Source organism: Glycine soja, chromosome 12, assembly GCF_004193775.1.
Source record: "Glycine soja cultivar W05 chromosome 12, ASM419377v2, whole genome shotgun sequence".
Taxonomy (NCBI): domain Eukaryota; kingdom Viridiplantae; phylum Streptophyta; class Magnoliopsida; order Fabales; family Fabaceae; genus Glycine; species Glycine soja.
The window spans coordinates 27575286-27647374 of NC_041013.1; the positions used below are offsets into that span (position 1 = coordinate 27575286).

Below are 72089 nucleotides of genomic sequence, written 5' to 3' on the forward strand. Positions count from 1 at the left end.
GTGTATGATGAATAATTGTTGAATGTGGGTGTTGAATAATGAATGTTGTGTAAGTTCATGATATTTGCTTATGTTTCCTTGCTAATTGTGATTATTTGGATTTAACATTGGTTCTTTTTATAATGAACTCACCCTTGCAATTTTGTATCGTGTGGTTGATACATGTGATGATTGTGAACCTTGTTCGTGGGAGCAGAATGACAGCAGTAGGGTGCAGGGATGAGATTCTGTTGAGGAGCCACCAAGCCGACGTGATGACGTTGGGATTATTTTGGGGGGGAGAGTTTTGTTTTGTTAATCAACTCCTCCATAGTGGTTCATGATTTCTTTTGTTGGATTAAGGATGTAAATCACAGATTTAATTATATCTACGAACTGGTTTAATCTTCATTATGTGTATGAGGTGTACTAAACTACTATATTAATATTCATGTATTCGGTTAAACATTGGTGCGTGTTTGGGAACATATATATATATATATTTGTGAAATTCAAATTTACTATGATTTTCATAAGCAAAATAATGGAGTTTTCATAAAAGAAAGAAAAAGAATTTAATTTTCCAGTTATTAGAGTGGTGATATCGTAGCGACGAGGTGGGTCGTTACACTATCCAATGCCCATGCGGGGTAGGATTGCATCATTATGCTTTCAAAAGACTACAATATCTTCATTTACATTTCAAAAGACTTCAATGTCTTCAGTCATTTACGCTTTCAAAAGACTACAATGTCTTCATTTACATTTCAAAGACTTCAATCTCTTTTGTCAAAGACTACAGTGTCTTCATTTACATTTCAAAAGACTTCAATGTTTTCAGTCATTTACACTTTCAAAAGACTACAATGTATTCATTTACATTTCAAAAGACTTCAATGTCTTTAGTCATTTACGCTTTCAAAAGACTACAATGTCTTCATTTACATTTCAAAAGACTTCAATGTCTTCAATCATTTACGCTTTTAAAAAGACTACAATGTCTTCATTTACATTTCAAAGACTTCAATGTCTTTTGTCTTTTATAGGACTCAATGTCCTTGTTGTTGTGCTTCATAGGACTTGATGTCCTCTGTTTCTATGCTTTGAATTGAAAAAAAAACTTCAGATGTCTTCCGCTCTACAAAACTTCAGATGCCAAAGTGTCAAACCCCTTCATTTCCTATAAATAGGTGTGAGGGAGGCTGAGTAAAGGGTTCGAAGGTCCAGCATTGAGAGAAATTGAGAGAAATCAGAGAGAAGAAGAAGAAAGAAGAGAAAAATGAGGCCAAGGCACTACCGAATTGCGACCGTAATCGACTTCTACATCGTTCTTCGTTCTTCATCCAATTAGTTTTTGTTTTAAGGATTTGAATACGATCTATGCACCCTTAGGGGTCCTCTTTCTTGTTTTGTGCATCTTCATCTCCTTCTTCTATCATCAATAATCTCATTTTCTTCTTATAAAGTAAGTTTTAACCGATCATTAGTACCGCAAGTTATCTTTAAAAAAACGATTAAAGGTTAATAAGCAAAACCAAAATACAACCAACTCATAAACTTCTTCATTTCATCAAATATCGCTTGAGATCGTTTCAAGGTGCAACGCCCTAACGATTCTCTCCGCTTTTCAAAATTTAAAGCATTGTTTCATGGTCCAACGCCTTAAATGACCTTTTTGTTCACAACTAAAATCAATCGTTCAAAAAACATAAAAATAATGTAACACACAAACTTTCAGACGTAAAGAACTACGTCTGTCTGAATTCCTCATCGCACCTGAGGATACGTAGGAGCAAAGGCAACACCCTTGTCGACCCCAAAAAAATAAAAAATATTAAAAGGAAAAACACAATTTTGAAGTCATGTTTTGCACACCCGTATGGGGTGCTAATACTTTCCCCATACGTAAAAACCTCCTGAACCCTTCTTTTCAATATTCGCAAATCTTTTTTTGGAGTTTCTAGCCTTTTCCTCAAATAAAAATTGGTGGCGACTCCACACGTTTTCTTCATGAGAAGGCACACTTTTTTATTTCTCCTCGCCTTCCCGCCAAAGGGTAGGTTCCGATAAAGGAGATGCATCTAGGAAACACAACAACTAATAGGTATGAAAATTGTAAATATATATTGGTTTTAGGGTTTAGACATGAATGGATAAAAATAATTGTTTGTGTTTTTCAAATGCAGGGTTGAGTCTACACATTGGGCCTTAAAGAGACTACTGTAGAATAGTATAGGAGACCTATGTAGTGTTTGGGAAGCCATGAACAACATGGTCACTCTGCAACACATTGAAATTAAGGCATCTTTTGAGACAAGTACACATGTGGTTGGACATGTTTTTAAAGTTACCTTATACAAGAAACTACTTGGCATGGTATCAAGGTATGCGTTAAACCAGATTGCTAGTGAGTTTGAGCTAGTAAATTATGTTGGCATTGACAGTTCTCATTGTGGATGTATAATGAGAACTACTCGCGGTCTTCTATATTCATGTGAGCTAGCTAGATATGTTCTTGATAGCATACCACTTGACACAATCCATATGTTTTGGTGGAGGCTAAGTTTTTCAGAGCAATGTTTATTTGAGCCTGAAGTCAACATAATCGAAGAGATGGAAGCCATATCCAAGCAATTTGAAGAGCTTGATGTATATGGAAAAGTGACTCTAAAGAGTAAACTTTTGGAAATTTCCTACCCTGATCTAAATTTTGTGTGTGCTCCTCCTGAAAAGGTCAAAACAAAAAGGTGCTCAAAAGAAACAGACGAGCAAACAACAAAGATCAACAAATCATGATCCGTCTTATTGGGAGTATGTGGATGCATTATATTCTCTGCAATTTAGCAATTCTTCGGTGAAACGGGTTGCATCATCATCTGAACAACCAAAACCAAAGAGGAAGATGTTCATGTTGGATCAATTTCATCCATGCATTCATGATTTCATTGAAAACATTGTTGATGTCAAACCTAATGGTAATTATGGATATCGTACAATTGCTGCCTTATTAGGTATGGGTAAAGATTCATGATCTTTGGTTCGTGACCATTTGCTGAAAGAACTTGGACAATGGTCTAATGAGTATATGCACCTAGTTGGTGGCATAGACAGATATGAGGAGTTAAAGCGGTCACTACATGTTGATGAATTATCCATGGTATATAAGTTTTATGTTACATATTCATAGATACATTTTTTGTAATACTAATTAAAATTCTTATGTGCAATTTACCATGGATAAGTGGATGAATATAACCAACATGGGTTATGTGACTGCATCAAGTATAATGTAATCCTTGTTTCTTTTTCTCTCCAACAAAGCATGACATTTTTTTCTTCTTAGAAGTCAACCACCGAGAAATAGTTTTGTGTATTGCATTATATGTATTCGTCATGTGTATGACAATCATTTTGTTCAAGTAAAACAATGATCATCCTGTTTGTTAATTTTTTTGTCATAAAATATGTTTGTGAACATTTGAATGTGTATTTCTAAGAGATGGTTGTCCCTTGCTACCAACAACTTTGTTATGGTCAACACATTGTCATTATCATTCAAAATAGTGGCCTACTCCTTATATTAGTATAATGCACCAGTATACCAATTTGATGAGGTTAACCACACACTATGTTAAATTAGCAGAAGATTAAACCTTTTATTATTGTTTGGACAATGTTTGTAACTTACACAGTTGTGACAACATGGATAATGCATGTAATGTGGTAATTGATGTGTCTTTCAATGGACGTTCATATAATTATTTCTTTTACATATTCATGAGCTATTCAAATATTCAGATTAGAAAAAGGCAGCTTTACTAAACATAAAAGGAAGAAATATTTATGGGGTTTATGGTTTACGTGGTTTAGGATTTACTAATTTTAGAGTTCAAGATTTAAGGTTTATGGTTTAGTTGTTAGGGTTTAGGGTTTAATTAGTGTAGGGTTAATGGTTGGCTTATTGTAGGGCAAGAATTTATGGTTTAGGGCTTAGTGAGTTAAGGTTTTAGTGTTTATGGTTACTGTTTAGTGTCTAGTTTTTAGGGTTTATGGGGTAGGGTTTATGGTTTAGGGTTTAGTTTTCTGATTGACTGAGGATTAAGGGTTTATGGGTTAGTTGTCAGGGTTTAGGGTTTAACGTGAAGGTTTATGGTTATAGGTTAACTTAGGGTTCATGTTTTACGGTCTAGGATTAAGGGTTTAGTGTATAGTTAGTTTAGGGTTTTTGACTTAGTTAGTTTAGGGTGTAGGGTTTAGTTATTGGGTTTATGGTTTACTTATTTTTGGGATTAAGGTTTAACGTAATCTATTTAGCCGAAGATCATAATAGTGAAATACTGCATAAACGCAAATTAAACCATAATGGTAATATACATAGTCAAATAATAGAAATATTAAACACTCAGTCATATTGCATATATATATATCCTATACTACTTAATCAATCCCAAGTATCTTTATGTGTACTGTGTATCCCTCCTTCATCTGGATTGAACATAAACATTTCATTGCTCAGTGACACCCCTAGCTAATCTTAGATAGTGTTCGGTCAGAGTGTATGCTTCAGTTCTAGCAGTGGCCATCCTCATACCAATCATGCATTCCAAACTTTCTGCTGTCTTTTGGCAAGTGTCCTACAACATTGAAAAAAAATAATTATTGGAAGCATGACACAAAAAAATCACTAATAGTGAATTGAAAACATATTGTACCACTGCATGTCGAGGCATGTCAACATCAGTAGCTATAGGTGCAGGTGGTTTTGGCATAGCTGCTGGGTGGATGGGCTCCTGAGGGGGATCTGGTACAATAAATGTATCATCATGCACCATGGGTGGATGTCTAGGAGGCTCCCCAAGCTATGTCAAACTCATGAAGGGGTGAGATACCCTATAGAACCACTCCATGTAGTCTGCTGCACACTATCCAGGAGCACTACAAATTTGTCCAATCAGTGCAAGGTATTATGAAAACTGAAGTCATCTATCGTCAATCTCCTCTATGGATAAGGATGGAGCAGGAGGGAGTGAAGGAATGGTCATAAAGTAGGGCATCCAGTAAAGCCCATCTCTTGTTGAAATCAGAGCTTAATATGTTCTGAAAGTTAACTCTTTGATTATAAAATTATGGTTATTGAGCAATAAAACCCTCCATAAAGTCAAAAGTTAAACCAAACTTAAATGATTTGATCTTTAGGCTTATGCCTTCTCAATTCTAGTATGCTTTGTATAATTTAAACTCTTCATTTTTGTCGCAACAGAATCCTACTTCTGACAGGCTTTAATCGGTGCAATTTTGGGGATCAATTTTTGCTTTAACTTGGTGTAACATGATCATGAATTTTATGTGCGTAGGTTACTTCTATTATCTTACCATTCTTAGCTTCATATGTCGACTTACCACTTTCCAATTAAAGCATGATCATTAATAAGTTTGTATGACAATTTGTGGATTGCAATGAATTAAAAACGAGCAAAATAAAATTTAAACTACTACAACACATCAAATATCTAACATTGGAAAACTTGGACATACTGTGACACCCTCTACCCTTACAATTATAACTAACTAATTAAATAAATCATACAAAATTTAATTAAAAGATTATAAACACATAATAATAAAAGAAGGAAAAAAAACATGCAAAATTAATTAATAATTTTTCTTTTTAAACACATTAAATTTAAATCAATTCAAAAGGATAAAGGTTCACATCCACTTAGTGAAAACATAATAGAATTTATTTTTTTAATAAAAGGTAAGAATATCCCGGCTCAAAACAAGGTCGTTCACTCTAAATAAATAATAGAAAGAAACTAAAGTAGAAAAGTATAACGCAATTATATCATTCAGTCAATCATAACATGTGAAAATCATAATATGCGAAGTAAAATCCTATGCCCCAATGTCACACTTATCAGAGCATATCCCTATCACAGACTAAGTCTCTCCATCTCTAGCATGTGACTCATCATATGAAGCCTCACCTGAAACAAAGTGGCAATCAGTCCAAACACAAACACACACACCGGGAGTGAGTTATCACATTCGTATATAATAAAACATTAGAGCATATGAAACATATAATACTTAAAGCTGAATGTATATAAATAACATTACTACACAAAATCGCACACATTATTCACACTCATTCAAGTTTATACCCTCCATAAAATAACATCAACCACAATTGTTAACTCAATGAAATTCAAACGCAAGCGTTATGCAACAATTATACTAAGACTCAAGTTTATATGCAATGTGGTACCATGTCAGTGAAAAACAACACTGGGGCGCTTAGGAGTACATGACAAAGCACACCACACAATGGGTATACTCGGTCACTCTCACTAAGTAACATCATAAGGTGACCAGTCAGGGTTACTCTGTTTTGCGAGAATGCCCCAACCACATGGGATCAACATGGGCTTAAAGGAGCACTCAAACCGAGTATCTTTACCCCCAAGGCCTAGATTCCGAAGAATCTGTTTGGGCCTCACCTTCCTGATTCAGGTCCAATCCCTAAAATATTTTCTTTTTTGCACGCAGACACTGTTTATAAGTTATATAATACCCACGACCTCACACTTATATTTCAAACATATTTAACACATTGCGCTATAGTTTAACCCTTCAGGATCCTAACTAGGAATCCTACAATTTCCTTTAACACTGCGCATAAAAGTTCTCTCAAGGTAAACACTGGTCGGGTTACTATATAACTCATAACTCACATGACAAGTAATATCACTACAAATATCAATCACACACTCATTCACAACCATATTTCATGTCCAGAGTTTAACATTTCACACTTTAACTAATTTCAAAATATACTCAACAATTAAATAACAATATATCATAACAATAATAACATATTTAACTTCAAGGCTTATAAACAAATAACTATAAATATTTAACTTTTTATATATAACATATAAAAAGTATTAAATATATATTAATATAAAATAATCACAATAATATCAAATATATCATTAAGTAAATATAAATTATATATAACAATAAAATATATACTCTTATTGATTTCTATGAACAACATGTATACCTATATTCTAAATATATTTCAACTAAGTTATCAACATCAAGAAAATGCCTAATTACAATGTAAATACAACTTTAGTTGATTTCTTTAAATGATTTTAGCCAGTTCAATTATCCAACAATCCCTACGCATATGAATTTCATGACAATCCCTACACATGAATTTCATGACGAGAAATCACCCACATGAAATAAAATATAAAGTTTGTAAAAAAAACAGTATCAATATATATGTACACGTAGACACTGCGGTGTGAAAAAAAAATAAAAAAAATAAAAAGAACAAGATTGAAAGGCCAACATATCTGGTATAAACAAAATCACCACCACACAATTTTTATGCTAGTTATAAAGAATTCTAATTTCTGAGGTACGCACCTAACACAGGAACACATCAATTCTACAACAAACTCACAACAAAACACCAATTGGTTCATCAAACACACTCAATCCGCGATTAAACATGAAAACATAATTAAATTCATAAACACCCCAAAATAACCCAAAAATTGATCCTCTAGGGATCCCTACACATATTCATTCTAATCCCCAAGCGTGAGTAACTCATCCCTTACCTCGATGTAGTCGCTTAAATATTCTCTGTTAGCAATGGTGGCGTCTTTGGTGCTCTCTAGAGCTCCTCCTCTGGTTGCTCTGTTAGGGTTCTTGTGCGTCAGAAAAGAAGAAAGGAACAAAATGTGTTTTCCAAAAAGCTACTCTAGGTTAACATTTGGCTTATATAGTGGGAATTTATGACCTAATAATTTTTATTTTATTTTTACTTATTTATTTATTTATTAATTTATTATTTTCTTATTTACTTATTAAAGTTACAGTTGTTACACATACTTTTAACCATTTACTCGCAACTATACAATTTTACCTCATTTTTTTTCTTATATCAATTTCTTCGCTTTTCTCTTAGTAATACAATAAAATTCTTCAGTTTCAGTTTATATTGAAAAAAAAAATTATGGACTTTGCTAGGTACACTAGTCATATTGCTTGTGCAACCTACATTAAAACAAAATTTCAAAATTACCCTTAAGTATTTTTTATTTTTACAAATTACAAAATTCGTATAACTCATATGGATTACGTGATCCATGAGTCATACAAATTACATAATCCTTATGAATTATACAAATTACATAATACATATGACTCATACGGATTATGTTCAAATTACGTAATCCGTATAAGTCATACAAATTATGTAATCCATATAACTAATACAAATCATGTAATCTATGAGTTACTTTTTTTAAAAAAAATTAATAAATTAATTTTTTTAATAGTAAATATTTTTTATTTATAAAAAATAATATATAGATTAAATAATTCGTATGAGTTATATCAAAATTAATTGTCACAATTTATTATTTAAATTTACATACGCATTAAATATACATTAAAAAATTTAGTGTTATATATAACATTATTTATTTTATAACATAATTAAATTATTAACTCAATTGGTTAGAGTCTCATATTAATAACCTAAAAGCCAGAATTACCCATCAATTTGACTTTTAACCCACTAATCCAATGAAGACCTTTAGTAACACTGATTGAACCCTTTAATTAGTATTCTTATATTTAAAATTACCAATTTGTTTTTTAAATCTACATAAAATAAAAGAATTTACTCATTCTAGTCCTTTTCCACTCAATCCACCGTAGTATCACATTTTCCTTTAAAAAATTTACTCTATTTTTTTTCAAAATTAATTTTCTATGAACCTTTAAAATAATTTTCTCATTCTTTCTAAACCTTTAATTGAGAAAAAAAATTAAAAAAAAAAAAGATTTTAAGGTTTTATGTACAAGGTGACAAAAATTGATTGTAAATCAGAGTAAAAATTTGCTGAAAATATAAAATCACACATTTAATCATATAAAAAATACAAATTATCTACAACTGATGATATAATGATTAACAATTGAACATTGGCAATGCATTAGCTTGGCACTAATGTATTGTTTATACATATATTACAAGAGTAAATGAGGTTGCACCATCATATTCAAATCAGACTTCACCGGAATTCAAGACTGGGTCAACGCCCCTTCGACTTTCGTCTATTAGAGCCCAACTTAACATTTCAGTGCAGAACTGATCATCTGGTTTCAGCCACAAGGCCTAACATTCAAGGAATAAAATGGTAAGTAAACTCAAATGCAGGTTAAGCAAAACATACAAATGATCACTGGAGATTCCCTTATCATTTTAACAATAATATTCATAGGTTAAGCAAAACATGTACATTCTATTTACATCTTTTAGTGTGAAGTTACATGTTTTAAGAAAGGTATATATATTCACCTTGTCAACCAACTAAGTGTTTATGTGAAAACTAATGAGCCTCACAAAAGAAAAGGTAAGAAACTATTTTTTTAATATTTTTTGTTATAATTCAGCTGATTTTTTTAGAAGTTTAAATGAAAACATTTTTTAATGATATTGTTATGTGACCATTCATATTAAGATGTTGGCTCCAGTGTCCGAGTTGTGAAGAGGGATCAGCTTAAGTGTCGAAGTTGACAATGATTTTTTAATTAGACACTAAATGAGAAGTGCCTGACATGTGTCAAACCGATGTTAGTGTGACACTTCAAAGAGAAGAGGTGTCTGATTCATGGCTAGCTCATGCTAAGAGTCTTGTCCACTTGAACCTAATTTAATACGACTGAGACTATATTGCAAATAGTGGTTATCACATTAAACTAACCATACTATGAAGATGAATACACACAAGACATAGCTTTAAGAGCTCTAATGCTAAAGTAAAACAAAATGTGCATATCAAAAGTTCATTATTATCAGAATTAGAGAACTGAGAATAAGAGAAAACATTGAGAACAGGAAAGGGAAAAACTGATATTATTGATTCTGAAAAAGTTAATTTGAGTTAGTTACAACTGAGGTATTTAAAGACCTCTTGAACTGATAAACTAACCATAACTAACTCTAACTAATCCTAACTAACTTCTAACAGAATGTAACAGAATCTAACAAAACTGTTTTCACAGTTATGCATTTACATACTCTAATACTCTCTCTCAAACTCAAGAGGAAGATTTTTCAGAGGAAAAACTCTTCACATTGAGTTTGTCTCTTAGTTCTTCAAATCTTGCTGAGGAAAGTGGCTTGGTTAAGACATCAGTCCACTGATCTAAGGCAGGAAGATGCACAATTGAGAGCTACTTAGCCAAAACTTGTTCTCTTACAAAAAATACATCAATTTCTATATGCTTTGTTCTACTATGGAATACTGGATTATGTGCTATGGACACTGCACTTTGATTATCACAATAAAGCACAGGAGTATTGAAAGAAACATGTAACTCTGCTAGGAGAGTTCAAATCCAGGTTAATTCAGTAGATGTTTATTGAAGAGACTAGAGGTTGTGAAATGCTTGAATGCTTAACCCACTCAGCTGATCTATATTTATATAGACTTAGGGAGTAAATACAATGTGAAATTTACAAGAATATTAATGAAGTTCTAGTACCTATGTACATGCATGTGAATTCCTAGATACATGAATATGTGACTAACTAGGTACATTAATAACTATTCTTTATTGGAACAAATACCCATACAATGTATGGAACAACTACCCATACAATGTGTGTAATTCCAACAATGTTTGAGCCAAGCTGCGATATTCAGCTTTAGTGCCGGACCTGGTTGTGACTTTCTGCTTTCGAGACTACCAAGATATCAAGTTGGAGCCAAGAAAGATAGCAGCCTCTGATGTGGAACGTCTGTCATCAATATCTGATGCCCAATCAACATCACAGAAAGCATAAAGTGCAATAGGTTTTGAAACATGAGCATGTTGAAGAAGTAAACCATGAAACAGTGTACCCTTGAGATATCTCAACATTCTTTTAACCACAGCCTAGTGAGAATCCAAGGGATTAACCATATACTGACAAACCTTATTAACAGCAAAGCTGATTTCTGGTCTAGTAAGGATAGCATACTGCAAGGCACCCACTGATCTATAAAGTGTTGGATCATGAAATAGATCAGCCCCATGTTTAGATAATTTGCAGTTTGTAACCATAGGAGTGGAGATAGAATGTGCCTCAGCCATTTGAGTCTTATGAAGCAAATCACGCACATACTTGCTTTGAGTCATTGATAGATCTGTTAGGAAGATATTTAATTTTTAGCCCCAAGAAATAATCCAAGTGACCCAGCAGCTTAAGAGAAAAGGCTGTATTTAATTTTCAAGTTAGCTGTTGAATGAGAGGGATGATATCATCCACATAAACTAGGATGTAGACAATATGCTTTTGACGTGTGTAGATGAACAATGAAGGATCACACTTGCTTCCTACAAACCCAAGCTGAGTTAGTGTAGATCTTAACTTGGCAAACCACTGCCCTGGAGTTTGCTTTAACCCACAGAGAGCTCTATTGAGCTTACAAACCAAGGATTTGCCTCCAACCTCAAAACCTGCAAGTTGATTCATATAGACAGACTCCTCAAGTAGCCCATTTAGAAAGGCATTGTCGACATCAAGCTGAAATAATTCTCAACCTTGAGAGAGAGCAACAGAGAGAACAACCCGAATTGTAACTGGTTTAATCACAGGAGAAAACGTTTCATGAAAGTCAAAGCCATGAACTTGATGAAAACTCTTACCAACTAGTCTAGCTTTGAACCTGTTAATTGAACCATCAGCATTTTCTTTTATTCTAAAGACCCACTTGCATCCAATAGCTTGTCTACCAGCAGGTAAGGGAACTAAATCCCAAGTTCTGTTTCTCAACAGAGCATTATATTCCTCTTGCATAGCTGCAAACCATTTTGAACTTTCCAGAGCCTGCTTTACACTTTTAGGTTCAGAATGATTAAAAAATAATGAAGGATGCAGCCTAGGATTATGTATTCCAGATTTGGATTTAATTTGCATAGGATGAGTGTTAGTGGGAATTGTAGTTGATGCAAATACAGACTCACTATGTGACACAGTATTTGATGATTGAGAATGAGTGGAAGTGGATTCAAATGGTATAGACTCACTATGAGACACTGTATTGGATGACTGAGGATGAGTGTAAGTGGATTCAGATGAGGATTGGTTTGAGGCAGCAGAAAACCCAGGAGGAACAGAGGGAGTAGAAAGAGAATTAGAGGGAGGCATTTGGGAAAATGAAGGTGCAGGAGCTACAAAAGGAGGAGATAGGTCAGGATTAAGATTGAAATAGGAGTTAATATTTTGTGTTGGACTAGAGGATGTGGAAAATAGATCTGAATAAGGAAATCTCAGTTCATTAAACAAAACATCCTTAGAAATATAAATTCTACCAGTTGAAGATAGACGTTTATAGCCTCTATGTGATGATGAGTACCCTAAAAATACAAACTCTTGAGTTTATGAATATGATAAGGTTTCAACAAAGGAAAACAAGCACAACCAAATGTTTTAAGAAAATGAAAATCAGGTTCTTTGTCGAAAAGAGTAACAAAGGGAATAGCAAAGTTGAGAGATGCAGTGGGTAGTCTATTAATTAAATAAACTGCAACGACAAAAGCATAATCCCAAAACTTTAGAGGTAAAGTTGCAAGATGGAGCAATGAGAGTCCTAGGTCTACTATGTGTCTATGTTTTCTCTAAACAACACCATTTTGATGATGAGTGTGTGGGCAGATTAATCCATGTGAAATACCATAGGAGGCTAATAGAGCAGAAAAGGGTCTGTACTCAACCCCCCAGTCAGATTGAACACTTTTTATTTTAGTGTTAAGTTGAAGTTCAACAGATGACTTGAAATTGTGAAATACAGATGTAGTTTCAGCTTTGGTTTTAATAGGAAATATCCAAGTGTATCTTGAAAAGGCATCAACAAATGACACATAATATTTGAATCCAGAGTCGGAGGTTAAATGAGAAGGTCCCCATAAATCTGTAAAGATAAGTTCTAAAGGGGAATAAACTGAAGTAGATGAATGAGAAGATAGCCTATGAGATTTTCCCATATAACAAGAGGCACAAAAATCTGAAATCATTTTATTTGATGACGAAATATTACAATGGTCAAAAACTAGTTTCAGTACATGACTATTGGGGTGTCCTAACCTAGCATGCCAAAGATTAACAGTGCTAGGAGGTGAAACAACAGAATTAGAGGCCACAACAGAATCTTTATTAGCAGTAGAGGATGATGTTTATAACAACTGAGGTTTGTGGTCCTGAAGTTTGATGTTATGAAATGAATAGACTATCAGCACCTACAACACCCTAAAGGAGTACTTTATTGGTCCCTTGTGATTTCACAAGACATAAGTGAAGATGAAACTCAAAGAAAACAGTATTATCTTTAGCAAATTGACTAACACCTAAAAAATTTTTTGAAATTGAAGGAACATGTAATAGCTTATTAAGTTTGAAAGTAATATGAGAGTCATTAGGAGACACAAAGATGAAGAACCAATATTGGAAATGCTCAAACCTTCCCCATTTCCAATAAAAATCTGATTAGGTCCATCAAAATGAGACAGCTGTTTGATATGCTGAGATTCAACAGTCACATGGAAACTAGCTCCAGAATCTGGAATCCATGTCGAGCTAGCTTGACCATTTCCATGAGATGCTGAGTTTGTTAGCATAACACTAGGTTGATTAGTTGGCTGAGCAACAGACTTGGAGTTAGGATTAACCCAAGTGTTTGAGGACCTAATCGAACCAATTGAATACGAAATAGGTTGGAGTGTAGTTGGATCAACAAAAGTGAGTGACTCGTGAGTTTGAAAATGGCACACATTGGTAGTGTGACCATACTTAAGGCAAATTTGACACTAAAAGTTGGCAAACCTGCCTCCACCGCGGCCTCTGCCAAAACCACCGTCACCACCACCGCGATCAGATGAAGTATTACGACCACCGTTACTTCTACCATAACCTCCCCTAGAGCCACCAAAATCATTATCTTTATATAAGCTTTCATACAAATAACCTTGAGTGTAATTCAGGGATGGAGACGCAAGCATCTGAGTGTCTCAATCGTACCGAGCAGGCGAGTTTCGTGGCCATAAAGCAGAGCCTCAATCTCTGCAATGGATGGTGTACGTTTCTTGCTTTCAATCACAGAAACTATTGGCGCATAATCCAAAGGTAGACCTTCAATAATAGCATTGACATGCTCCTCATGGCGTACCGAAACTCCAACACCAGCAAGCTCATCGACGTAGCCTTTAATTTTGTGAAGGTACTCATCCATTGTTTTCCCTACGAGTGAGACGGCACGCATCGCGGTCCGTAATTGACGTGCCCTAGACTTGGTGTGAAGGCTGAAATACTCGTGAGTCTTCTCCCACGCCTGATAGGAGTGATTCAAGCCTAACACGTGTGAAAGAACAGATTTCAAGAGCATTGGTTGAAGCCAAATAAGGAGTGTTTAATCCTATACTTCCCATGCTTCATATTCAGGATTAACGTGATCCATGATTCAATCATCTTCTGTGAGAAATTGAGGCGGAACGACTGGATTAACCACAAACCTTTGCAGCTTATGCAATTTGATGACTGGTTCAACATGTTGTCGCCAGTGTAGATAGTTGGAATCATCCAATTTCTCAGTTATCGTCATCGGAAATGAATGCGAACTGAAACCTTGAGACGCAGAAGCCATGGATGTGAAGGTGCAGCTCGATAAACTGAAGAGAAGAGCTTTTATGAAGAAACAAGTTCTGATGCCATATCAGAATTTGAGAACTAAGAGAATAGAGAGAACAAGAGAAAACATTGAGAACAGGAAAGGCAAAAACTGATATTATTGATTCTGAAAAAGTTAATTTGAGTTAGTTACAACTGAGGTATTTAAAGACCTCTTGAACTGATAAACTAACCATAACTTACTCTAACTAATCATAACTAACTTCTAGCAGAATGTAACATAATCTAACAAAACTGTTTTCACAGTTATGTATTTACATACTCTAATAATTATCATGGATACAAGCAATATTTAATCGATTACTCACTTTGTGATAATATGAAATTGCTGTGGTGAAATCATCCTGCATGAATTACATAAAACAGTAAAGCAAGGAAGTCAATCAAATTTCGTCAAATAAATAAATATATAAATACTTTTCAAGCAATAATACTATAATAGACATTTAGAAAGTATGAACCATTGACAGCCAAAGTGCCTTGTCCAGGAAGGACTTCCAATTAATTTAGCTGGACTGCTGGAGGTCCTTTAACATTTAATAGGAGAAATTATTTCTTTTCACACCCACTACTCTCAACATTCCTCAACTTCCTTCAATAAAATATCCATTAATGAATGAGTTGACATCTGCTTTTGTTGGTATAATAGGAAATCAATCAACTAAGGATTTATATACTGGTCAATGCATTAAGAATTTTAGTAGCTCAGACTAAGAACTATGGTATCGTGAACTTCATTTGAAAAGAAAAAGATTTTTTAATCAAATATTGGTAATGGTTAACCCATCCTCTGCCTCTCAAAATTAAAAAAACTAACAATTCAAGAGTAATCATTCCCCTACTGCCAGCACAGACTTTTTCAGAAAAAAACAAACATAGACTATTTACCCTAATGAAACCACAAATCTAAATTTCCAAGGCAACTCATACATAAAAGGCTACATAAGAGCAGGACATTTGCTTCTCACATAATAACATAATATATTGTGTTATACTGAAAATCACAAAATAGGAAAAATAAGAATATAATTTTAGAACCTGTAAGTGGTAAGTATATGCAAGACCAGCATAAGTGCTCACACTTCTGGTTGATAATGCAAGTGCTTTCTCATAATATGAAATTGCATCTTGGTACATCCTGAAACATTCATTTCAACAATCCGAATCAACAATACCGTCCTTCACCAGTCATGATTAACAAACTGGCACTACCATTATTCAGATTAAACCTTCTATTAAATAAAGAAATTCATATTCTTTCTCGGTCAAAATTAATGGTTGAGGAAATGGAGAAACATCAAAATTCAGGACAAGGAATTTAAACATAAAGTTACCATGAAAAAAACAGATTTTATGGGTTTAAAACAAATCCTCTAGCAAATGATGTTTCAACTCAACAACAGAGACCTCTGTTTGCTAATTTTACTATAGCCGAGGACAAGAAAATTTAAGTCCAATGACCACAGATATTTATTAACTTACGTCAACTTTCTGTATGCATGTGCAAGATTGACTACAGTTGATTCCCACATTTCAGATAAAGTAGTTGGTACCAAGGCTAATGTTTTCTCAAACCACCACGCTGCTTTCTTATACCTGAATCAGAAGTCACAATGAATCATGTCAAGATCTCTCTCAATTTTGCTAATTTGCATGCAAATTTGTTTGACAAAATAAATTAAAAAATGTTTTTTAACTGTTTTGAAATTTGGAGATAAAGAGGGAGCACTATTAATAAAAGAAAAACTTTCCATCGTTAAAAAGGAATTAGTACATTGTTACTCTTTTAGATTTAACAAGCCTCCACTAAAGGGCTTTGCAAGATTTCAATTTCCTTCCTTTAATGATACAACATTTTGTAACCCATAATGCCAATGAAGGAATTGACCAAGAAATAATTCCTTGCATCAACTAATCACCTGGTATCTTCAACAATGGTTAGGTATCACATAATTCACGGTCTCTTGAGATAAAATGTATTCCACATCCCCAATGGAAATATTCAAGTTTTAGTCAGATGAACATTCCCACACATCCAAAGAATACCTGTTTTTAATAATTAAAGAGCTCATTTTCCTTGCTTTAATGCTTTAGCTTTCACCTCTCAACCACTTTCTTGTTCACAACAAAAATATAGTAATATGAGAGCATAAAGAATCCTTGTACAAAACCAGGGCAGGATCCTAAGAACTGAAATGTGAGTTGACATTAAGCAAATGAATACTCACATTCTAACAGACAAAAAGCAATGCTAGTTCAGATAAGTATAGATACAGGAATCTCTAGTTCTTTACTGCTAACCATGTCAACGTACATGAGAACAAGAGAACAACTGATAAAGAATTAAAAACTTAAATATTTTGGAATGTCAGATCCACTAGAATGAATGTTTATTTACATCTTGACTCAAGTGAAAAATAAATAAATAAATAAATAAAATTTAGTATGAAACTGCAAGAAACAATGTGTAGTGCTCCAAGTCCAATTAATATAAGTATTTTTATGAACCTTCATGAGACCTATAATATATTGTCAATCAAGTTGGCAAAGTTCAATTTGTCTATCTTAACAACACTGAGAGCAACCATAACTGAGCAGAGATACATGAATTATATTTTACTTCAGTATGAGAATGAGATAATTATGAAAACCAACAAATGCAGATCTCAGACACCAAACTTAACTATACTAACTCAAATTATATATTAAATGACCTATTACTGTACTAACTAAAATTCAAAGAGAATTTTAAATGCAGTTCTCAGACACCAAACTTAACAAGGCACGTGAGTAGTGGTTCAATTGTATAGTTTACAAATGCTGAATAAACTTCCGAAATAGAAGATAACTCTGCAAACACTTCCACGATGCCATATCAATCTATTTCACTACATATCTGTGTAGATCAAAACTAATAGATATTCCTTCGGTACAACTAAAGCAACTCATTTTGTATTAAACAGAATCAGGGTCAGATTCTTCACAAACAGCCTGATCATTTGAATAGCATTTAAGGGAAGGGAATTCTGTACAAGTGAATCTGAACAATTAAGTAACTTATAAAATAATAATTCAAAGCAGATAGTTGTCATTACTCTTCCATATGGTAGGCAACAACTCCAAGTTCATTATACACAAGTGGATCTGAGGGGCAAATTGACTTGGCCTGCGTAAAAAACTGACAAACAATATGGGAACATAAATATTTTGACCAGGGTATGACCTTGTTTGAACTCTACTTTTTATAGGATTTGCAAGGATATAGTGGGAAAGCATTACACCACCCGCCGCCCCCCCCCCCCCCACCCCCCCAACACACACAAAAAAAAAAAACTTTCCTGTCAATCCTTGACTCTATCCAACTTTATGTACCTGCTCAGCAAGCTTATAACTGTGGGTCCGCATGCATTCCATTCCAATGTAAAGAGTTGCTAAATGGCACCTGGAATAAAAGAACATCAACATTTATCCTGTAAAACCATAATTTATAGAAAATAAGAGGATTTCATACAATGTTGTTAAGCAAACCAAAGTGACAAATACGTGGAAGTGAGCACGTAGTGTAAGAATCACAACTTTGAAATTAAAAATTGCAAACTGCTTTGTGATTTGATGGGGGTATGGGTTTGTGCATTAAGGAAAACTAGTAGGAATTATGCCCCGGCTCAGAGGATTATAAGCCACTAAAAGAAGCAATTTTGCAATCTCCCAAAGGTAAAACTAAATTTCTAGCACTTAGTACCTTTACTACAACAAAAAGCTCAAAACTTCAAAATAAAAGGCAAAAAGTACAACAATTTTGTTCCATTGTAATCATTGTATGGAGGGAAGATGGATTCTGCAAGACTCATGATTCAAGACCAAAAGAAGGAGCACCTCACATAAAAGGACCACCCTTCTAGTTCAAATCACAAAGGCAAAGACAATTGCCAACTAAGGACCAGTTTAGTTTGAGTTTTCTATAGAGAAAAGTGCCATTTAGTTTAAAAAATACTAAAAGAATTCAATTTTCTGCCTTTTGCCTCCTTTTGCAAGAACCCAAAAACAGATTTTATAAACATGTACTAGATTTATCAGCGACTTTTATTCTTATCTGACATTAGTAGTGAAGAAATGCACAGAAGAAAATAATTCGCATTTGGGGGATAGCAGGAAAATCTAATTGTAAAAATAAATATCTTACCCAGGAAACAATCTAGCTGCAGTGCGGTAAGCAGACATAGCCTGATCACCCTCTTCTTGAGCAGCATAAGCATTCCCATAGCCTATCCATGCAGGGAGGAATGTTCCATCTAGACTAGTTGCCTTGCTGTACAGTACACAATGAAATTGATCAATAAGTTTTGATAATGATGTTCAAAAACAATCAAGGGCGTAAATAATGAACGCATGATAATTCAAATTCAAACAGAAAACTCCGATTAGGCAAGCAATTTTTAAGTACTTGACAGAGAAACTGTCAAACAATCTAACTCAGGTCAAAGAAACAATCAACTCTCTTGTAAATACAGTTTATATTAGGATAGGGTTGCGTGTGACAGTGTTTTTAGTTGGCTACGCACATGAACAGCATGGCAGTCTTCGACGATGACAATGGGCACTGTTCACCTGTTAAAAAAAAAACAGAAAGGTACACTGAATACGCCTTGAGGCGGAGGCAGAGAAGACCCATGTGACGCCGGTCGAAGATGTGTCACGCATTGTCTGCGTGAACTTCACATGCCAGGGCCCTACATGGGACGTGGACGATGTGACAATCTTCGACGATGGGCGACAGTGGTTGAAGGTAAGCACCAACAAAAAAGCACTAAGAAGTCTGCCAAACAAGTGCAAAGCAGACGCGTGGTATTATTCATTGCGAAGAGGGACTGCGCGAAAAAGGAAAACGAAGGAGAACCATCAAATCAGCATGGAATGACCCCAAGCTTTAGGGGTAGGTGAGCAAGGAAGGGGCGACATCGTCGCTAGAAGCACGGCTGGAACAGTGGCCAGACGCACTGGTCGAACTTCCAATGCTGATGCTGTTTGGCATGCCTAGGAAACATGCATGAGGGCATGTCTAGTGTCCGATAGGGGCGCCGTCAACGGCGTTGGGTAGATCGACTGTGGGCACTCCTGATGGTGGGTTCGTCAGCCAGAGAGGTTGCCATAGCTCTAGTGGTGGCTGACAACATTGACCGGAAATGTTGCCAAAAAATTCAAAAACAAATTGTCAAAGGAGAAAAGGTCCCTAAAGCACTAGAATGCGGAGACAATTCGCAGGAAAACGGACGAAGCAGAAAGGTCCACCAGGGACAGCAGGTCCACCCGGGAAACCCAAGACCTACTGTCCCCAGTGGAGCACGATTTTCATTATTCCTTTGTCAAGAATAACTTAAGCTCTGATACCATATAATAGTGTTTTACTATGTAATGTTGTCTGACAATGTAGACCACACCTCGTGCTATTTATAATATGGAAAAGGGAAACAATATTGATTACAAGATCAATCATTACTGGTTAATAGGAAATAGAATATTCTAATAATAAATATAATAAAAACTTCGTACCCCATTGCCCAGAGGCTCTTCGCTGTGCGAAGGTATGGGGGAGGGATATTGTACGCAGCCTTACCCTTGCATATGCAAAGAGGCTGTTTCCGGATTCGAACCCATGACCAACAAGTCACCAAGGCACAACTTTACCGCTGCACCAGGGCTCGCCCTCTAATAATAAATATAATATCAGGAATAATATCAAAACATAATCTCAGGCTTCTCTTCCATGTAGTAACCCAAACTTAACCCACAAAAAGAAATTTTAATCAACCAAACCAAGGACCAACCATAATATGCATTTATGTGAAGTTAAGTTGATACTATGTCATTAGACATAACATATCCTTCACTAACCAGACATAACATTTGATGGTTATAAAATTATAGATAGAAGTTTAGAGAGAGATGCGAGGTAGAGAGAGAGAGAGAGAGAGAGTGAGAGATAGAGAGAGAAGGTTAGACAGAGGGGGAGAGAGAGGGAATGTGAGTGAGACAGAGACAGTCAGGGTGAGGGAGAACACCAATCGGAGGGAAACACCGAGAGTGAGTGATTCTGTGAGAGAGAGGAACCTTGCCAACGACCGTTTCGTTAAGTATGACGAAGCGCCTACAAGAGCTAACGTATATGAGTGGCAAACTGTGAGCCATAGGAAGCATAGAGGTGCGGCCAAACAGACACATGGCGGGAACGGACGTCGGCAGCAGTATCACCGGAGAAACTGGAGGGATGATGCAGACATTACCTCCTTTTATTTCACCAATTTCACAGAGGAGGTAACCAAGATGGAGCTATGGAGCCACTTCAGTCAGTGGGGGGAAGTTAAAGAGGTCTTCATCCCCAATCGGAGGAACAAGGAGGGGAAGAGATATGGTTTTGTGCGTCTCAGAGGTGTAACAGACGTGCGAAATGTAGAGAAAGCTCTCGACAATAGCTTCATTCGGGGGGTAAAACTTCATGTTAATACTCCCAAATATGGACGTGGAGAGATGATGAAGGTTCACACTAAACAGAAGCCTATGGGGGCAAAGACAGGCAAGGACGGACCGCCATGTACGGACGAAGCTTCTCGCAAAGGTGTAGTGGGGACATCAACCACAAAATCATATGCAGAGGCAGTGATGGCGCTGGGAAGGAAGTCAAATTCTTCGACAAAGGAAGTCAACCAGTTCGGTAATAACATTAGCACCTGTTCCACGTTTTCGCTAGCCATATCTGTGGAAGATAAGGCCCGATACCAAAACGCCTGGGTCGGAAGGCTGAAGAACATAGCGATTTTTGAAAGATTGGAAGAGGAAATGGTGTGGAATGTGGGTTCAGGCATTTTGGCTAGTTACATGGGCGATGATATGGCCATTCTCTTTGGTCTATCAGAGAAAAAAGCGGCGGATATTATTCGACAGGAGAAAGAACAGTCCTCCTCTCTGTTTTACTCCTTGACGAAGTGGTCTCCTCAACTGAGGGCCGAAACCAGACTTGTCTGGCTTCGAGTTTGGGGTATCCCTCTCCTCGCGTGGAAGACGGACTTCATGCGTAGGATGGTGGCCGCAGTGGGTGACTTTGTTGACGTCGATGACGACGTGGAACACATGCAGCGCCTAGACCGTGCCAGGATCCTGGTAAGGACGCCGCGACCGCCGCTCATCCAGCACGTTGCGCATGTTCTCATTGACGGAGTCAGACATCGCATTGATATAGTTGAAGAAAACGGCGGAGGGGAGTTAGGCGATACCCGCCATGGGAGGAACCTATGGAGTTCGTCTGAAGAAGTGCCTTCCGATGTAGCAGACGACGACATGGATTCCGTCATCTCGTGGCCGTCGGGAACATTTCCGCCCAGGGACGCTGGGATATCTGCCGGCGACACTACCGCGGACTGCCGGGATGCGCGATCATCACCTTTGCCCGTTGGGTGTTCGCGCGACGTGGACCCTGCGGTTAATGACCTATCTGACAGGGTTTTGACCACTTTATCTCCCTCGGGTTCTGTTGTTAGCCCAAGTAGGAAGCTTTTTGAATTGGCCATAGCTCCCCAGCCAACACATCCTGCAACCATTCACGATTATGTAGCGGACCCAGTACTCGAATGTCAAAACCTTCCTCATTTATCCAATACAGTTTCCACATCTTCCCCCAAAGCATCTACAGATGGCCCTTTTGAGGAGGGAGACATCCCCAGACCTGGCCGAATATTAAAAAATAATTCCCACATCAACGGTTCTCACACCCCACCTTTTGAATCTTTTGATAAACAGACCCACCACCTTAATGGGCCTTGCACTCCTGTGGCCCAACAAACGGTTTCTCATAGCCCCCATCAGAAACAGCAGATGTTATCTAGTGGCTTGCAGGTTTATTCCAGAAGAATGTGGTGTAAAAAGAAAAAAGCCCATCAGGAGTTAGTCACCCACAATAACTCTGCATCGTCAAAGAATCAAGAGGAAGCAGCCTTCGTGAGACAATGTGATCTCCTAAACCAAATGGGATTGACTTGCGGGGAGGATTTTCAGCAACTCATGGGAAGCTTGGTTGACATGGAGCAGAGAGATTCTGACTTGGTAGCAGAGAAGGGACATAACAGTTGTGCTAATGATAATCCTATCATATAATTGTAGAGGCTTGGGGAGGGGGGTGAAGTGGGCTGCTATCCGTAAGCTCAATATAAAACATAAGGTGGATTTAGTCTGTTTGCAGGAAACTAAGAAAGAGTCTGTTACTAAGAATGCTTGTCAGTCTATTTGGGGAGATGCTAATGTATCCTGGGATTTTGTTCCTTCAATTAACACTGCTGGAGGTCTACTTTGCTTGTGGAATTCTCTAGCCTTTGAAGTAGTTAGGAGGGTGAAGGGTATGAATTTTTTGTTGTTGACAGGAAGATGGATTAAGGACAACATGCCGGTGAACATAGTGAATGTGTATGCTCCGTGTGATATAGCTGGGAAGAGAGAATTGTGGGATCATTTGAAGCAGTTAAAAGCCTCTAATCCTGAGGCTGCTTGGTGTTTCCTGGGGGATTTCAATAGTATAAGAAGTATGGATGAAAGAATTGGTTCCTCCCAGAGGTTTGTGGGTGTTCATGACAGGGATGGCTTCAATGAATGGATAGCTGATACAGACCTTCACGAAATTAAAAGCTATGGCAGTATTTTCACTTGGTGTAGACCAAATGGTTCTGCAAGGAGCAGACTTGATAGATGTCTGGTATCTGCTCAGTGGTTCACTAAATGGCCTGATTCCTCTCAACATGTGCTTAATAGAGACTATTCGGACCACTGTCCAATCCTTTTGAAAACTGATATGTTGGATTGGGGTCCCAGGCCTTTCAGAGTCATGGATTGCTGGATGAAAAATAATCAGTATAAAGCTCTGGTTAAGCAAGTGTGGAGTGGGGAAATGCAATCAGGCTGGGGGAGTATCGTTTTGAAAAACAAGCTGAAGACCCTAAAATCCAGTTTAAAAAGTTGGAGTATTCAGTATGGGGATAGTCATAAGAACAAAGTGGATCAATTGAAGCAGCAGCTGCACCAGTTTGATTCTATAGCTCAGGTCAGAACTCTGGGGGTTGATGAAGTCAAGGCAATGAAATCCACTCAGCAGGAATTGTGGGAGGTTTCTCTTGCTCATGAATCAATTCTGAGGCAAAAATCTAGAATTAAATGGCTCAAGGAGGGGGATAGCAACACTGCATTTTTTCACAAATCCATCAACTTCAGGAGACACTACAACGCAATTCAAGGTATCTTTGTTGAAGATACATGGGTCCAGCAACCAAACTTGATTAAACAAGAAGCTGTTAATTTCTTTAATGCCAGATTCACAGAGGAAAAAGTGGATAGACCTACCTTGGATGGGGTCCAATTCAACACAATTAATTCAACTCAAAGGGAGGATTTGACTGCACCTTTTTCAGAACCTGAAATTAAGGAGGCTGTATGGAGTTGCTGTGGAGATAGATGCCCTGGGCCCGATGGTTTCAACTTTAATTTCATTAAGGAGTTTTGGGGGGTCCTAAAACCAGATTTTGGGAGGTTTGTGGATGAGTTTCATGCTAATGGAAGCTTTCCTAAGGGTAGTAATGCATCCTTCCTGGCTCTAATTCCAAAAACACATCATCCACAGTCCTTTGATGATTACAGGCCCATTTCCCTCATTGGGTGTATGTATAAGATCATAGCTAAATTACTGGCTAACAGGTTAAGGAGAGTGATGCCTGCCCTCATTGATGAGAGACAAACTGCGTTCATAAAGGATAGACACATCCTTCATGGAATTTTAATCCTCAATGAAGTCCTGGAGGAAGCTAAAAGAAGTAAGAAGCCAGCCCTGGTGTTTAAAGTGGATTTTGCAAAGGCCTATGACACTGTTTCATGGTCCTTTTTGGATTATATGATGGAGCGAATGGGATTCTGCCTCAAATGGAGGAGATGGATTAAGGCTTGCAACCAATCAGCTACTATTTCCATTCTTATAAATGGCAGCCCCTCAAAAGAATTTGCTCCATCAAGGGGATTGAGGCAAGGGGACCCTTTAGCCCCGTTACTCTTTAACATTGTGGCTGAGGGTTTGAATGGTATGATGAGGACAGCTCTGAACAAAGGCCTTTACAGCAGCTACCTGGTAGGGAAGCAGAAGGTCCCAATAAATATTCTGCAATATGCGGATGATACCATTTTTGTGGGAGAAGCTACTTGGGACAACGTAATTGTTATGAAGACAATGCTTAGAGGATTTGAATTGGCATCAGGGCTGAAGATCAACTTTTCCAAAAGCAGTGTTGGAATTTTCGGGGCTCACTCCAATTGGGTTCAAGAGGCAGCTCGGTTCCTTAATTGCAGAACCATGGAGACCCCTTTTCTATATCTGGGGATTCCTTTAGGGGCTAAGCATTCTAGCTGGATGGTGTGGGAACCTCTCATCAAAAAATTCGAATCAAAGCTGTCCAAGTGGAATCAGAGATTTCTATCTATGGCTGGGAAGGTCTCTTTGATTAACTCTGTCCTCAATGCTCTTCCTATATATCTCCTGTCTTTTTTCAAAATTCCTCATAAGGTGGTCCGAAGAGTGATTTCCTTGCAAAGGAACTTTCTATGGGGGGGGGATTCTGAACATAAGAAAATAGCGTGGGTAAATTGGAACACTATATGCCTCCCCAAGGAGTTTGGAGGCCTTGGGATCAAGGACATTAATAGATTCAATGCAGCCTTGTTGGGAAGATGGATTTGGGATTTATCTTCTAACCAAGATCAGCTTTGGGTTCGAACTTTATCATCCAAGTACGGGGGCTGGACAGATCTAATCAATGGCAGAGACAGGCCTTGGCATTCTCAATGGTGGAAGGACCTCAGAAAGTTAGTTAAGCAGCCTGAATTTAGCCCTATTATCCAGCACATGGAATGGAAGGTAGGGGATGGGAGTTTAATTAACTTCTGGAAGGACAAATGGTTGGGGACTGGTTCTAACCTGGATCAGCAGTTTAACCAGATGTTCCTCATCAGTAGACAGCAGAATAGTAAGATTTGTGATATGGGTAGCTTATCCCATGGTACATGGCGATGGGATTTAAAATGGAGAAGAAACCTCTTTGATCATGAACATACAGAAGCTGTGACATTTATGGAGCTGATCAGTACTGTCCAGATCCAACCTCATGTGAAGGATTCCTTGCGTTGGTCAGCAGATCCTTCGGGGATTTACTCTTCTAAGTCAGCCTACAGACTGCTAATCTCTGTTAATAGAGATATTCCTCAGCCAAATATCTACAACTTGTTTTGGAGACTTAACATTCCCCCTAGAGCTGCAGTTTTCGCTTGGAGAATTTTAAAAAACAGGTTACCCACTAGATACAATCTCTTAAAAAGAAATATATCCATCCAAGATCAAACATGCCCTTTATGTAGATCTCATCAAGAGGAGGCTGGTCACCTGTTTTTCCATTGTAAAGTCACTAATGTTTTATGGTGGGAGTCTATGAGTTGGATTAAGTTGGTTGGCCCCCTAGCAGCATCCCCAGCAGATCATTTCATTCAATTCTGTGATGGTTTTGGATCTGCCATTAACCAAACTCGCCGACGTTGTTGGTGGATTGCTTTAACTTCCACAATATGGCAGCATAGGAATTCTTTGGTCTTCCAAGGCAAGAGTTTCGATCCTACAAAAGTGATGGAAGATTCCCTATTCCTGTTGTGGTCTTGGTTGAAAACCAGAGACAGGCACTTTAATGACTCCTTTAACTATTGGTCGTCCAATATAGTGCGATTCTTTGGCTAATGTATTTATTTAGTTATGTTTGGGAAGGGTGTATCTGAGTTTCCTCAGTTTCGTTTTGATGGGCTCTTATTTTCCTATGTCTTAAGATGTATCAACCACCAGCAGTACCTCTGGTGCTGCTTTGTTTCTTTGAAATTATATATATAATATTTTGTGGCCTTTCAAAAAAAAAAACATTTGATGGTTATGAAACAAATTGACAATTGCATCAAATGTCAAATACAACAAATTATCTGATGTTATGAAGCATAATGAAATATAACAAATTTCCAGTATATCCTCAAGTAAATAATAGTCAAACATTCAAATTCTAACAATATTGACAAGGCAGAAAACCAAGAACCACATTCCTATGATGATAAATTACATAAAAACATTAGCTTTAGATTTTTAAAGATCTAATTACGGTAATAAGATATGATTACCTAAAATAACGGCGGGATTGATCATACTTCTTGATACTGTAGTAGTAGCAACCAACAGCAAACCATGATAAAGCCCTAAACCAACATCAATGAGATTTCATTGTTTTACATAACTAAGGCTTAAGGAGACAACTAAATATATTAAGCAAAAGTCTAAATAAAGAGTAATTCTTATATGTGGCAAAATCATTAGAAGACAATCAAAATCATGAAAAAAGTGTTTACATCTGAGGATAATCCTTCACCAAATTGCATGACATCAGATAGAGTTCATTTGAATGCCCAAGCTCCACAGCAGCTGCCAGATGTACTAACGTAGTCTTTAGATGGAAAAGATCCTTCTCAAGCAAACTGTAACAGAATTATTTAAGTCAGGAAGAAAGAGAGAGAGACAGAAGAAAGTAGTGGGGACAGTGAATGATGCCAAAAGCCAGAGTTGTATTGCACTCTCACTTCAGTTGCCAGATTAGATCCACAACTTACTCATTAGTTAACTCAAAACATTTCTGATATTCACCACACTGATAGTAGTATTCAGCTTTGCAGGCCAATAGATCAGTGTTAGATTTCAGTGTGCGCAAGAAAGAAGAATCTGATTGGTCACTTTTACAGCTTTCATTCTCAAGATCTCTGAACTTGGCTTCTACAACATTTTCTTTGTCATACTGCATTACAAATAAGGGTTATCTTTCAGCAGTACAAAACATTAGGAAAGAAGCAAATTCTACTTGTCACCTGCTATTACCTTCTTTATCAAACAAGAATAAAATGAATAGAGCCATCCATCCTCACTACCAAATTGCAATGATGAGATCAAATTTGCTTCTGATATTCACCATACAAAAAGGAAAGACAGATATATATTAGGATCAATTTTTAATTAGACAATCCACTTCTTAACCTTATTTATCTAAAGATAGAAAATTAAAATCAAGGAAATTTACAAGGGTTCAATGAAAAACTTCTACCTTCCTCACATGTAAGCATGTGATTCTCAATAAGGCATTCCAAAGCCTGACATAATTATTGCCAAATAACAAGGAAAAATCAGATAACTAGTGTAAAGTATATGTGCAAGTACTTATGCTACGAACGACAATCTCCCCAGAAAGGAAATAATGAATTTGTGCATTCTAAAGCCTGAGGGCTACTAGGTACAACCTACATTGTATCTATCTACAACCTACATTGAGCATGTGATTCTCAATAAGGCATTCCAAAGCCTGGCATAATTATTGTCAAACAATTTTTGATAAACTGAGAGGAAAGTAGAGAGATAAAAGAGAAAAAGGAGAAGAACAAAACTGATTTTATTGATCTAAAAAACTAGTTAGAGATAGTTACAATCCAGGTATTTATAAACCTCTATACAGCAGAACAAACTATAACTAACTCTAACAGAAAGCCAACTAACTTTAACAGAAAGCTAACCAACTGATCCTATTGAGGTGCAATTAGCAAAAGCTAACAGCCCTTACAGACAAAATACAAAACTGTTTTCACAGTTATACATTGACATATACTGATACCCCCCCTCAAACTCAAGGGGGAGAGTCTTCATTGGAAACACTCTTCACATTGAGTTTGCCTCTCAGAGCCTCAAATCTTGATGCAGACAGGGGTTTAGTTAGAATATCAGCCCACTAATCCAGATCTGGAATATGAACAATTGAGAGCTGTTTGGCCAAAATCTTCTCTCTGACAAAAAACACATCAATCTCCATGTGTTTTGTTCGACTATGAAAAACTGGATTGTGAGCAATAGAAACAACACTCTGATTATCACAAAATATTACTGGAGTAGTGAAAGAAACTTGTAACTCTGTCAGCAGGGTATAAATCCAAGTCAATCCAATGGAAGTTTGAGCAATGTTGCAATATTCAGCTTCAGTAAGACCTGGTAGTAACCTTTTGTTTGCGAGACCACCAAGAGACTAAGTTAGGACCAAGAAAAATGGCAGTCCCTGAGGTGGAGCACCTGTCATCCACATTAGATGCCCAATCAGCATCACAGAATGCTCAAATGGCCAAGGGATTTTTTGTAGAAGCAGGCTACAGGAGCAGACCATGAAATAGAGTACCTTTAAGATATCTTAGAATCCTTTTCACCACTGTCTAGTGAGAATCCAAAGCAGCAGTCATAAATTGGCAAACCTTATTGACAACAAAACTAATTTCAGGTCTAGTGAGAGTAACATATTGTAACGCACCAACTACAGACCTATAGAGAGAAGGATCCTGAAAAACATCAGCACCATGTTTAGACAACTTGCAGTTAGAAACCATGGGAGAAGAGATTGAATGAGCTTCAGCCATGTGAGTTTTGTGAAGCAAATCACGAATGTATTTACTATGGGTCATTAAGATAGCACTGTTGGACAGATATTTGATTTCCAGACCCAAGAAATCATCCAAATGACCAAGTTGTTTGAGAGAAAAACCAGTATTCACTATTCAGTCTATTTGTGAGCTGCTGAATCAAAGTGGCTGAGCTACCTATGAGAACTATATCATCCACATATACCAGCAAATAAAAAATATCCACTTGATGCCGATAGATAAAAAAGGAAGAATCACTTTTGCTGCCAACAAACCCAAACTGTAACAGAGCGGACTTGAGTCTATCAAACCATTGCCTTGGAGCCAGTTTTAACCCATAGATAGCTTTATTTAGCCTGCAGACCAGTGACTTGTCTACAACTTCAAAACCAGGAGGTTGTATCATAAAAACAGTTTCTTCAAGAGTACCATTTAAAAAGGCATTAATCACATCAAGTTGGAACAAGTTCCACCCATAGGACAGGGCAAAAGTAAGAATAATTCGAATAGTGACAGGCTTGATCACAGGAGAGAAAGTTTCATGGAAATCAAAACCATGAACTTGATGAAACCCTTTAGCTACCAATCTTGCTTTGAACCTATTAATTGATCCATCAGCATTTTCCTTCACCCTGTAAACTCATTTACAACCAATGGCCTGTCTATTAGGAGGTAAAGATACTAAGTCCCAAGTATGATTTTTCAGCAAGGCATACTCCTATTGCATAGCAATGAGCCAATCTTTGTTTGCTAGAGCTTGTTTCACGGTTAAGGCTCAGAATGAGTGAGAAAAAGTGAAGGGTGAAGGGTGAAGTCTAGGGTTGTGAATACCAGATTTAGACCTTGTTTGCATAGGGTGGGTATTGACTGGGATAGAGTTGGGTATAGACACAGACTCTGAAGCAGATGCAGTAGGGTTAGTAGTCTCAAAATTTTGTGGCTGAATAGGGATGGGTGCAGAAGAAGTGGAGGGACAAGGTACAGAAACAGTTGTGATGGGGGAATGAGCAGGTAAGGGTGAAAAACCAAGAGAAATAAGAGGAATAGAGCTTGAATTAACAAGTGATGCTTGAGATGTCTGAGGAATAGGGGCAACAAAAGGTGGAGAAAGGTTAGGATTTAGGCTAAAATAAGAATCAAGATTTTTTGTGGAATTAGAGGAAGAAGGAAAAAGATCAGTATAGGGAAATCTCAACTCATTAAATGAAACATCCTTGGATATGTAAATTCTACCAGAGGATGACAAGCACTTGTAACCCTTGTGAGACAAGGAATAACCCAAAAACAAACACTCTTGAGACCAAAAATTGAGCTTGTGTGTATGATATGGCCTTAGTAAAGGAAAACATGCACACCCAAAAGTTCGAAGAAAATGATAATCAGGCTCTTTATTAAACAAAGTAACAAAACTACAAAAGGAACAGCAAACTTGAGAGAAGCAGTGGGAAGCCTATTAATAAGATAAACAGTTGTAATAAAGGCATAATCCCAAAATTGCAAGGGTAAAGAAGCATGATGCAGCAAGGTTAAACCCAAATCAACTATGTGTCTGTTTTCTCTCAACTACACCATTTTGGTGATGAGTATGGGGACAAATAAGTCTATGAGAAATACCAAAAGAGGCTAGAAGTCTGGAGAAATGTCTGTATTCACCTCCCTAATCCAACTGAATACTCTTGATTTTGGTGTTAAGTTGTAACTCAACCATGGACTTCAAGTTTTGAAAAACAGAAATGGTTTCGGCCTTGGACTTAGAAATATCCATGTATACCTAGCAATGTTGTTAATGGCGGATGGCGGTTCATGGCGGAAAGCCAAAAATCCGCCATAAAAATATGGCGGATGGCGTAGCAGAAAATGACGGATGTCATGACGGACAAAAAAAAATATACATATATATAAACTCATTGAAATTGAAAAAAACAATGGATTACATTCAAATAAACTAAAAAAGTTAAAAAAGTTTCATGAGTTCATACAATAACCAAGTAAAAATAAAATAAAAATGGGACTGTCAAAAATAAAAAGAGGGTGTCACATAGAAAAATGAAAAAAAAAACTACAGACATAAAAAACGGGTGTCAAATAGCAAAAACAAAATTAAACAAAAAAAAAACTAGAGCCCCACTGAACTTGCGCCGCGACGTTCGCCGCCATTCGTGCGGGTGCAGGGTGCGGGGTCGATGCGGCGTCGCCTTCGCAAGGTCGTCTGTCGGTGCTCGTCGTCGTCGTGGGGTCGTGCGCCGGTGCTCGTCGCTGCTGGGTCGTGCGGGGGGAACGCGGGGTCATCGCTGCTGAGCTGCATTCTGCGTGCGGGGTGTTGCTCCTGATCGTGTGGGACGGTTGCGTTCTGTGCTGTGCTGCGTGGGAGGGCTGCGCTTTTGAACAAAATATCGGGTAGGGTTGGGTCGGGTTAGCCCAACTCCGCCATGCCGTTATTTTCCGCCATGCCGCCATAACCACCATGACCGCCATGGCTATGGCGGCCGCCATGGCGCCACCATACGAAACCCGCTATGCCACCGCTATTCGGTGGCGTTTTTTCAAATTTCCGCCACGCCAAACCACCATGGCGTCGCCATTTGACAACACCGATACCTAGAGAAAGCATCAATGAAGAAAACATAATATGTATAGCCAGCATAAGAGGTAACATGGGAGGGTCCCCACAAGTCAGTGAAAATGAGTTCTAAAGGTGAATAAACAGAAGTTGAGCTATGAGAGGGTAACCTATGAGTTTTACCCATCAACAAGAGGAACAAAACTCTGTGATGTTTTTATTCAGTTGAGAAATATTACACTGTTTGAGAACAATTTTCATTACATGCTCATTAGGATGACCTAACCTATCATGCCAAAGATTAGCACTACTGGAAGAGGTAACATCAGAATTTGAAACAATATTAGAAGTATTATTGGCAGTAGCAGCTGAAGTAGGAAACTCAGCATTTGGAACAGATGTAGAAGTGGACATCAACGGAGAAGGATTGCCTTGAAGCTTGAGGTTGTGAAAAGAATATAGGCCATCAGCACCAACCACTCCTTGTAGGAGGATTTTATTGGTCTCCTGAGATTTCACAAGACATAAATGAGGGTGAAACTCAAAGAAAACAGAGTTGTCTTTAGCAAATTGACTCACACTTAAACAAATTTTTCGAAATTAAAGGAACATGTAACAACTTATGAAGCTTAAAGGTTATGGCAATATCATTAGGAGAAACAAAAACTAAGGAACCAGTGTTGGAGATACTTAAACCTTCACCGTTGCCTATGAAAATCTGCTCAGGTCCATCAAAATGAGTAAATTGTTTAATATTTTGAGAATCACCAGTAACATGAAAACTGGCTCCAAAATCTGGTATTCAAGTGGAGCCAGATGCACCATTACCATGAGAGGAGGAGTTTGTGAGCATGGCACTGGCTGACTGGGACCAGGAAAAGTGGACTTAGTATTGGGATTAACCCAAGTATTGGAGGATCTGGTTGAACCAGTAAAATAGGGGATAGGTTGCAGCGTGGTGGGAGCAAAAAAGGTTAGGGACTCATGTGGCTGAAAACCAATATTAGTTCTGAAATGACAGACATTGGCAGTGTGCCCATACTTTAAACAGATTTGGCACTGAAAATTGGCAAACCGGCCACCTCCACAGCTTCTGCTGGAAACACCGCTACCATGTCCAGGATTTCGATCAGAAAAGGTGTCGCGACCACCACTACGGCCAAACGAGCCTTGAGAGCCACCAAAATCACTGTATTTATAAGTGTTTGGCTGTGCATAACCTTGGGTGTAGTTCAATGACGCAGAACTAACCAATTGAGCATCTCGATTGTATCGTGTGAGCCTAGTTTCATGATCATAGAGAAGAGCTTCAATTTCTGCAATTGATGGAGCGTGTTTCTTACTCTCAATGATAGAAATTACAGGTGCATAATCAGACAGTAATCCTTCAAGGAGCACATCAACATACTCCTCATGCCAAACAGGAACACCTACACCAGCCAGTTCATCTACATATCCTTTGATTTTGCGCAAATATTCATCAATCGATTTTCCATCAAGAGTGACTGCATGCATCGCAATGCGGAGTTGAGCGCATGGGATTTAGTGTGGAGACTGAAATATTCATGGATTTTGTCCCAAACCTAATAGGAATGGTTGGAACCTAGAACTCTTGACAACACAGACTTTGAAAGTGTAGACTGCAGTCAAACAAGAAGCGTTTGGTCTTGAACTTCCCACATTTCATACTCTAGATTGACGTGATCAACAATATGATCATCCTCGGTGAGATTACGAGGCGAAACAACTGGATTAACGATAAATCGTTGCAGCTTGTGCGATTTGATCACTAGTTTAACGTGTTGTCGCCAGCGGAGATAATTCGAATCATCAAGCTTCTCTGCAATAGAGTTAGGGAACGACTGAGAAATGAGATTTGACGGAGCGGAAGCCATGAAAGCACATAACAGGACCTTGAAGAAACACAGAATTACGAAAAAATGGCTCTAGATACCATTTTTGATAAACTGAGAGGAAAGTAGAGAGATAATAGAGAAAAAGGAAAAGAACAAAGCTGATTTTATTGATCTAAAAAACTAGTTGGAGATAGTTACAATCCAGGTATTTATAAACCTCTATACAGCAAAACTAACTATAACTAACTCTAACAAAAAGCCAACTAACTCTAACAGAAAACACAACAGAACTAATTATAACTAACTCTAACAAAAAGCCAACTAACCCTAACAGAAAGCTAACTAACTTTAACAGAAAGCTAACCAATTGATCCTATTGAGATGCAGTTAGCAAAAGCTAACAGCCCTTATAGACAAAATACAAAACTGTTTTCACAGTTATACATTGACATATACTGATAAACAACAAGGAAAAATCAGATAACTAGTGTGAAATATACACACAAGTACTTATGCTACGAATGACAATCTCCCCAGAAAGGAAATAATACATTTGTGCATTCTAAAGCTCGAGTGCTACTGGCTATAACCTACATTAGAGAAACTATCATAAGAAAAAAAAACAGTTTCTTCAGCAATAGCTGTTATATAAGTCTAAGGTATGTAGCATTTTTTTCAGCACTGGAGTGATACCTAACAGGCCCAAGGAGAAGGCAGGGAAAGGGATGTTCCATCAGCATGATGAACGTATCTAGAATACGCAAGCAAATTTCCAGCCATGTGAGCACAGCTCACAAGACAGATCCCAGCATTGCATGATACTACTAAGTACTAATGAACTTATAGAAGACAGTGAGGAGAATATCAATCCATACCTCATAGCATAAAGGATCCGCTTTTATAGCAGCTTTATACCTTTACAAAAACAAATACAGCAAAGAAAGTGAGTCTTTTTTAATCAATTTGGCACAGATCATAACTCTTCACACAAGCAGCAAACAATTATACTTCTTCCTAATAATAAATGTTGAAAATTAATAAGGCCCAGTGTAAATAAATTTCTCAATAACTATTTATAAGAACAAAAAATACAAAGATAAAATGAATGAAACTTTTCCAATAAATAAAAATCAACTTATGCATTTAAACTTTTTTTTTAAATTCTTCCATCTAACTTCTACAAAAGATGAGGCACATAAGTTGATTTTAACTTATGGGAGAAGTTTCATTCAATTTACCTCCTATTTTCTTCTTCTATAAGTATCTATTAAGGAGTTTATCCAAACTAACCCTAAAATCATCTCTATTTTACTTATCCATAAGTTAGAAAGTAACAGTCAAAATACCCCAAATATACTCACCACAGTCTGGCCTGGGCACGGTTTTCTAGTGCTTCAAATGCTTTGCCTCTTAAGAAGCATATTGCAGAAGATATCTGTTATAGCATAACAAAATGTATTTAAATAACAAAAAAAAAGTAAATAAACAAAGGCATTCCCAATGCCTGAAATACCCATTTCTAACAAGATATTCCAAAAATTTCACTTCAACCATACTATTCTAGCACATCATATCATAGCAGCAGAAGTAATACAAAATTTAAATCCAGCATTGGAGAAAGTTTCCAGAATCCAGATCAGGTTTAAAAATATGATATTATTATTATTTTTGTTTTTTCTCTTCCTAATCAACAATAACATAACAAATGTTGCCAAAATAATATACAAAGGTTACCAAGTCATCAAGTCATCATATAAATACGAAACACACTATATCTCCAAATAAACTAATCAATATTTATAATCATCTATAATTTGTACAGTGCGAGGAACAAGAAACATCCCAGGTATTCTTAAAGCAATTAAGTTGGAGATAGCTCACCAAAGTCTGGCCACAGTTCCAAACCACACATAAAAATGAGTAAATTTAAGACAAAAATGCACTGTTTCAAATTGGAATCCCTTTCGGATGAGATTATTATGTTTATCTATTTAAATGTCTTCATTGAATTAACAAAGAGACAAGCACCTTTGCACACTTGAAATTTAAGCAGAATATCTTTATCTTTAGCTAATGAACTTCCAGGCTTGCCTTGTAAAGTCCAAGAATAATAAATAACTAGACACAAATTTAGTTGCATCCATATATATATATATATATAAAGCAAGGAACTCACATTGATTTCACGATCTTCACAATCTTTATCCAAGTACATGACATTAGAGTCCTTCATATCATAAACATTTCCATCGTCGTCCACTTTAGCCTCACCCAGCATCGACAGGCACTGATCCCACTCCTTCAGTTCCTCCTTCAATAACACCACGCCTCATTAATAAACACCAATAACAATAAATAAGAATAAACCCCAGTTAAATCCTAAAGTATTACTCTCTCTTCCATGATTTTAACTGATAACCAAATACATTAAATCATCCAAATAGGAGTCATCCCAATAAAGTGAGAGGGATCACCCTTAGTATTTACCAGAACGACTCAGATTAATTTGTAAATTTCTTCCTAATCTGGATAGATGTTTTTATTATATTAGTAATTAGTAATTTACAAAGGGGGTAAATAAAGCTTCCCCCCATTTACGAATGGATCCTAATCCTGCTGTGATTACGACGATGGGCTACCAATAGACGCTGGAATCCCATCATTTCCTTGAATTAAATTCTGCACGGAATATGTTAACACATGCTCGGCATACTCAGTGATACAATGCCATACTCAGTGCCATTAATCAATAACCTAGGGACTACAAGTGACAAAGGGCAACACTTGTAAGACAATAAATTGATATTCATTCTTCATGAATTGATTTATTTAATCAGAGCTAAAGAAGTTAAGTTAAAAGAACCAGAAACAAGAATAATTTACTTTGACATTCTACAGTCATCATTCATGAAGATAGTATAATGTTTCAACATTAGGAAACAGTTCACCATGCAGCTTGCACTTGAGAGAGAAGAATTCAAAATAACAATAATACGCAGTGGTGATGACATTACATTGGCAACAACATTCTAACTCAATAACCCTATCCAGCTGCAAGTTATAGAGGATTTGAATTTGATGACAGCACTATGCACAAGTGCGTAAAGTCACTTGGCATCAAGTTTCATAAACTTCATAATACCCTTTTCCAACTTCCCAACAGATACCACAAAAACCCCATTTAAAAGTTCCGTTTAAAATCACTATAAGTTATAACTCATACTATTTGAATTGATTCAAAAATCACGTTTCAACTCATTTTCTTTTTAAGAAAAAGAAAAGATATCCGATTATTTGAATTGATGCGTATTTTCAACGAATTGGTTTATTTAATCAATAATCAAATAAATAAATAAAAGAGAGAAAATGAAATGGAAGAATACGAGGCACTTGGCGGCGAGGTAGCGGAATCGGAGGTCGGTGAGGACGATTTTGGAGGCGTTGAGGAGGTGGAAGGCGCGGCGGTAGTGGCGGCCGAGGAAGAGGGCCTGGGCCTGCATGTAGATGTCGGCGGGGTCGGCGGTGAAGGCGGCCACCTTGTCGGCGAAGAAGATGGCGGAGGAGTAGAGGTGCTTGCTCACGCAGTCCCGCACCACTCCTCGAAGCTTCTCCATCTCTTCCTCCCTCATTTTCGAAACTTTACTCTTTCACTCACTGCTTGCAAGGGTTTCGCAGGGTCTTTTTCTTCACTCTGCGTGGTTCAGAGGCCAAGTTGTGACGGCGGCCTGGTGGTGTTCCTGCAACAGCAGTGCTACCTCACTGGTTCGACGGCAACGACAGCTGAGGCTGATGCGTTTAGGGTTTCAGTGGTTCACTGATGCTTTCCTTCCTTTGTTTCGTTCAAATCCAAGGGAGGGAAGGTTGTGTTGTGATTCGAATTTTTAATTTTTAATTTGCTATTCAAAATTATGTTAATATTCAAATTATTCTTTATGGATTAACCCAAACGGCAATCCGTTGTAGTCTAGTTGGTTAAACCATTCAAATATTTAAATTAACCATATTTTAGTAGAGAACGAATTTATTTTTCCTTTTCGTTTTGAAAACTTTAGTTGGCGTTCAAATAATTTAATAAAACTCTGCGCTAGTATCCTAATATGCACTTACTTCTATCTTATTTAAAATCTTGAATATAAAAAAATTCACTCGTTAAAATTGTCTTTTTGTAAGAATATGCACTTACTTCTATTTTATTTAAAATCTTGAAAATAAAAAAATTCACTCGTTGAAATTGTCTTTTTTTAAGTTAAGAAGACTTTGTTAGAGATTTGCAATAGACTAATAATAGGATCAAAATAATATAAGTAAGTAGGGAATAATTTACTTTATAAGTTAGTTTTGCCATAGAATTAAGTTTAAACTCAAATTTTAAGATATAATCAAAGTCTATCTTAATAACTATTGTTGGACATACTAAGTCATTCTCTATTAAACAGTTATTTGACCAACCACAAAAATCTAGTATTGCAAATTTTAGGTTTTAAATGTCTTGTCTTCAATGTGAGGAAATATGTTGAGATCTTATATTGACTAGTGATATAACAAAAATAATGAGTATATAAGTGGGAAGAGTTATTACTAGATGTGAGTATAAAATTCTTTTATGTTGGTAGTTCGTTTAAGTTAAATTCTACAAAATATATTAACTTAAATAAGTTTTTCTTTCAAATAAAATTTATTTTTTTCTATTTTTTGTTCATTTTAGTTCATGTTATTTTTTATTTCATTTTAGTCCCTACTACACAATTTTAGTACCTATAAAATTAAATTTTTTTAGGTTAATTACATTTTTTATCCCTTAGGTATTCAAATTATGAGATTTTAGTCCCTAGGTTTTAGTTGCATGAATTGCACATCCTTTAGATCTCACATAAATTATGCGATTTTGATCCCTTCATCAATCTTCTAATAAGTATTTATCCACTGTTCTTTGTAAATATTAGAATAAGATTTTCTTCTTTTGGGTCTTGTATTTTAGCCATTTTAGATTTGTAGGGTACCCTACCCTACAAGTTAAGGGTACCCTAGTAATATAGGGTTTTAGTCTTGTATTTCAGGACATTTTGAATAGTCTTTGTAGTAAGGACTTTACTGTATTTTCATATATGTTGGCATGGGGGGTAAGCTTAGCTATTGGAGAGGTGTGAGTAGATAAGATTCATCTGGATTTGGGCCTCCCCAAGCTAGATGAATTTTGGTCATCCTTTCTTCTTCCTAGGCCAAGCCCAACTTGTCTTCCTTCCCAAGGAAGAAGTGCATGCACGTCCTGATGCAATCCTACCCCCCAAGGGCATTGGATAGAAGACTCCAAGAAGATTGGGCCAAAGATGCAAGAGAAGGCCCTAGGGTTCTCATGAGCCTTAGAGTAGATTTCAGGCCCATGGGCTAAGTATGAACTCACTTATCTTTGTACATATTAGATTAAGGTTTCATTAATTTTGGGCCTTGTATTTAGGGCTCCATAATGTAGGTAGGGTACCCTAGAAATATAGGATTTTTCAGCCCTTGTATTTTAGGGCACCTAGACTAGTTTTTGTATTAGGGGTAGTTTTGTAATTTCACATGCACTAAGTGAATATTTGATGTGTGTGTTGGAAAATAAAATTTAATTGAATTGGTAGAAGCCCAGTTCAATTAAATTTTAGAGGGGGAGGTGAGCATTTGCTTACTACACCCCATTGTCACATCATATAGTCACACTTTGTGCATGTCCTTCATGCTTTACATGCCTCACGACACCTAAGCACACTTAGTGGAGAATCTTGGAATTGATCTTGGATTAGTGGGCTGAACCATAACTAAAATTCACTAATCATAATTAGTGAAATTTTGGCTCCAAAGTTTGGCTTCACAAATTCAATTTCAAATTCAAGTGAAATTTGAATTGAAATTCAAATTTCCCTCCAATTTTGTGTGACACTTAGGCTATAAATAGAGGTCATGTGTGTGCATTTTTTGGAACTTTGATCATTTGAATATTACTTCAGATTTCAGAGCTCTTTTAGAGCACAAAATTCCGTGCTCTTCTCTCCTTTTCCCTTCATTCATCTCCTTCTTCCTCCAAGCTCTTATCCATGGCCTCCTATGGTGGTGAGCTTCTTCTAGACTCATCTTCTCCTTGAAGTGGCGTCTCCTCTCTCTCTTCCTTCTCCATTCCGCTGCCATTCATCTTCCAAGGAGCAAAGGAATCCATTGATGAAGAAGATCCTAGGCCTACAAGCTCCAATGGAGCTTACATCATGTGGTATCAAGAGCATCTTCATCTAGGTGATGTTCTTTTGCTTCCTCTATCTTTTTGTTCGGTGAATTCTCTTTAATTCCTTGTTCTTCATCTTATTCTCCATGTATATCCTCCATTGTCTTGTGGTTTGGTGCTGTTTAGAGTAGATTCAAAAAAAAAAATAAACCGATTAAATCTTAGATCTACACTTGTTCTTGCATTTCTATGGTTCAAATTTTGTAGATCTACTCTTGAATCTTGTTTTTGTGTTGATTTTAGGTTCTATCAATTTTCATTCATAATATTCTTGTGCTGAACTTTTAGATCTAAATTTTGTTCCAAAATATTGATTAGAAAAAAAAACACAAAAATCTAAGTGTAAATCACTTAATCCATGTTGTCTTAGAGTCATGTTTAGTCATAGTAATTGTCACATTATGCTCTAAGTTTGTGTTGAATTTTTATTTTGTTTATTGAATTCTAGATACATTTGTTCATGTATTCTTGTCATTCTTAGTCTATCTTTTGAATTTTGAGTCTAATTCATGCATGTTATTTAGTTCATAACATGTTCTAAATCAATTCCTAGAAGTAGTCTTGTTGTTGAGCTCTTTTTTGTTTTCTAAGATTCCTACATGATGCCTATGATGAAGTTGAGTTGTGGTGCTGAGTTGTGGCTGGATTTGTGAATCAAATAAGTCTTAAGCTCTCTTGAATTGTGTTATTCAAGATAATTGAGCATAAGCAAACATAAATTTTAACTATCCAAGCCTTAAGCAACATAAACACTACTCTTGATTTCTAGGTTGAAATCGCTAGTGTTGGCAGCTTGAACATACAAAATTGTATAAATTACTGGGAATTGGTCACTACGAGTTTTGAGCTGAAATTTTTACTGAATTTTCTAGACATCTGGAAAAAAAATTATAAAAAAAGAACCAAGCGATTTGGATTAAAGGAAAAAATAAGAAAAATCACACAAGTTTGCAGAAAAATCAGTGTCCAGGAAAAAAAAATGAATGGGAAGTGTGCTTGTTGTTTTGGCTCAAAATTTTTTTCTATAATTGGTGCCTATTTTATACCAATCCTAGTTCTGAAATTTAAATTGAAAATTATTGTGAAAACAAGTGCCAAAACTAGAGGTTTGTTGAGTCTTTTTTTTTTAGTTTTTCTACTCTACTCTAGAGCCATTCTAGGTTTCTCTTTGAGTCCTAGCTTGCTTTTTTGTGCTTTTCATTGTTTTAATTGTTGAATAATCCTTGAAAATTTGTCTTCTTAAAACTCTATTGGTTTAGCTTTCATTTCATTTTTTTTGGTCTTTGGTTATTGCTTGTCTCATTGTTTCCTTGTTTGTGAGTTGCCATATAGGAAATTGGAAAGGAAGATTGGTGCCATATCTTGAAGAATTTGAGTCAAGAAGAAAGGGGCCAACCACCTTCAGAGCTATTGGACTAAGAAGCACTCCAAATTGAGTGAAACACTAAAGAGAGAATAGCCACCACAATTGAGGACTTTTTTTTTTCTTTGTAATTTTGTAATTGGCAATTTGTTTTGCTTTCAAATTTTGTAACAAAAGGCCTTTCATTGGAAGTAAGTTGGGAGCCTCCGCTAGGTCACCCTACTTCCATTTGTGTGTAATAATTTTAGGCAATTTTCCCTTATGATAGTTAGTGTTTTGTTGGGAACCTTAAATGAGGTCATCCAAACACTCTTAGGATCCGCCTAGTTTGCATTTCTTGCAGTTTAATTTCTTGCTTACTTTCATAGCTTATTTCTTTTACCCTCCATTGTCAAACCGCCTAGATAGCTTGCCTTTTACCAATTAGTTTTTACCTTATCTTTCACACCTCTTTTAGTGTTTATTTTGGCTAGTTTCAACCATAGTTTCTTTTACCTTTTGTTTTCAAACCCCCAACAAGAAAGAACCATAACTTAGGAACCAACATGAGTCTTCATTCTTCATCTAGTGTTAATGGTGAGGGTTCTACTCCTAAGAACCCCTTGTATAAGATATTAGATGAGTTGAGATCCCTTAAGTTGTGGAAAGAAAAACAAGAGAGAAAAGAAAAAGGTAAAAAAAGAATGGAAGAAATAAGTCAAGATGAAAGAGAGAAAATAAGAGAGGAAGAAAGAAGAAAAATAATGAAAGAAATGAAAAGAGAAAAACATGCCTCCTATAGTAGTCATGACTCTTGCAAGAGTTTAAGTGAAGAACTTAGTGACTATTATAGAGGGCGTCACAGTTCACATACTAAACATCACTCCCAAAGAAGAGAAAAGGATAGAAGGCCTCAAGAGGTTAACATTAGCCTCCCATATTTCCATGGAAAAGATAATGTTGATGCCTACTTAGATTGGGAAATGAAGGTTGAACAACTCTTTGCTTGCCATCATATTAGCGAAGAGAGAAAAGTTCCATTGGCAACCCTTAGCTTTCAAGGGTATGCCCTCTATTGGTGGACTTCCCTTGTTAGGGAACAAAGGATTCATGAGGATCCTCGAGTAGAGTATTGGAATGATCTTAAGAGTGCCCTTAGGAAGAGGCACATTCCCTCCTACTATGAAAGGGAGCTTATGGACAAGCTCCAAAGGCTTAGACAAGGGAGTATGAGTGTTGAAGAATATAGACAACAAATGGAACTTCTTCTTTTAAGAGCTAGACATAGGGAGGAGGAAAGAACAAGCATGGCTAGGTTCCTTAGTGGGCTTAATATGGAAGTGAAGTATAAGGTTGAACTCCTTCCATATAGAGACCTAGATGAGCTAGTCCAACTTTGTATAAGAGTGGAGCAACAACTTAAAAGAAAGCCTTCTTCAAAATCCTATGGCTCTCACTCTTATCCAAGGAAGGGCCAAGCCCAAGGAATTTTGGGGGCCGCACCTTCAAAACCCAAGGAAAATAAGGGTAAGATCATAGAGAAATACACCCCTAAGACTAGTTCCCAAGAAAGCACTAGCAACATTAAATGCTTCAAATGTCTTGGGAGAGGTCACATTGTCTCTCAATGCCCCACAAAGAAAACCATGATCATGAGGGGTCAAGACATTTGTAGTAGTCAAGAGGAGACTACTTCTTGCCCTTCCTCTAGTGGAAGTGAAGATGAAGAAAGGGGTGAAGAGTCTAGTGAGGAAGTCTACCCCTATGAAGAAGATGACCTCTTAATGGTTAGAAGGCTCCTTGGAGGGCAATCTTGTGATCTATCTCAATCCCAAAGAGAGAACGTCTTTCATACAAGATGCAAAATTTTAGATAAAACTTGTTCTCTCATTGTGGATAGTGGATCTTGTTGCAATTGCTGTAGCACAAGATTAGTTTCCAAGTTGAACCTCACTATCATTCCCTACCCAAAACCTTATAAACTTCAATGACTCAATGAGCAAGGGGAAATGATAGTTAACCAACAAGTGAAGGTACCTATCTCCATTGGGACATATAAGGATGAAGTTAATTGTGATATAGTTCCCATAGAGGCAGGACATATTCTTTTAGGAAGGCCATGGCAATTTGATACGAAGATCATTTACAATGGTCTAACTAATGAAATTACCCTCACCCATCTTGGCACTAAATTTGTGTTGCATCCTCAAACACCTTCACAGATGGCCAAAGATGAACTAACTATGAAAGATAAGAGGGATGAGGAGGAAAAACTAGAAAAACAAAAGAAAAAGAAGGATAGTAAGGCCTTGTCTTCAAAGGCCAAGGGGAAGGAAAAGGAGGAAAAGGATTCCTCCAAGAAGATTGTTAAGAAGGAAAATCATTTTGCAACAAAAGGTGATATTAAAAGGGCACTCCTTCTTAAAAAATCTTTCTACCTTCTCCTATCAAGGGAAACATCTCTTAGCACCGCCATACCTCTTGAGCTTGAGGTTATTCCTCAAGTAAAGGAGTTATTGGATGAGGGTTTGGTTCGCAAGAGCTTAAATCCTTGTGCTTTGTTGGTGCCAAAAATACGTATTATTAGGTACCAAATCCCTATGATAGGTGGTATGATGAATATGTTGAGTGGTGCAACACTCTTTTGTAAAATCACTCATGCACCCAACATCTTCATGATTTGTGTACATAGGGACTCATTAGGTAGGTTTGTTCTTATTTTTTGTTTAAATGCAAACCTAGGTGCTCATGTGGGACACCTTAGGTTTGTTGTAATTTTTTGTAGGAATAATCAACATGAAAATAAAGAAAAAGGTATATTTTATTCCATTACTTTCCTTAACTTTTTAAATAGTGATCAAGGGCTTCCCATGAACCCTAAGAGAATAAAGGTCATTCTTGAGTGGCCTACTCCACCAAGTATAAAGGAAATTTGGGGCTTCAATATCTTAGCAAACTTTTACAAAAGGTTTGTCCCATATTTTTATATACTTGTAGCACCACTCATTGAGTGGGTGAGGAACTATATTCTCTCATGGTAAGATGGCCAGGAAAGGGGTTTTCAGTCCTTACCATACTCTAACATACCCAACATCACTAATACATCTGTTTTTATTCTTTTCACAGGTGTTGAGGAAAGAATCCATGAGTTTCAAGAACCTCTGGATTTGAGGTCAAATCCTTTTCAAGGGGGAAGGAATGATGCAATCCTACCCCCCAAGGGCATTGGATAGAAGACTCCAAGAAGATTGGGCCAAAGATGCAAGAGAAGGCCCTAGGGTTCTCATGAGCCTTAGGGTAGATTTCAGGCCCATGGGCTAAGTATGAACTCACTTATCTTTGTACATATTAGATTAAGGTTTCATTAATTTTGGGCCTTATATTTAGGACTCCATAATGTAGGTAGGGTACCCTAGAAATATAGGATTTTTCAGCCCTTGTATTTTAGGGCACCTAGACTAGTTTTTGTATTAGGGGTAGTTTTGTAATTTCACATGCACTAAGTGAATATTTGATGTGTGTGTTGGGAAATAAAATTTAATTGAATTGGTAGAAGCCCAATCCAATTAAATTTTAGAGGGGGAGGTGAGCATTTGCTTACTACACCCCATTGTCACATCATATAGTCACACTTTGTGCATGTCCTTCATGCTTTACATGCCTCACGACACCTAAGCACACTTAGTGGAGAATATTGGAATTGATCTTGGATTAGTGGGCTGAACCATAACTAAAATTCACTAATCATAATTAGTGAAATTTTGGCTCCAAAGTTTGGCTTCACAAATTCAATTTCAAATTCAAGTGAAATTTGAATTGAAATTCAAATTTCCCTCCAATTTTGTGTGACACTTAGGCTATAAATAGAGGTCATGTGTGTGCATTTTTTGGAACTTTGATCATTTGAATATTACTTCAGATTTCAGAGCTCTTTTAGAGCACAAAATTTCGTGCTCTTCTCTCCTTTTCCCTTCATTCATCTCCTTCTTCCTCCAAGCTCTTATCCATGGCCTCCTATGGTGGTGAGCTTCTTCTAGACTCATCTTTTCCTTGAAGTGGCATCTCTTCTCTCTCTTCCTTCTCCATTCCGCTGCCATTCATCTTCCAAGGAGCAAAGGAATCCATTGATGAAGAAGATCCTAGGCCTACAAGCTCCAATGGAGCTTACATCATGTCCCCCCCCTCTAGCTTCTCAAGGAACCTTTCTTACTTCCCAAGGAAGTTTTTCATGTGCTAGAGTCACACCTTCCATGCTTGTGGTATCTAAAGGGAATATGATAAGATGTTTTTGGTATATTCTTGGAATATTCCTTTTAGATTCGCATGAAATAAAAATGAAATTCACAACAATGACCTAGGCTATACATAGAAAAATGTGTAACCCTTGTCATAACTTTGATGAATAAGAAACTTGTGAGACACACTTCAAAGTTCAACTTTTATCCCTATTCTCCTTCAATTTCCATGTCACTCTCTCTCTCTCTCATTCTCTTCCTCCGTTGAAGCTTCCTCTCTAGGCTTCTTATCCAAGGCACTTGGTTGGTGGTGAAGCTTCTCCTTCCATGGCTTATTCTCTAGCGGATGGCGCCTCCTCTCACCTCTTCTCCTTTATCTTCCGTTGCAACTCCATGGTTGAAAATCACCATTGAAGGACCTTATTGAAGCTCAAAGATCCAGTCTCCATAGAAGCTTCTCAAGCATGCTTGCATCAACAGATGCTACATTTGTGTGCTGCAATAGGCATATGCGGCGCACGCGTAGCACTCTTGCATATGTATCACTCATGAAGTGGGCACGTACTGGAGTGGCGGTTCATGCATAAGTGAGGGAGCATTGTGGTGCAAAATTTCAGGTCACCACTTCAGCTCCCGCCAATTACCGAAGAGTCTGTCTCCTCTTTAAATGGAATGGACGTTTTGAATTCGGGTCACTGTTCATTGTCTTCTTGCTTCCTTACTTTCTCTTGTGCTTTTTGGCTTTTGGTTTCCTTTTCTTCTTCCTCCATCTTCCAAAGGTACTTCCGTCCACCGCAATATCTTTTTTTCTGTTTGATTCTGCCATTGGTTTGGGTGGAAGTGACTTTAGGGGCTCGATTGAGCAACCCATCATGGATCGGGAGGTCATCTCGATAGGCGGTTCCTCGTTTAAGGATACTCGCCAAGGTGCCTTTGATAGCGAGTCCTCCTCTTTGGAGAGGGTAAAGGTCTCACATCAAACTGGTGGGGGTGCTTCTCGCCTTCGCGAAAGGGCGCGACCTTCTGCTACTGTCGGGGAACCTACCCAAGTTATTGTGATCCTCCCCCCTTCTGCTTCTAGGGTGTGAGGAGAGGTGATGATGATGGAGATGTGAGGGCGTCTCCTCGTGTGCAATGTAGCATAAGTGTTGGGTCGATGTCATCCACCCCAACTGTTGCTAGCTATGAGTGGGTGAGGAACGACGTTCTGAAGTATAAGTCCTCTCTGACCTTGGCGACGAGTGTCGCCGCTCTTCAACGCTAGGTGAAGCTTGTAAACACTAAGGACTCTTGTAAGCTGGGCGTTCAGGCTTGCGGGAGTGATGACTTCCTATTCTTGAGGGCGGTGCCTGGTTGTCTGCCCTTTTTTTTATGTATAGATGTTTGTTTGAGGTCCTAGGTGTCATTTTACCCTTGCTTTTCAGTGTGCTTTGTTGGAGCACTTGAATGTGACCCCTTCCCAGCTTCACCCGAACAGTTAGACGATGGTGCAAGCCTTTGAAATTCTATGTTCTTTCTTCAACATCTGATCGAGTGTGTCGGTCTTCTTAATTTACTTCCAAATGAAATTGAGTGGCAAGATTGGATGGGTCTCCCCTTGAATAGTGTGTCCAAGAAGTTGTTTGAGTTTGATTCAAATATCTTTCATCATTTTAAGGACCATTTTTTCAAGGTCCTGGCTACTGGTGTCGTGGCTGATGATATGTCATTGATGTTCAACAGGGATGGGGAGCCTTGTTTGCTATTCTACTGGCAGTCTGATCCCACCAGGTTCAAGTTGTATAATGAGGATCTGCTGACCCGTGTGGAAAGGGTCGGCAAAGCGATGGAGCAGCTACCGGCCTCGCTGGGCATGCGAGCCATTTTGTCTCTTCTGTCGGTGAACGATCCTTTTGTTGTCGTGGATGGTAAAGTGCCTGACCTTACCCTCGTTTGGTGTCGACGAATGACTAACATGTGTTTGTGTTATTGTCTTGCTTGTTTTGCAAGTATTATGGGTGACTTCGCCTGTAGGCCACTCATGATGCAAGTCGGACCTGTACGTGAGACTGTGTCACCATCTGCTGCTACTCCGTCTGCTGGAGAAGGGGGTCAACCTGCTGGTGAGGTTGGCCCAGTTGTTGCTGTTGTTGAGGTCACTCTAGTGCTTCTTCCTCTGTCTTGGCAAAGAAGAAGAGGGATGATTGTGTTAGGCCATCTGGCTACGAGAAGTCGAAGGCCCCTTGAGTCTTTGTGCCCTGAGGTAGGTTGCAGGGTTGATGCCCATTGCGGGTCACCTTTCAACTGCGTAAGATGTCCCTTCGGCTCCATCGGCTATCGAGGCTCCTACTGTTGCTGTTGTGACTCTTGCTACTCTTGCTTCTTTACCTTCACCTGTTGTTATTGTTGTTCAAGAGGTTACTTCTTCTGTTGTTGAAGTTGTTGTGCTAGCCACTCAGGTTGATTCTATTGTGGTGTCGTTGTTCACCGTCGCGGCACCTTTATTAAGTGATGGTGTAATAGCCACCAATGCTCCCACGGTGTTGCCTCCTTCCTCTACGACTTTGATGGTTTCTCCCTCTACTGTTTTAGTGGCGGTGGTGTCGCCTTCTTCGTCCTCTCACCCTCGCATCTTGCTTGATCACCTATACACCTTTAGTGATGTTGACTCACTGTGGGGTGCAACTTATAAGCCGGAGTAGAAGACCCCGGTCGACTTTGTGTCAAGCTTCGACAGGAACCTTATTAGGTCAACTAGGGTGTAGAATGCTACTAACTCTGCCAAAGTGTTTCTCCAAAGGATTTTGGCAATTATGGAGGAAAATAGACTATGACACCAAGAGGCTATGCAGAAGGTGGCATCCTTAGAGGCGGAGGTCACCAAGTGGAGGGTTACTGCTCGTACTCTTTGGCAAGTGGAGCGCCCTAAGGTGGCCAATGTCATCGTTGCTTTTGCTGAGGTTGTAAGGTCGAACCACCAACTATCTTCCAACGTTGGTGGTGTATTGGCCGAGTTACTGCATACCTTGTTAGATGGTGATGAGCTATTTGGGTGCTACAAGAACTTGCAAACTGAAAAGATGGACCTGGATGGCAAAGTGGAGAGCTTGGCGACTGAGAGGGATGGGCTAGCCAAAGTAGTTGTTGAGTTAGAGGCCCGACTTAAGGAGTCAGAGTCTAGACTGGAGGAGTCCAAGTTGCGGGCTGCCAAGGAAAGGAGGCCAGCAAGGAGCTTAAGGAAGAGTTGATTTTGTACAAGAAGGAGGCCATGGAGCAGCATGAAAAAGGCTTTCAAAAGGTTGTCAGACAGGCCAAATTCTTTATGAAGGACCTTGACTTGGGTCTCTTCGATCCCTTCAAGGATGTGAATGATGGTGTTTTGCTTGATCAGGAGGAGATTGCTACGGAGGAGGAGGAAGCTGCTGATGAAGGACAGGGTGTTGTGGAGCAAGTGTGACGCATGTGTCTAGGTTGCCTTTGTCTTTATCTTTTTTCTTCTTTGTTGGAATTTGGCCACATAGGCCTTGTAACTATGACAATTATTTTTCATTTTCTTCAATGCACAAGCTTTTCCTTTGATGACGAATTTTGCATTGTTTGTCTTGTATGTATGTTGCCTTAGTCTTTGCAATGCTTCGTTTTTGTGGCTGTATGAATAGGTCATCGTGATGTAGATAACATAGGAAGCAATACCTTGTCGATGTAGAGATAGGACCATGGTGGTCTTGTAAAGAGTAGAATGGCGCAGAGTTATCTCAAGTTTGATTTCAACCTGATTAAAGGTCTTGTCACCCATCTGGCAGGGCTTCTTTCTATTTTGTGGAGTTTCTCCCCTTATGGTTGTGAGGAGTTATATTTGGCTTGCCCCTAGTTTGAGGTATTGCCTAACTAGTGTGGGGATAGGTCGCTTGACCTGTTGAGTTTCTCCTCTGATGGTTGTGAGGAATGAGTCTGAGCTGCACCTGAATAAAGGCTTGTCATGCTATCGGGTGGTGGGTCATCTTGACTTGCAGAAATACTCCTCTGATGGTTGGGAGGAGTGAGTATGGGCTTTGACCTAATTAAAAGTCTTGTCAAATAGTGGGGTGGCAGTTCATTTAGTTGAACTTAGACCCTTGATGGTGGTCGTCATAGTTGCTGCATATGAGCGACCCAAGGGGATTCCTTGGGTTTTGTAGGAGTATGTAGCAAGGGCGGACCTTGGGTTTTGAGGTATGAGTACCAAGGGCGGACCTTGGGTTTTTGAGGTATGAGTACCAAGGGCGGACCTTGGCTTTTGCAAGAATGTGTACCATGGGTGGACCTTGTGTAACGACCTGCCTCGTCGCTATGATATCACTACTCTAATAACTGGAAAATTAAATTCTTTTTCTTTCTTTTATGAAAACTCCATTATTTTGCTTATGAAAATCATAGTAAATTTGAATTTCAATATATATATATATATATATATATATATATATATATATTCCCAAACACGCACCAATGTTTAACCGAATATATGAATATTAATATAGTAGTTTAGTACACATCATACATATAATGAAGATCAAATTAGTTCGTAGATATAATTAAATCTGTGATTTACATCCTTAATCCAACAAAAGAAATCATGAACCACTATGGAGGAGTTGATTAACAAAACACAACTCTCTCCCCCCAAAATAATCCCAACGTCATCACGTCGGTTTGGCGGCTCCTCAACAGAATCTCATCCCTACACCCTACTGCTGTCATTCTGCTCCCACGAACAAGGTTCGCGATCATCACAGGTAACAACCACACGATACAAAATTGCAAGGGTGAGTTCATTATAAAAAGAACCAATGTTAAATCCAAATAATCACAATTAGCAAGAAAACATAAGCAAACATCATGAGCTTACACACCATTCATTATTCAACACCCACATTCAACAATTATTCATCATCCATCCATGGATCCAATCAAGACAACTCAGAATGATGCATGCACCCGACCTCAACTCTCTGATGCAATGCGGTACGTACCGTATCCAATACCAAGGAAATAGCCCTAAGCGTGTCTACACGACACCTCACTTAGGAAACCATGCAGTATTTGTCGAGGCCACCCAGTCGTGCACCGTAACTCCCCCCTAGGTGATCAACCTGGGGCCACAAGGAGTTCCCTACCAGGTGACACACCCCTTAGTACAAAGTACATACTGCCACAGTTTATACTATATCCCGTGTCATATGAGGTATGAAACATGGGCACCATCAAGTACAATGACCAAGGATGAATTAAAGCTCCTAAGCATTCCCTCATAAATGCTTAGATTTTTTAACCACTTTAGTTTCCCAGACAAGGGGCGTCTGACAAGGTCAATGCACCCCCCATGGACATACACAACATACGATGTATGAACGTGGGCACCATCAAGTACAATGACCATGGATGAATTAAAGCTCTTAAGCATCCCTTCGAAAATGCTTAGATTCTTTAACCACTCTATTTTCCCATAAAAGGGACATCACACAAGGCTGATGCACCCCCCCCCCCCCCCCACGAACATACACAACATGCACCTGTTAATGCATTTCCAACATCATCAACATTCCATTTCAATGTCTTTCTCAACATAAACATCATTCCATTTCAATGACATCACCAATAACCACAACAACCTCATTCCATATTGACATAACCATCAATAATAACATCAATTAATGTTGACATGATCACCATTAACAACATCATCTCAAATCAATATCATCGTAAATATCAACACCACCACATATCAATTAAAGTCAGCAATAGCAACATCAACAATAAGTCGCATTCCATTCGTTAAAAACATAGTTTTTTTGAAAGAAAATTAGCATGCAACAGGGATAAGCAGATATTCTCATAGCTAGGTTCCATGACCCTAACTATGGTGTCAAAATGGTAAATTTTATAATAACTCCCCTCACCTATCGTGAGCTCCCCGTCGGTTCCTCTTTGCGTCACTTAGAGGTCTCTCTCTCGTTCGCGCTTGTCAGTCCAACGCAAGTCTCTATTATGCCAAAACAAAAGGAATTTAGTATGGATTTCAAAAACAAGGTCAAAGGTAACATTCGGGGTCAAATACCTGTGTCAAAACATAAAGGGCTGAGGGGTGTTTCGGATTCTACAAATGGAAACATCATTTTGAAATTCTGATCACGCCAATGTGACCGGGGTTCAGTGAATGCCGCAAAAATAACCTCAATGTTATAAAAAGATAACTTTTACAATGTCTCATTCTCTAGGGTTTTTCAAAGGAAGTGTAAAAACACCCTATTACAGTACCCAACACATAAGAGACACTAAGAGGAACTCAAACTAGCTAGGAGAAGGCTTAGAAGTCAAGATTTCCTTAGAAAAACTTTGAAATGGAGGATTGAGGGATTTTCTCCATCGAATCTTCGAGGAGGATTCTGCTTCGATTAAAGTGTTCCTCTTGGTGTGGGGGTCCAACAGCAAGCAACGACGGCTTACGGTGGCCACCGGTGGTCTTGGGTGGTGAAAAATGAGGTTTTAGGGTTTGGGTGGCGTTTTTGGAGAAGAGGAGAGTGAAAATCATGTTTTTCACGCTGAGGACGTATTTATAACCTGTAACTTTTGCTTTGCGGGCCTATTGCACTAAGCCGAAGTCCACTTCTTGTGCTTAGTGCAAGAATTTAGGCTTAGCGCAACCCCCTCTGCATTAGGGCTCGATTAGCGCACCTTTGGGTCGCTCAGCGCAATTCCCCTCGGTTGGAATTGTGCTTAGCGTGACATTCTCGCTTAGCGGGAGACCAAAATTTATTAGTTTCCAAATCACAACGGTCAGACTGTCGGAACATATCTTAGGGATACCCAGACAAAATTTGAAGATGATCCAACGGTTATCGAATCCGGTATTGCGATTTCATTGAACTAGGTTTTGGTAAAATCTAAAATCTCATACTTTCAACTTAGCTCAACAAAACTCCACTTAATTCAACATCTATATCAAGAAATTCACACATGACTAGTTCAAGGCATACTTCAACTCATTCAAATCTATCATATAGTCAAATAACACAATAAATACAATTAAACATCGATTTATAACTTATAATATCACAGGGTGTTACACCTTGGGTTTTTGAGAAGTATGTACCAAGGGCGGACCTTGGGTTTTTAATAAACTTGTATTCCTGCACAGGTGAAAGTTAGGAATAGGAAAATTGTCAAGGGTAGACCTTGCATACCTTGAGTTCTCATGGAGATGGAACTTAGTAATGGAAATGGCTCATCAAGGGTGAGGCTTGGACCAGAGACGTGTTTGCCTTGGGTTTTGTGAAGCCTGCAGAGCTGTGTCGGGGCTTAACAAGGACAAGCCTTGGATTTTGTAAACTTGTAATGATCAGCAAGTATGATTTTGATACGCTCTTGCAAGTATGCCACTCACCGTGGGTGGTATACACTAGAGGCTCAGTAGTCTGCTCTTGCATATATGCCACTCATCATAGGTGGCATATACTGAGTCATGGTAGTATGCTCATGTGCGCATGTCTTACTAGAGGCTTGATAGTATGCTTTTGCATATATGTCACTCGTCATGGGTGACATATACTAGAGATATAATGTTGTGCTCTTGCAAGTATGTCACTTACCGTGGGTGGCACACCTAGAGGTTTAACAGGACGCTCGTGCGCACATGTCGTGGGTGGCACGTACTGGAGGCAAAGAAGTATGCTCTTGCATATATGTCACTCATCGTGGGTGACACATACTGGAGACATAATGTTGTGCTCTTACACGTATGTCACTCGTCGTGGGTGACACACATTGGAGGCTTATTAGGATGCTCATGCGCGCATGTCACTCACCGTGGGTGGCAAGTACTGGAGTCACTGTGGTGATACACTCTTGCATGTGTGTCACTCGCCATGGGTGGCACACACTAGAGACTTAGTAGTATGCTCTTGCATATATGTCACTCGCCGTGGGTGACATATACTGGAAGGATAATGTTGGAAGAAGGGCTCACCAAGGGAAATGTGAAAATGAAGGGATGTAGAATTTTATTCAATGTATTTAATTGAGTACAAATTCCCTTTGTTACCCTAGACGTGCCTCGTTAAAAACCCTTCAAGCCAAAACCCTAATTTTCTATTTTTGGGACAAAAGACTTGAGTAGGGAAAAGAGTACAACATTGGGTTTGAAGTGTAGGTCAGTTGAAGTAGAACTTCAGGTGGATGGCATTCCATGTTCGTGGGATTGCTCTGCCATCCAGCTCTTGTAGTCAGTACACTCCATTGTCAAGGTTGGTTGTGACCCTGAAGGGACCTTCCCTGTTAGGGCCAAGCTTTCCCGCTTGGGGATCTTTTCTAGCTTCACCTCGGACTCACCATACGAGGTCACCGGATTGAAAGGCTCATGGTTGAACCTTTGTATTGTATCTCCTTGTTGCTTGTAGTTTGACAACTTCTTTAATCCTCGTTATTTCTCGGACTTCATCGGTGGTTTCAAGTTCCACCCTTATATTGTCTTCATTTTGTTGTTGTTGGTACAATAGTCTCTTTGTCGACGGTTCCCCAACTTCAACGGGGATCATGGCGTTTGTGCCATTGTGAGTCGTTAAGAAGTTTCGTTGGTTGTTTTCTGGGGTGTACAATGGTACACCCAGAGTATGCTGTAGAGTTCTTTCCATAAGCCCTTAGACTTGTGGAGTCTTGTCTTGTACGCAGGGCCCTGAGGATGACTCTTAGTTGCCTCTGCCTATCCATTAGTCTCAGGATGTTCGACAGAGGTGACTAGGTGCTTAATGCCTAGCCTTGTCAAGAAGTCTTCGTAAGTCTGAGCTTTGAATTGAGTGTCGTTGTCGGTGACAATGGCGTATGGGAGGTCGTACCTACAGATGTGGTGTTTCTAGGTGAATTTCTCCACCTCGTTGGCCATAATTTCCCGCAGTGGTCTTGCTTCTATCCACTTGGTAAAGTAGTCGATGGCGACTAATAGGTATTTGACTGCTCCTAAGACTTTTGGCAATGGTCCCAAGATGTCCATTCCCCACATGGCCAAGGGCCAATGGGAGCTCAGACTATGAAGGTTGTTAGGAGGAGTGTGTGGCACGTATGCAAACTCTTGGCATCGTCTGTATCTCCTGATGAAGTCTAGGGCCTCTGCCTTGAGTGTTGGCCAATAGTAGCCTACTCGCACCGCTTTGGTGTCTAAGGAGCGTCCTCTGGTATAAAGACCGCAGATCCCTTCGTGAAGTTCTCTCATGATGTAGTCTATTTGTTGATTATTTAGGCATTTGAGTAGGGTTGTTGTCAACCCTCTTTTGAATAGCTTACCATCATGGATGACGTAGTAGCTAGCCTTCCGTTTGAGGTGTCGAGCTTCATCCATGTTTGGTAGCAGGACCCCCCTGTCATACCCTAATTTCATCCGGAGACCATTATTTGTTAGCATGCGACCTTCGCTTGACCACCTCAAAATGTTTAACACCCATTGTTGTGGAATTCGTAAAGTCTCGCAACATTCCAGAAATCAAAACAAGCATTATTGTGCAATCCGTAAAGATCCGCAACATTCCGGAAAGTAAAAAAGAGCATTGTTGCATAATCAGTAAAGTCCCGCAACATTCCGGAGGGCAAAAAGAGTATCATTGCATAATCCATGAAGTTTTGAGATGTTTCAGGAAGAAACTGGTCAAAAACACAAAAATGGGAGTGTATTTAGAAAATTGGGATGTGCGTAAATAAACGGGAGTGTATTTAGCAAAAGGGGGGTGAACTTATCAAGATCCTCCATGTTTTGTTGAAAAATGGTTTTCGGGACTTCCGTAATGTTTCTGTAAAATTTCTGAAAACCTTGGGTAAGCATATTTCACTTGATATTGTTGAAAGGGAAGAGGAAAAAGAAGAAAATCAAGTCCTATGTAACTTTTCTGTAAATTACGAAAGAGGGGGGGTGAACTTATCAAGATGGGGGTGCAAATAGCAATTTTCAAATTTTCGAATTTGGGTATGCTAGAACATTTTGGAAGTTGGGTTTCTTAAGGAGGAAGCAACCCAGCTCGCCTGGGCGAGCTGGGCAGTAACCTCCTCCCCCCTTTTCCTATAAATAGGCGAAGGGAGGCTGTTCCAAATATCCATAACCCCCTTGGCTATGCATTTGAGCTGTTTTGGGTGAAAAAAATTATTTTCGTGAAGAAAATCCAAGCCGAGGTGCTTCCGTAACGCTTTCGAGACGTTTCGGTGAGCAAATCCATGAAGGTTTTCCGTCGTTCTTCATCCGTTCTTCGTTCTTCAACTGGTAAGTTTTCGAATCCGAGACTTTCAATTCATTTCTTGTTTTTTTTAGCTTTCATCTTCATATCGTTCATTTTTGGTTTTCTTTTCTTTCGTTTTTAACGTGCTTTAACCACTTATTTAAGTCGTTTTCTCCCTTAATAAATGATAAAATGAATTTCAACCGATCATTTGCGTTGTAATCTCGTTTAATCACTGTTAAAACAAAATCTAACTGATCGTTCACACTGTAACCACGGTTAAACCAAAAAAGGGTAAAATAATAATAAAATAATCAAAATATCTTGAAAAAATAATAATAAAATAATCAAAATATCTTTGAATAAAATAATATAAAAAAATCAATCGGACATTTTTCTTTGGAAGTTTCCTTGGATCAATTGACAAATAACCAAAGTGAAACTAAGGCTAAAATCAACTCACAAATCAAGCTTTTACCGCAAAAGTCACTTAAAACTGTTTTAAGGTCCAACGCCTTAAACAGTTCTCTTTGCTTTTATCGGTTAACATGGACCGTTCAAAAGCATAAAATCAACCCATAAATTTACCGCTTTTGCAAGAACTACGTAGGTCTGATTTCCTCATCGCAATTGAGGATACGTAGGAGCAAAAGCCCCGCTTTTGACGACCACCCCAAGAGATCGTTAATGGTCCAACGCCTTAACGTTTCTCTGCTTTCAAAAACCAAGAGATCGTTAATGGTCCAACACCTTAACATTTCTCTCCTTTCAAAATCAAAAGATCGTTTAATGGTCCAACGCCTTAAATGACCTTTTGTTCGGTTAAAATATATCTTGCTAAAAAAGATAAAAACAACTTAACCAACATTTAGTTCTCAAAGAACTATGTAGGTCTGATTTCCTCATCGCAATTGAGGATACGTAGGAGCGAGGGAAACACCCTTGTTGACCACAAAAAGATAAAAAATACAAAAAAAACATAAAAACACAATAAGACATAAAAAGGGAAAATAAAACATTTTGAAGTCATATTTGCACACTTGATTAAAGGTTGGCGTTCCTTGTGATGGACGTGTGGAGTGCTAATACCTTTCCCGTGCGTAAATACAACTCCCGAGCCTTTCACACTTAAAGTTCGTAGACCACACCTTTTCGGTTTTTCCGACGTTTTCCTCGAATAAACGTTGGTGGCGGCTCCGCGCATTTTTCTTTCTTGGAAGACGCACCTGTGAGCCCCGTGTCGCCCTCCCGCCGAAGGGTAGGTTGCGACACCCCTGAATTAGGAAGTTCTTAAAAAGGGTCATCCAATTTGGTTTCTCCTCTTCTCCAGCCATAATTTCCTCAACATCTATGGTGGAAGTTTGGAGTGTCTCCTGGATGATGGTCTTGAGGTGCCTAACCTTCTTGGTGCTGGCCAACTTAGAGAGTAAGTCCGCTCGGGTATTGCTTTCCCTAAGGATATAATACATTTTGATCAAAATTATCGATGAGAGACTTTGCTATGTGATAGTACTTGAGCAACATTGTTTCCTTGGTTTGGTATGTGTTGGCAACCTGTCCTTGGACAAGCTGTGAGTTTGTGTAGCATTGTAGTCACTTGGCTCCGACTTTTCTTGCTAGTTTTATACCTGCAATGTGCGCCTCATACTATGCCTCATTGTTTGAGGCTCTGAAGTTAAGCTCGAGGGCTTGCTCTAGAGTGATAGTGTCAGGGCCTTCAAGGATGATCCCTGCCTCGCTTCCTTTTACGTTGGACACACCATCAACGTAAAGGGTCCACCAGTCTAGGGTGGTTGTGTCGTTTCCAGCAAATTCTACCAGAGAGTCAGCCATGAATTGTCTCTTCATGGGGCCGTGCGGTTCGTACTGAATGTGAAACTCTAGAGCAAAACCTACTTGATGGGGTAGTTCATATTGACTATCACTTGATGACTCTAGAAGTAGGGCCTAAGTCGTCGGGCTGAGGTGATAAGTGCTAGTGCCACCTTTTTGGCATCATGGCGACTGGTGAAGTAGATATGGAGCTGGTGCTTCCCTTTCTCTTGTACGAGGGTTGAGCTGACAACTTCGTTGGCTACTAAGAGATACATGAGTAGGGGTGCTCCTAGCCTGGGTCGAATCAAAATTGGCGGTGTGGCTATGGTCTTTTTGAAAGCCAGGAAGGCTTGTTCATAAGTCTTGTTCCATGAGAAGGGCTCAGTCTTTTTTAGTAGTTTGTAGAATGACTATGCCTTCTTGGCGAGCTTAGGGAGGAACCTAGACAAGGATGCTAGCCTACCATTCAGCTTCTAGACTTCTTGAATGTTGGTGGGGTTGCACATCTCTAGTATGGCAGTGCATTTGTCGAGGTTGGCTTCAATCCCCTGATATGTGATCATGAAGCCGAGGAACTTGCCTCCGCCTACCCCTAAAATGCATTTTTCAGGGTTGAGGCGCATGCTGTATTTGCGAAGTTCCCCGAAGACTTCTTCCAGGTCCGCCACATGTTGGGGTATGGTTTGAGACTTTACAACCATGTCATCCTTATACACCTCGACGTTTCTTTCGATATGTTGTTTGAAGACTCGTTCCATTAGTCGTTGGTATGTCAAACCTATGTTTTCGAGGCCGAATGACATGACCTTGTAGCAAAAATTGTCATCTTCAGTGATGAATGCCATTTTTTCCACGTCTAGAGGATGCATTTTGATCTGGTTGTATCCGGAGTAGGCGTCCAGGAAGCTCAGTACCTGAAAGCCAAACGCTTCATCGACCAACCTATCAATGTTGGGTAGAGGCTATGCGTCTTTGGGTATGCCCTGTTTAGATCAGTGTAATTGGTGCACATTCACCATTTGTCATTGGCCTTTTTGACCATGATGACAATCGCAAGCCAGGTAGAAAACCTGACCTCTCGGATGAAGTTTGCACGGAGGAGATTGTCAACTTCTTCTTTAATGGCTTTACGTCTTTCTTCTCCCATCTTCCTTTTATTCAACGATATTGGTTTTGCCTGTGGGGAAATGACAAGTTTGTGGCAAATTATGCCAGGATGGATTCCCGACATGTCAAATGGCTACTAGGCAAATAATTCTGCGTTTCTGCGTAGCACATCAGTGATGCGCCAGTGCTCATGACTAAAGAGGTCCCTACTAAGCCACGTGAACTGCCCCATTTTAGGTCCGAGTTATAGCTAGACAAGCTCTTCGATGGGTTTCAAGCCTTTATTGAAGGTGTCATCGCGGATCTATGTCAAATTCATTGCCCTGGCTTGTTGGTAAATGGTCAGGGCTCGAACTTGAGGCCCTTTGTCCACTATCATGACTTAAGTGCCTTCAACCGCTATAGGGTGAGACATGGCATGCTTCCTGATGGGAGGATACGATGCTACCTTCAGGCTTTCGGCATAGCACTGGCGGGCTTGCTTTTGGTCAACCTTGATGGTTACAATCTCCCCTGTCAATGTAGGGAATTTCATCTTTAGATGAGACATGGAGACTATGGCTCCAAGCTTGTTAAGTGTCTTCTTGTTGATTAAGGCAAAGTATGATGTGTCTGCATCAACCAGTAGATATCTGATGGTGAAGCTCCTAGAGAGCTTGCCTTGACCGAAAGTGGTCATCAAGTCCACGTAGTCTCTGGTCTCGACTTTCTCGCCTGCAAAGCTGAGGAGTGGACCGACGTGAGGTTGGACAGTGTTGGGTGAGACCTCGAGTCTTTGGAAGATTTTCTAGTATAAGATATCAGTAGAATTGTCCTGGTCGATGAGGATCTTGGACACTATGAAATTCGCTATGATGATGGAGACAACCATGGGGTTGTCTTGGTTGACGGAGTTGATGCCCTTGAAGTCCCTATCCGTAAAGGTGATCTGAGGGAGACTTCACTATAAGGGTGCATCGACAAGATTAATGTCGATGTCCTAGATGGCATGCAGGTGCCGTTTTTGGGACTAGTTGGACTGTCCTCCATAGGAAAAACCACACGCGATGGTGTTGATTACACCTCTGATGTGTTGGGTAGGTTCCTGTTCTAGTGGAAGTTGTCGCTCGTGCCACTATGACTGTTGTCTTTGTCTGCCTTGGTCTTTCGCTCTTCTTCTGTCTGCTTCCTAGTTCCTATGTTGCTCCTCTTGATGTCCTCCAGGTCTTGGTCCTGCTTGGTGATTGTCTGGTCTCTTATCAAATTGGGCTAAGTACCCAGCCTGTATAAGTTCTTCTATCCTGTCTTTCAAGGCTCGGTAGTCTTCAGTGTTTGTGACCAATACCGTAGTGATATCTACAGTATTTAGTTGCATCTGACCCTGGCCCGAGAGGTTTCATATGGGGTAGCCGAATGGGTACCTCTAGGTTGAATGCTTCCTCGAGAATCGTGGTGTGATTAGTCGTTAGAGGGTGTGTAACACTCGTACTTGGGCACTTTGGAGAGAGGCTGGCGCTTGTCTGGCTTGTGCCTCTTGTCCGACTTGTGTAAGTTGGCCTTGGTGTTTGCTTCACGCTTCTGTCTAGCTTGGTGGACGTCATTCTAGAATTTGTACATTTCTTCCATTTGGATGTAGCCCTTGGCTCGCTTACGCAATTCGTCCATGCTACTGGGTGGTTTTTTGCACAGATTGTCTACGAACTTGCTAGGGCGTAAGGCGAAGAGCATGGAATGCAACACTACCTCGAAGATTGAGATTTTGGATTTGGACGGCTATGCACCCAAATTTGTCCATGAACTTTCTGAGGGACTCGTCGCCTGTTTGTCGCAGACTGGCCAAGGCGATCGAGGTCATGCGATGAGACCTGCTGGTAGTGCACTGTGGACTGAATCATTCGACAAGGGTGTCGAAGCTGTATATGAACCTAGGTGGGAGTCCACCGTACCAGGTCAATGCTGCTCCCTTGAGGGATGTAGGGAAGACACGACATAGAATCGAGTCATTGTAGGTGTAAAGGTTCGCCTGTGTTAGGAAGGCGTCCATGTGCTCGTCTAGATTTGTTGTCCCATCGTACCACTCAAGGTTAAGTGGTTTCCACCCCAAGGGTATGTCAGCCTCCATAATGCATTCGACAAAAGGATGGCGATGGACGGTCCGCCCAGCTGGATGGTGCATGTGGGAGAGACTTAGGTCATCAGAAGTATTGCCTGTGCGTCGGGGGTGTGATTCCCCTTGAGTGCGTTCAGGCAAGGTGTAGGCGAATTGCTTATTGCCTTGGGGACGTCTGGCACGTGCCTCTAGCTGGTCATAGTCAACCTTTAACTTTGTCAACTCTTCCTCATGGCGTCTCTCCATCTCCGTGATGCAGTTTTAGAGTTGTTGTAAAGTGTTTGTGTCTGCCATAGCTGCCGGATGAGGATGTGAGTCTGCGTGGGGGACTATCGCATCTAAGGCCAGACCAATTGCTAACCATGGATGGATGTGTAAGAATTAACGAGAGGTCGTAGGGTATGTTTTACCGCAGCCCCACGATGGGCACCAAATGTTCTTACCAAAATCCGAAACCGTGACACGTCAGGGTTGACGTGATTGAGTAGGGTCCCGAACTTCACACATTGGCTTGGAGAGGTTCCTTTGACAGGAGGAGGGACATGCAAAACAAAAGACTCTGACGCTCAAGTAAGAATATGAGTAATGAAAGTAAAGCAAGTATATGTTGAAGTAAGCTCGTATAAGCAAGAGAAAGAGGGAGGCACAAACTTGTTGTCATGTGCTAAGTGTGTGAGCAAGTCATATAGAAGGGTTCGATGGAACCTGCATTTATGTTAGTTAAGCGAGAGTGTTGGTCCTTGTTTGTAGGGGCTGTTGTAACCTTTGCATATATATAATTTCTGACTTGTAGATAATAGTCGGGAGTTTATAGATAATGTTAGAAATAATATTTGTTTATAGATAAAAAGTAGAAGATAATTGTACCTTGTAGATAATCTGCAACATCATAAATAATTTAATATCTGCCAATAGATAAGATATTCAAATACATTTGAATATTGGTTAGGTTGAGGATAATTGTTACGCATTATCATCACATATACAATATTATTTGGTCAAATTGTGTCTCTTTTGGGCCAAACACAATTCGCATAAATAATTTCATACTAATGTCTATGCAATTCCAATGAAATTACTTTAGGCAATAGAAATTGCTTTGGAAACATATTATTTCAATTAATTTAATCAAAATCACCAAACACAAAAAGGAAAGGATTTGTAATTACTAAATTTGCACTCAAATATAACACTGGATTTATATATAAAAAAACGTAAATCATATGGACAATTCATAAAGAAAATAACAAAAAACTAAGATTATTCATATATATATATATATATATATATATATATATATATATATAAATTCCCTATATATAAGAAAAATATATGATATGAAAATAATGCACCGTACACAACAACTTGATGATGACTCATCCAATATGATGAATTCACAAATTGTATACAAACAAATGTAAAGTCATAATCCCCTGGATCCACAAAGAAAAATTGCCTTATTACTTAATCCTTTAAAGAAAGTCGATTTACATGAAAAAAGTGCCATGTACATACGATCATTATAAAGGCATCCAAAAATGGATTAACAAATCACACACAACAATAATAGGTAAAGGTAAAACCCCAGTCACTTTGAATTGGAAGAAAAAGTTCAGAAACCTTATATGAAGAACAAAATTCAAGCTTTCGAAGAAATTCAATACGGAGTTATCGATACCACTTGTTGAAATTTTAGAAGATCCTTATAAGATATCAGTAACTACCCGAAACACATTATGTTGGATTATTAAAAGGGATTATGAAAAATACCTGAATCCATAGTACACAGTGGAAATTAACAATTATAAGGAACAATTGGTTTGGTGATCCTCCTCAGCTAAATCACTTTTTTTTTGTTGGGATCTTCGTTCTCTCGTCATTTCTTGATATAGTTTGTTGGGGATCACAACCATACTTTAGGTTTTTAACCTTTTACAATTCTCATTATTCACTAAGTAACTAAACTTATTTCCACTTATTAACAAAATTAGATCACTTATATTAAACACACAAAAATATATAAATAACTAATATAAATATTATAATATAATATATAACTCACATTAATTAATTAATTAATTAAAAATTATAAAATTCCTAACCTAAATCACTACACAAAATTTTACCTTGTATGTGATTCGCAAGAACTCTCATCATCTAGCCTTTTTTTTTGCCCCCACATAAATAACCGAGCCATACCTTTCCACCATGTCAATTTCAAATTAGTTTTTGAATGCCGACAAAAACTAAAATTGATGTAAATTGGCATGAAACACCAAATACCTAGTATATACTTATAACGTAAAGTAGAATAAACATATGCCATAACTTTCCTAGGAAAGTGTCACTTCTATTCCTTTCCTTTGATTTTTCAAGTATAATTTTTTCCCCTTGGTCCCCCTTCCTGCTGATAGAAAGAAGAACCAGCCTCCAAATAGGGAACTCCAATGATGGTACCCACCCTTTGACACCCCGTGTTCCCACCATGATTTATTATATTCCCCATTGATACTCCTCTTTATGAATGAATATTGAGATATAGAATAACCATTATCAATAGTAATAACCTGTGTGCAACTGCTCGTCTCGTGTGTGTTGTCCTTCTTTCCCACAACACGTTTCAATGTCTGAGTCTGAATTAGCCTCTTCTGATGATCAATCTCCCTCATCCTTCACATCAAGTACTCCAACCATTCAAATCGTCTCAAAGTCGTTCTCTGAAAGGCTTCTGGGGAAATTCTTTGATGCCTCCCAGTTCGATTTTGTGTATGAGCAAAGTGAGCTGTGGTCTCCCCCTGTAAGGAGGACTGTGTTTTTGGCCTCACCTGGTAACATATGCTCTCAGGATGAAATGTTGAGAAAGCTGAAGAAGGCAAAGAGGACTTGGAAGAGATCACCCATGTTATGCATCTTTAACGTATGCATTTTCTGGTCCTTTAATTAGTTTTATGTTTTTTCTTCTTCTTTGTAATCATTATTGCTTAAAAGTATCTACAGGTTTTGCACATTATTAATATCTGTTTGAACATGACCGATCATTTTTAATGATTTATCTTCTTCTATCCACAAAACTCACACATGATACCTTATTCAAATGGTCCAGTTCTACTCGCAAAAACGATTTGTTAATTTATGTTTTAATATTTCTAAAAACTACATTCAGTTTTTTAGGTATTATTTGTGTTCTTTAATCAAAAATGAAGTTTTACTTCGATGATCTGTATAACAAAGATTTGCATTAAAGGATTATGTATATTACTTAAGCGAAACTCTAATTCGGATTGAAAAACAACATCGATATTGTCGGACAAAAATTATTTAATTAAGTTTTAATATTGATTTGTCTAGTTGTTATTTATAGTTTTTATGTTATGAGAACAATAACCTTATGAGATGCTTCTGACTCTTTTTCAGGTCTTTTGGTGCTCTTGAAGTTGATCATGGCAGCTAATTAATGCATAAAGTGCATATGCCAACCATAATCTCTTTTGGGATAAAGTCGTGTTTGTCTCAGAATATATATGATCCGTACTTTTCAATGTGCATGTGACATGTGAGTCCTGCTTTGCCAACTATGTGGTCCAATGGAATCATGATCTTAATTCTTAGGAGACCCATTAAGTGAGATATTATAGTACTTGCATATTACAAGTCTTGTACCCTAAACTTTCATATTTTAATTTCATCTCTTTGTGCAATATTGATGTGTATGCTAACTTAATTTTCTTAAACACAATAGTTCACGTAATCCGATAAATTTGTTTACCAATTTCTTTGTGTAACTTATACGTTTGATCATAATTATCTTGATTGTGTTTACCAACTTTATTAATTATTTTCTTCGGCCATTTCGTAAATAACTTACAGATTTAATCTTATCTGCAAAAGTACATACACATAAAATAATGCGTGCCAAACATATTTTTTATTATATATATTTCACATAGAGAAATATCGAATTTTTTAAATAAGCAATCTTCAAGCATATAATTTCCTTTTGTGATAAAATTTACATCTTGAAGGCTAATACATCAGGGCCAAAACCCTTTTTGCATCTTATACCATAAGAAAAGAGAAACTCAATAGGCATATATGGAAAGTAATTCTAATTGCACAAATTATTTTTAACCATTGTGAATCAGATTCTCGTATAAATTAATATCTATGTTCATGTGACTTCCAGCTCTTTTTTTTTTGAAATGCAAATTATCTTAAAAGTGAGAAAATGCTTGACAATTTGACATCCAATCGATGTGATTAAGAACCATAAATCTCGAAGAACAAAGGAGGACTTTCATAATTCATTGATTTGAAAAAGATACAAAGTAAACAAACTAAGTGATTAGCTTGGTAACAGAATTTTAATCTCCTAACACAAATTATATAGATAATAGACAATCAAATTAGCAGTATATAATGGCGTTGCTACTCTAAATAAATACACCCCCAAACCAAATGCATGCGTTTTTTGTTTTTTTTTACATACAAATGCATGTCTGTTTTGTTCTCTTTAAAACATATATGTGAATATTTTGAGCTTACCGATGGAGTAGAGAATATAACTACTGACTGTACAGTGACCCATCGGTTAGACATTCTTTGAGACTAGCTATCAGCATTGCGTGAACCAAGAGCGACAGCAGCAAGAAACACTGGCATGACTGATGAGTTGCTTTTGATGGATTGGAATAGTAAACATTTGGGAAGTATCTAGAAATAGAATCATATGATATGTAGATACACAACTTTTTTTATAAAAAAATAAGTTATATGAATGCCACAATAACATTAACCAAAACAAAATTATATCTTTTATATAATTTTGTACGATATTAAATAATTTATAATAGTTTTAATTATATCTTATTCAAAATATTTTTTTAAAATACAAATCGTGATCATTAAAAATAAAGACACATTTCCGAATAAATTTTTGTGTTATTTATATATTTTTTTTCATGAAAAACATTGTTTTCATCCTATTATCTTATATATATATAGAGAGAGAGAGACGGATACAAAAATCAAAATATATTAAAGGGAGGTAAAAAAAGTTTTTGCACCATAATTTAAATATCTAATTTTAATAAATAATAGATTTTATAAAAATATTTATAATTAATTTTATGTGTAAAACTAGAAATAGATCCATTACTAGAAAAATTAAACAAATATTAACTCCATATCATATTTTTCTTATTTTTTTTTCTATAGTGTCCCTGTAAAATTTGAAAAGTATTAATTTAGTCTGATGCAATCCTTCTTAGGACGGGACCAGTCACTAGAACCATGAGCAAGAAGCTCCAAGAAGATTGGGCTAGAGCTACTGAAGAAGGCCCTAGGGTTCTCATGAATCTCAGGGTAGATTTCTGAACCCATGGGTCAAGGTTGGGTCCAATTATCTTTGTACATATAATGACTAGGATGTCATTATATTTGGTCCTTGTATTTAGGGCTCCATATTGTAGGTAGGGTACCCTAGAAATATAGGATTATTTCAGCCCTTGTATTTTAGGGCACCTAGACTAGTTTTTGTATTAGGGGTAGTTTTGTAATTTTACATGCACTAAGTGGATATTTGATGTGTGTGATTGGAAATAAATTTAATTGAATTGGTAGAAGCCCAATCCAATTAAATTTTAGAGGGGGAGGTGAGCATTTGCTTAATACACCCCATTGCCACCTCATATAGTTACACTTTGTGCATGTCCTTCATGCTTTTAATGCCTCGTGACACCTAAACACACTTAGTGAAAAATCTTGGAATTGATCTTGGATTAGTGGGCTGAACCATAACTAAAATTCACTAATCATAATTAGTGAAATTTTGGTTTGGCTCCACAAATTCAAGTGAAATTTGAATTTCCCTCCAATTTTGTGTGACACTTAGGCTATAAATAGAGGTCATGTGTGTGCATTTTTTAAAACTTTGATCATTTGAATATTAACTTCAGATTTCAGAGCTCTTTTAGAGCACAAAATTTCGTGCTCTTCTCTCCCTCTTCCTCCAAGCTCTTATCCATGGCCTCTTATGGTGGTGAGCTTCTTCTAGACTCATCTTCTCCTTGAAGTGGTGTTTCCTCTCTCTCTTCCTTCTTCATTCCGCTGCCATTCATCTTCCAAGAAGTAAAGGAATCCATTGATGAAGAAGATCCTAGGCCTACAAGCTCCAATGGAGCTTACATCATGTGGTATCAGAGCATCTTCATCTAGGTGATGTTCTTTTGCTTCCTCTATCTTTTTGTTCGGTGAATTCTCTTTAATCCCTTGTTATTCATCTTAATCTCCATGTATATCCTCCATTGTCTTGTGGTTTGGTGCTGTTTAGAGTAGATTAAAAAAAAAACCGATTAAATCTTAGATCTATACTTGTTCTTGCATTTCTATGGTTCAAATTTTGTAGATTTATTCTTGAATCATGTTTTTATGTTGATTTTAGGTTCTATCATTTTTCATTCATAATATTCTTGTGTTGAACCTTAGATCTAAATTTTCTTCCAAAATATTGATTAGAAAAAAAAACACAAAAATCTAAGTGTAAATCACTTAATCCATGTTGTCTTAGAGTCATGTTTAGTCATAGTAATTGTCACATTATGTTCTAAGTTTGTGTTGAATTTTTATTTTGTTTATTAAATTCTAGATACATTTGTTCATGTATTCTTGTCATTCTTAGCCTATCTTTTGAATTTTGAGTCTAATTCATGCATGTTACTTAGTTCATAACATGTTCTAAATCAATTCCTAGAAGTAGTCTTGTTGTTGAACTCTTTTTTTTTTGTTTTCTAAGTTTCCTACATGATGCCTATGATGAAGTTGAGTTGTGGTGCTGAGTTGTGGCTGGATTTGTGAATCAAATAAGTCTTAAGCTCTCTTGAATTGTGTTATTCAAGATAATTGAGCATAAGCAAACACAAATTGTAACTATCTAAGCCTTAAGCAACATAAACACTACGTTTTTTGAGCTGAAATGTTTACTAAATTTTCTAGACATCTGGACCAAAATTATAAAAAAAGAACCAAGCGATTTGGGTTAAAGGAAAAAATAAGAAAAATCACACAAGTTGGCAGAAAAATCAGTGTCCAGGAAAAAAAAAAGTGAAACGGAAGTGTGCTTGTTGTTTTGGCTCAAAATTTGTTCTATAATTGGTGCCTATTTTATACCAATTCTAATTCTGAAATTTCAATTGAAAATTATTGTGAAAACAAGTGCCAAAACTAGAGGTTTCTTGAGTTTTTTTTTTATAGAGTTTTTCTACTTTACTCTAGAGCCATTCTAGGTTTCTCTTTGAGTCCTAACTTGCTTTTTGGTGCTTTTCATTGCTTTAATTGTTGAATAATCCTTGGAAATTTGTCTTGTTAAAACTCTATTGGTTTAGCTTTCATTTCCTTTTGTTTGTCTTTGGTTATTGCTTGTCTCTTTGTTTCCTTGCTTGTGAGTTGCCATATAGGGAATTGGAAAGGAGGATTGGTGCCATATCTTGAAGAATTTGAGTCAAGAAGCAAAGGGCCAACCACCTTAAGAGCTATTGGACTAAGAAGAACTCCAAATTGAGTGAAATACTAAAGAGAGAATAGCCACCACAATTGAAGACTTTTTTTTTTGGAATTTTGTAATTGACAATTTGTTTTGCTTTCAAATTTTGTAACAAAAAGGCCTTTCATTGGAAGTAAGTTGGGAGCCTCCAATAGGTCACCCTACTTCCATTTGTGTGTAATAATTTTAGGCAAATTTCCCTTAGGATAGTGAGTTTTTTGTTGGGAACCTTAAATGAGGTCATCCAAACACTCTTAGGATCTGTCTAGTTTGCATTTCTTGCACTTTAATTGCTTGCTTACTTTCATAGCTTATTTCCTTTACCCTCTATTGTCAAATCGCCTAGATAGCTTGCCTTTTACCAATTAGTTTTTACCTTATCTTTCACACCTCTTTTAGTGTTTATTTTGGCTAGTTTCAACCATAGTTTCTTTTACCTTTTTTTCAAACCCCCAACAAGAAAGAACCATAACTTAGGAACCAACATGAGTCTTCATTCTTCATCTAGTGTTAATGCTGAGGGTTCTACTCCTAAGGACCCCTTGTATAAGATATTAGATGATTTGAGATCCCTTAAGTTGTGGAAAGAAAAACAAGAGAGAAAAGAAAAAGGTAAAAAAAGAGTGGAAGAAATAAGTCAAGATGAAAGAGAGAAAATAAGAGAGGAAGAAAGAAGAAAAATAATGAAAGAAATGAAAAGAGAAAAACATGCCTCCTTTAGTAGTCATGACTCTTGCAAGAGTTTAAGTGAAGAACTTAGCGACTATTATAGAGGGCGCCATAGTTCACATACTAAACATCACTCCCAAAGAAAAGAAAAGGATAGAAGGCCTCAAGAGGTTAACATTAGCCTACCATATTTCCATGGAAAAGATAATGTTGAGGCCTACTTAGATTGGCAAATGAAGGTTGAACAACTCTTTGCTTGCCATCATATTAGCGAAGAGAGAAACCATTGGCTACCCTTAGCTTTCAAGGGTATGCCCTCTATTGGTGGACTTCCGTTGTTAGGGAACAAAGGATTCATGGGGATCCTCCAGTAGAGTATTGGAATGATCTTAAGAGTGCCCTTAGGAAGAGGCATATTCCCTCCTACTATGAAAGGGAGCTTATGGACAAGCTCCAAAGGCTTAGACAAGGGAGTATGAGTGTTGAAGAATATAGACAACAAATGGAACTACTCCTTTTAAGAGTTGGACTTAGGGAGGAGGAAAGAACAAGCATAGCTAGGTTCCTTAGTGGGCTTAATATGGAAGTGAGGGATAAGGTTGAACTTCTTCCATATAGGGACCTAGATGAGCTAGTCCAACTTTGTATAAGAGTGGAGCAACAACTTAAAAGAAAGCCTTCTTCAAAATCTTATGGCTCTCACTCTTATCCAAGGAAGGATGAAGCCCATGGAATTTTGGGGGCTGCACCTTCAAAACCTAAGGAAGATAAGGGTAAGACCATAGAGAAATACACCCCTAAGACTAGTTCCCAAGAAAGGACTAGCAATATTAAATGCTTCAAATGTCTTGGGAGAGGTCACATTGCCTCTCAATGCCCCACAAAGAAAACCATGATCATGAGGGGTCAAGACATTTATAGTAGTCAAGAGGAGACTACTTCTTGCCCTTCCTCTAGTGGAAGTGAAGATGAAGTAAGGGGTGAAGAGTCTAGTGAGGAAGTCTACCCCCATGAAGAAGGTGACCTCTTAATGGTTAGAAGGCTCCTTGGAGGTCAATCTTGTGATCTATCTCAATCCCAAAGAGAGAACATCTTTCATACAAGATGCAAAATTTTAGATAAAACTTGTTCTCTCATTGTGGATAATGGATCTTGTTGTAATTGTTGTAGCACAAGATTAGTTTCCAAGTTGAACCTCACTATCATTCCCCACCCAAAATCTTATAAACTTCAATGGCTCAATGAGCAAGGGGAAATGATAGTTAACCAACAAGTGAAGGTACCTTTCTCCATTGGGGCATATAAGGATGAAGTTAATTGTGATATAGTTCCCATGGAGGCAAGACATATTCTTTTAGGAAGGCCGTGACAATTTGATAGGAAAATCATTTACAATGGCCTAACTAATGAGATTACCCTCACCCATCTTGACACTAAATTTGTGTTGCATCCTCAAACACCTTCACAGGTGGCCAAAGATCAACTAACTATGAAAGATAAGAGGGATGAGGAAGAAAAACTAGAAAAACAAAAGAAAAAGAAGGGTAGTAAGGCCTTGTCTTCAAAGGCAAAGGGGAAGGAAAAAGAGGAAAAGGATTCCTCCAAGAAGATTGTTAAGAAGGAAAATCATTTTGCAACAAAAGGTGATATTAAAAGAGCACTCCTTCTTAAACAATCTTTCTACCTTCTCCTATCAAGGGAAACATCCCTTAGCATTGCCACAATTCCTACATTTGAGACCTTACCCCCAAAGGTCCAAGAACTCTTACATGAATTTGGTGATATATTTCCCAAAGAGATACCCCCTGGGTTACCTCCTTTATGGGGAATAGAACACCAAATAGATTTAGTCCCAGGAGCAAGCCTTCCTAATAGGCCAGCCTATAAGACTAACCCTCAGGAGACTTAGGAGATAGAGTCTCAGGTTAAAGAATTGTCGGAGAAGGGCTGGGTCCAAGAAAGCCTAAGCCCATGTGTTTTGTCGGTGTTGTTGGTGCCCAAAAAGGATGGTACGTGGAGAATGTGTACAGATTGCAGGGCCATCAACAACATCACGATAAAGTATAGGCACCCCATTCCTAGACTTGATGATTTGCTTGATGAGTTGCATGGTGCCAATATCTTTTCAAAAATTGAGCTTAAAAGCGGTTATCACCAAATCAGGATGAAAAAGGGTGATGAGTGGAAAACCGCTTTCAAGACCAAGTTTGGTTTGTATGAATGGTTAGTGATGCCTTTTGGACTCACTAATGCACCAAGCACCTTTATGAGGCTTATGCATCATGTCTTAAGGGATTTCATAGTAGATTTGTAGTTGTTTATTTTGATGATATTTTAGTGTACAGTAGGAGCCTAGATGATCACTTAGGACATCTCAGGCAAGTTCTTTCAATCCTTAGGAAAAACACCCTCTATGAAAATATAGAGAAGTGTACCTTTTGTGTAGATAATATAGTTTTCTTAGGTTTTGTAGTTGGTAGAAGTTGGGTCCAAGTGGACCCTGAGAAAATCAAGGCCATCCAAGAATGGCCCACCCCAAAAAGTGTGGGAGATATTAGGAGCTTCCATGGGTTAGCAAGCTTCTATAGAAGGTTCATTCCTAATTTCTCTACAATTGCATCACCTCTCAATGAGCTGGTGAAGAAGAATGTGACATTTACCTGGGGTGAAAAACAAGAGCAAGCCTTTGCTTTGCTCAAAGAAAAGCTTACTAAGGCACCTGTTCTAGCTCTTCCTGACTTTTCTAAAACTTTTGAGCTAGAATGTGATGCCTCTGGAGTGGGAGTTGGAGTTGTATTGTTACTGATGTGAACCTGAGTAGGAGCGGATCGCTTGATACAGGTTACGAAGATTTGGATGACGCCACTTCCGGTGAAGGAAGATAAGTCATGATAGACGCCACTTCCGGTGAAGGAAGATAAGTCTGGGTAGACGCCACTTCCGGTTAAGGAAGATAAGTCTGGGTAGACGCCACTTCCAATGAAGGAAGATAAGTCTGGGTAGACGCCACAAGGATTACCTTGATAAGTCTGATAATTGGTTCAACAAGGAACCCAGAGAGAAACTCTCACCAAATTTTATCAAAATGCCCAAAAGTTTTTTTATTCAAAACAAAAACCCATACTTAT

General features: G+C 38.1%; 2 protein-coding genes across 2 annotated transcripts; one reads left to right on the plus strand and one right to left on the minus strand.

Annotated features, from left to right (window-relative positions):
- Nucleotides 1–8904: 8904 nt before the first annotated feature.
- On the minus strand, nt 8905–37584 carry LOC114380298 (anaphase-promoting complex subunit 6-like). The gene is made up of 16 exons (XM_028339299.1): nt 37084–37584; nt 35877–36011; nt 35062–35135; nt 34576–34615; nt 27934–27979; nt 27711–27790; nt 27449–27630; nt 27191–27316; nt 26966–27040; nt 18921–19046; nt 18110–18179; nt 17833–17915; nt 16220–16333; nt 15776–15875; nt 15046–15081; nt 8905–9184 (listed from the first exon to the last, which is right to left on the minus strand). The coding sequence occupies exons 1-16, from the start codon at nt 37327–37329 to the stop codon at nt 9074–9076; spliced, it is 1644 nt and encodes a 547-aa protein (XP_028195100.1). The 5' UTR covers nt 37330–37584; the 3' UTR covers nt 8905–9073.
- A 25553-nt stretch (nt 37585–63137) lies between these two features.
- On the plus strand, nt 63138–64453 carry LOC114378035. Its single transcript, XM_028336539.1, has 2 exons — nt 63138–63672; nt 64170–64453. The coding sequence occupies exons 1-2, from the start codon at nt 63379–63381 to the stop codon at nt 64185–64187; spliced, it is 312 nt and encodes a 103-aa protein (XP_028192340.1). The 5' UTR covers nt 63138–63378; the 3' UTR covers nt 64188–64453.
- Nucleotides 64454–72089: the final 7636 nt, after the last annotated feature.

What these genes read in the sequence shown, in the direction of transcription:
- LOC114378035 (XM_028336539.1), top strand. Translation starts at nt 63,379, where the DNA reads ATGTCTGAGTCTGAATTAGCCTCTTCTGATGATCAATCTCCCTCATCC.
- LOC114380298 (XM_028339299.1), bottom strand. Translation starts at nt 37,329, where the DNA reads ATGAGGGAGGAAGAGATGGAGAAGCTTCGAGGAGTGGTGCGGGACTGC. An exon ending in GCAGCTAGATTGTTTCCTGG is followed by an intron (nt 18,180 to 18,920) that starts GTAAGATATTTA and finishes CTTTTATTCCAG; the next exon opens with GTGCCATTTAGCAACTCTTT. An exon ending in CATGCATACAGAAAGTTGAC is followed by an intron (nt 15,876 to 16,219) that starts GTAAGTTAATAA and finishes TGAATGTTTCAG; the next exon opens with GATGTACCAAGATGCAATTT.